This window comes from Phacochoerus africanus, chromosome 8 (assembly GCF_016906955.1).
Source record: "Phacochoerus africanus isolate WHEZ1 chromosome 8, ROS_Pafr_v1, whole genome shotgun sequence".
Taxonomy (NCBI): domain Eukaryota; kingdom Metazoa; phylum Chordata; class Mammalia; order Artiodactyla; family Suidae; genus Phacochoerus; species Phacochoerus africanus.
The window spans coordinates 163,855,442-163,926,703 of NC_062551.1; the positions used below are offsets into that span (position 1 = coordinate 163,855,442).

The 71,262-nt window shown below is 45.8% G+C and overlaps 2 protein-coding genes across 2 annotated transcripts in view; one reads left to right on the top strand and one right to left on the bottom strand.

Moving 5' to 3' along the window:
- Nucleotides 1–12,745: 12,745 nt before the first annotated feature.
- On the top strand, nucleotides 12,746–44,109 carry LOC125132231 (cytochrome P450 4X1-like). The gene is made up of 12 exons (XM_047789168.1): nucleotides 12,746–12,936; nucleotides 22,893–23,034; nucleotides 24,702–24,746; nucleotides 26,161–26,288; nucleotides 28,534–28,661; nucleotides 28,749–28,903; nucleotides 34,798–34,904; nucleotides 35,685–35,875; nucleotides 39,566–39,699; nucleotides 41,018–41,082; nucleotides 42,483–42,565; nucleotides 43,364–44,109. Exons 1-12 carry the CDS (start codon nucleotides 12,760–12,762, stop codon nucleotides 43,530–43,532), a joined length of 1,524 nt encoding a protein of 507 aa, XP_047645124.1. The 5' UTR covers nucleotides 12,746–12,759; the 3' UTR covers nucleotides 43,533–44,109.
- Nucleotides 44,110–59,151: 15,042 nt separating this feature from the next.
- The window catches only part of LOC125132230 (cytochrome P450 4X1-like), a 54,714-nt gene continuing 42,603 nt past the window's right edge, over nucleotides 59,152–71,262 (bottom strand). The window contains exon 13 of the mRNA XM_047789167.1: nucleotides 59,152–63,107. The gene's annotated coding sequence lies outside the window, so the exon portion shown is untranslated. The remainder of the gene's footprint in view (nucleotides 63,108–71,262) is intronic.

A 71,262-nucleotide genomic window follows, 5' to 3' on the forward strand; every position in this document is an offset into this window, starting at 1 on the left:
TTTCTTGTTTGAGAGGTTTTTGATTGCTCATTCAATCTCCTAACTAGTGACAGTTATGTTCAGATCTTCTATTTTTTCTTCAGTCAGTTTGGTAGGTTATGTGTTTCTAGAAACTTGTCAATTTCATCTAGGTTATCTAATTTGTGAGTGTACACCTGTTCATAGTATTCTTTTATTCTTTTATGATATTTTCATTTCTGTAATTTCTGATTTTTTAACTCGAATCAGCTCTCTTTTTTTAGTCAGTTTAGCTAAAAGTTTGTCCATCTTGTTGATCTTTTGAAAGAGACCACTTTTGGTTTTGTTGATTTTCCCTATTGCCCTTTTATTTTCTATTTTATTTATCTCCACTGTAATCTTTATTATTTCTTTCTTTCTGTTAGCATTTGGGTTTAGTTTGATCTTCTTTTTCTAAGTCCTTAAGGTATAAAGCTAAATTATCATTTGAGATCTTTCTTCTTTTTCAATGTATAAGATTACAGTTATAAATTTCCCTCCTAAAATTGCTTTCAATGTGTCTCATAAGTTTTGACATACTGTGTTTTTGTTTAAAGGTATTTTCTAATTCTCTCGTGGTTTTGACCCATTGGTTGTTTAAGAGTGCACCATTTAATTTCCAGATTTTTGTGAATTTTTCAGTTTTCTTTTGTTATTGATTTCAAATTTCATTCCATGTGATCAGAAAACATTAAGCCAATCTTTTAAAATTAATCAGACTTGTTTTGTGGCCTAGCATATGGTCTACCCTGCAGAATGTTTCCTGTGCCCTTGAAGAGAATGTGTTATTCATTGGAGTACTCTGTATATGTCTGTTAGGTCCAGTTGGTTTACAGTGTTGTTCAAGTCCTTTCCCTCTTTCTTTCTTCCTTTCTTTCTTTCTTTCTTTCTTTCTTTCTTTCTTTTTCTTTCTTTCTTTCTCTTTCTTTCTCTTCTCTCTCTCTCTCTCTCTCTCTTCTCTCTCTCTCTCTCTCTCTCTCCTCTCCTTCCTTCTTCCTTCTTTCTTTCTTTTTCTAGGGGTGCATGCATAGCACATGGAAGTTTCTAGGAGGCTAGGAGTGGAATCAGAGCTACAGCTGCCTGACTATATCACAGAAACGCAGGATCCAAGCTGATTCTGTGACCTACGCCACAGCAACACCAGAATCGACCCACATTTGCAAAGTATAACATAGCTCACAGCAGTGCTGGATCCTAAACCCACTGAGTGAGGCCAGGGATCAAACCCACATCCTCATACATACTAGTCAGATTTGTTTCCACTGAGCCATGACAGGAACTCCCTCTAGTATTTTTAACATAGGTTTTAGTCTTTAAGTTACTGTTTTAGAGTCTTTTCATTTGAGGCTGAAGAACCTTCTTTAGCATTTTTTTTTTTTGGTAGGGCAGGTATACTGGTAATAAATTTCTTCAGCTTTTGTTTATCCTGGAATGTCTTTGTTTCTCCTTCATTCTTTAATGATAATTTTACTAGATATATAATTTTCGATTGACATTTTCTTTCAGGACTTTACTTATAACGTCTCGTTGCCTTCTGGTCCTCATGATTTCCAGTGAGAAATCAGCTTGTAATCTCACCAAGGATCCCTTGTATGTGATGAATCACTTCTCTCCTGCTACTTTATGTCTCTGGGTTTTTATAAATTGACAATGATATGTCCGTGTGGATCCCTTTAAGTTTATCCTGCTTGGAGTTCATTGAGTTTCCTAGATGTGTATATTCATATTGATCGTCAGGTTTGGGAAGTTTTTGACCATTATTTCTTCACATATTTTTTCATCCCTTTTCTGCCTTATTCCGAGATTCCATATTGCAAGTATAGGTATGCTTGGTGGGTCCCACAGGTCTCAGGCTCTGTTTATTTTTTCCTTCATTCCTTTTTCTTTCTGTTCCTCTGACTGGCTGATTTCAAATATCTAATCTTCAAGTTCACTGATATTTTCTTCTATTTGCTTAATTTTTAAAAATCTCTTTGGTGAGTTTTTCTTTTTGTTACCATATTTTTCAGATCCAGAACTTCTGTTTGGCTCATTTTTATAATTTCAATATTTTCATTGATAACCTCATTTTGTTCAAACACAGTTTTTCTATTTTGCTTTAGTTCTTTGTCCATGGTTTCTTTAACTAATTGAACAGGTTTAAGATTGTTGATTAACATCTTTGACCAATGATTCCAATGTCAGAGCTCCCTCAGGAATGTTTTATGTCATATTGTTTATTTCCTTTGAGTGGGCTATATTTTCCTATTTCTCTGTATCTTTTGTAGTTTTTGTTGACAACTGGACTTTCTGGTTATTATGTTGCAGTAATTTGGAAGTGTAATTCTCTCACTCCTCAGTCCTTATTTGTATTTTACTTGTTGAGGGCTTGAGCCATCCTTTTGTGACTCTTCCAAACTATTTTTGCAAAATGTGTATTCTTTGTTGAGTATCATCAGCCAGTTGTTTTCCATTGTCTCTGGTCAGCCAGTGACCTGGAAAATATTTCCTTAAATGCTTGGCTCACAAGATGGGGGGAAATATATCCTGTCACTTTAAATTCCCTCTTGACTGGGAAGATATTTCAGCCTGTGGGAGCCAAAACAATTTGTGCTTGCCCCTCAGTGATGAAAAGCAGCAATCAACAACTGAAATTCTCAACTTTAGTTTTAGAGGACAAGGCCTTATTACCCTCACTGGCCCCCGCATGTTGCACTGGGAACACATACCCCTGTTCCCACAGCTACCTGCCCTGGAGAGAGTAACCACTAGTGCAGGAAAGCTGAACTTGACTGAAATGTACCAGCCTCTTCATCAAACTCTCCCCTAGATGCTGTAGGTATTCTATTAGACTCAGAGTTCCAAAATAGTTCCTTCAGGCATTCCCATTGTGGCTCAGTTTAAGGACCCAACATAGTGTCTGTGAGGATACGGGTTCCATCCCTGGCCTTGCTCAGTGGGTTAAGGATCTGGCATTGCCACAAGCTGTGTAGGTGGCAGATATGGCTCAGATTCAGTGTTGCTGTGGCTGTGGTGTAGGCCAGCAGCTGCAGATATGATTCTACCCCTAGCCCGGGAACGTCCACATGCCACAGGTGCAGCCTGAAAGAAAAGAACAAAAGAAAGGAAGAAAGGAAGGAAGGAAGAAGGAAAGGAAGAAGGAAGAAGAAGAAGGAAGAAGAAGAAAAGAAAGAAAGAAAGAAAGAAAGAAAGAAAGAAAGAAAAAGAAAGAAAGAAAGAAAAAAAGAAAGAAAATAAACAAGTTTCTTCAGACAGCTCGTACTAGCATTTCAGTGGAGAGCTGGATTCCTGGGGCTTCCTGCTCTGCCATCTTCCCTAATGTCACTCTGGCAGAGAGCCTTCTAATATTCAAATGTTTAAATATTTGCCTGCTTTTCCCATCCAAATCCAAGTTTCTCTTCAGCTGGGAACATTGTGTATCACCACTTCCTATCTGGAAGGAGAGTCAGAGTCAATTCTGAGAAAGTGAGACTTTCCTTCCTCAGTACTTAACACGGTGCTGGCACAGAGCAGAGCAGCAACAACAACCAGTGTCTACTCTACCTTTGCCTACTGCTTCAACTGCCCAGAGCACAATCACAGCGACTCCTCAATTTATCAAGGGTTATTTTTTTTACTTTTTGTCTTTTTGCCTTTTCTAGGGCTGCTCCCTCGGCATGCGGAGGTTCCCAGGCTAGGGGTCTAAACGGAGCTGTAGCTGCCAGCCTATGCCGGAGCCACAGCAATGTGGGATCCAAGCCGCATCTGCAAGCTACACCACAGCTCACGGCAATGCCAGATCCTTAACTGAGCAAGGCCAGGGATCGAACCCGCAACCTCATGGTTCCTAGTTGGATCCGTTAACCACTGAGCCACGATGGGAACTCCTATCAAGTGATATTAACCTTATTTTCCAGACCATAAAACTAAGGCCCAGAGATATCCATTGTGTTTCTCCAAGTGACAAAGCCAGTACATGTAGGAATCAGGACACATACCTCAGATACTGAACTCCAGTTTTGCTACGACCAGACAATCATTTATTTAACACAATACTATATTTTCAGTATTGTGCTAAATTAGCTTCCTTAATGCTTACACTCCCCTGCACTGGGTCTTGGTCCACGCCCTGACACGACTTCCTTACCTGGGCCAGACCTTAGAATCCCTTGTGGATGATCACGTGAGTCTCTCTGACTTCCATAAATTAGCCCCTACCCTGAATATTGCATTTTTTCCTGCCTTCTCAGCTCAGCCCCTCAGCGCTGGCTGGTGTCTGACCTCTCCCCTCTCCTTTCCTTCATCCTCCTTCCTTCACAGCTCATGCAAGCCCTCCAACTAGTTTTGGAAAATCCTGGCCTGAGCGCTGGCAGAAACACAGGCCAGTGTCCTTGCAACAGGTTCTGAGAGCCCAGCCTGGATTGTGCCTCCCTTGTCCATTCGACTCCCCTTGGGCCCTCTCCATGTTTCTGGGTCCTTATCTGTGAAATGAACCTTGTGCTCCCCTGTCTTTCACAGAGCCGTTGGGGGGATTAGCAAGGGAGTATTTCTGAAAGTGACATATTTCTGTAAGCTCTTGTGATTTCTACGTCCTTGTATTCCAGGTAAGAGTATTTTTTTTTTTTTTAATTTACAAGCGTCTAAAAGTCCATTTGTCTCTAAAGTCCCTTTGTAACAGAAATAAAGTCCTTCACCTAATCTTGTTACTTAACACATTTGTTCACATTGAGCATCTTTCTGTTAAAAAGATTTTCAGTTCTTCAACAGCACATAAGGTAATGTTCACTTTTAGCTTCATTCGCTCCAGTAGTGAATTCACTCCTCAAGAGTGGTAGCTGCTGTAGCTGGTTCATTCAGAATTTTTGAAAAGGGAAGGATGAAAGCATTGAAAAAGGGGTTTGAACTGTGGTTCATTCATTCACTTAATAAACATTCAGTCAGTGGGAAGCATGTGGTAGATGGTAAACTCCATGACCGTGTCCCTAGCTCTTTGCATCTTTGTTTATTGATGGAGTAAGTTTGTTTAATATGCATATCATTTGTTTAAGGTATGTTTGTATGATGGCTGAATGGCCGAATCACATACTCCTTACTTCACTTCTTTGGGTCTCCCTGGTTTGAACCTTGGTTCCTCTTTTCTCTCTTTCTCTCTCTCTCTCTTTTTTCTTTTTTAGGGCCGCATCTGTTGCATATGGAAGTTCCAGGCTAGGGGTGGAATTGGAGTTATAGCTGCTGGCCTACACCACAGCCACAGCAACGCAGGGTCCAAACCCCGTCTACAACTTACACCACAGCTCACGGCAAAGCCGGATCCCTCACCCACTTAGCAAGGCAACCTCATGGATGCTAGTCAGATTCGTTTCCACTGCACCACAGCGGGAACTCCTGGTTTTTCTGATAATTACAATATTTAAAAATGTCTCTGCACTCACGGCTCCAGCACTGTGCTCAGCACCATGCATTGAATTCTCACAGTAACTGCCAGTGATAGGTGCTGTCACCATTCCCATGCGTTACAGTTGGGGAAACCGAGGCTTAGAGAGGTTGCCACTTGCTTAGGTGCCACGTGAACGGAATGTCGTGTTCTGAAAACATTCTTCCAGCCACAGGGCAGCACATCGCAGCAAGTGTGTCAGGGGTTTGAGCTCTAAGTAGATTCGACCCAAAGCAGGACAATTGTTGGAGACATTTATCCACATGTCCCTCTTTCCCGCCCCCATGTACTCCTGGGATTTCCTGTCCTGGGGAAGGTTTAATGCAGGGCAGGCAGGGCAGAAAGGCTGGTTTCTTCTCTTGCTTTGTTTTCCACTGGCTGCCATCCAGATGCTATGCTCCCAACTCTGAGCAGTTTTAGGCAAAAGCATATTCAAGTGTCACTTTTGTTATTCAATGATAGAGGGATTACTTAGCAATTTTAACATCAAGAACTAACCTACTGATATGGACATACGTGCATTTCTTCCTCCAACCCAGTTACTGCAAGTGGAGGAAAATCTATTGTAAAAAATATAAAGGTTGCAAAAAAAAAACCCCATATCAAGTGACCCATCAGAACTATTTCTAATACAATGAAGGCTTTGAATAAAATCATTAAAAGTGAAATTGAAAAAATTAATACTTGTGCAGATCTGCTGAGATCACTATCATAAATACAATACACATGCAAGTTTGGCAAAATGTGTTCTTTATTAATTTTATTTTGACAATTCCCATCTTTGTCTCTATAGTAGAATGTCTTTCTCCATATTAAAAATTAAAAGCCATTTAAGTAACACAATGGGATAACTATGATTAATAGAGCTAGTGCTATTATCCATGGAAACTAAAGCAATTGGAAGTAGTAACACATTTATAATTTTGCTAAGGTCAGATTACCAAAAAGAATATTTCAAGTTTATTAAAATTCATAAATTTGCTTGCAAAAGCAAAGCATTGCCTTTATTTAGTCTTTGCCAAGTTTTCCTTTAAAGTTTTAAGATTCCATATTTGTTTATGTTGTTTTTGTTTACCAAAATAGGTACCGTTTTGTCAGTAAAGTTATGTGGCATTTACTTACAGAAAAATAGCTCTTTTTGTTATCCATAGAAAAGTTTGGGTCCTGTTTTATAAGAATATAGGAACTTGGATATATTTTTCCAACTTTGAGTAAGGTCCAGAGTTCACTGCAATTGGAGTAGGTAACATTGCTCTAAGCTTCAGGGATTTGAATAATTTAAGAAGATATGAAGAGTGGTTATTTGGGAAAACTTAGAAACAGATGATCTGAATTTGGTAATATTGAACACTTCAAAATATATAAATCAGGCTGATTTTCCTTTTTGTTTCTTACCAGGGTAAAATACTGATATTTACCCAATAACGAATGTGGGTTGATATTAGAAACTTTTGGTCAACTTATGGCTCACTCTATGTGTCTGTGTAATTAGAAGATCTGGCAGGGGAGAGAGGTTTTATGATACCTTGGAGTCACCATGTGATACAGAGGAGGACAGATCAAGGTCAAGTGACATCTTCTCTAGCCTTCAATTTGCTCTTCTGTAAAGTGGGGTTGGTAAGGCCTACCTAGGAGAACGGAGACAGTACATGTGAAGCATCTGGCATGTGGTGTGGGTTCAATATAATTTTGATATTATTATTATTTCAGGTGAGAGTATCTTGGCACAGGCTATTAGGCCTTAGAGTTAAGTAACTTATGTAATTGCTCATATAAAAATTTTTGAATTGCACTCAGTTCAAACAAATGGAAGGCAGCTATGCTCACCACTATACCACCAACGCACTACTCAATTCAAACAAAGGTGAGAGGTTGCTAAGTGCATTTGTTTAACTTACTGTTGAGAATAGCAATTTATTTAACTCGATATTGGGCCGATACACTCTTAATCAGATGACGTCAATGTGCTCCTCAAGTATTTTGAATTTAAAGTGATTTTGAAGCTATTTTAACAGTTACAGTTTTTTAAAAATGGTAGAGACTGGATCTTGACATTGTAAAAGTGAGTGATGTTAATATAATGTAAAACTATCATCAGACTTTTTTTTAATGGAATCTTTATGGGATTTACATCTTGTGCTATTTTCTGTCATCGCTGAAAATACCACATGATGTGAAACTCCGCCTCTGCCCCAACCTTTCCTTCCTCCTCCTGTTTCAAGGCTAGTGACTGCAGCAGGGATCCCAAGCTCTCTCTCTTCTAGGAACCAGGGTGGAGAAGAGATCTTAGCTTGCACTCTCAACTCCCCACCCCAATTCTTTCTCAGAGCCAGACTTTTCTGGGTGAGGGTTAATCCTTCCTCCAGAGTCTCGGTTAATTGCCATCTTACTCACTTCGCAACCCACTTTATTGGCCTCTATAGCTATCACTTCAACGACTCTTCCTACAGTTACCACCGACGTCCACAACGCTAACTCCAATCAGCCCATTTCACACGTGGTCCTTGTTGTCTCCGGAGTGCTCAACACCCATTTTTCACTTCAAGTGTTGCAAACCTTGAAAGTTTTAGAAAACGGAAGTGTGGAAGTGAAAGGTTCATTTCGAGTGTTGAAAAACACTCCCTGCTTGTGTGCCACCACCCTGGTGCTCCTGGTCTCCCTCGCACCTCTCTGCTTGTTCCTTTTCCTCCTCTGGAGCCTCACATTCCTTGAGCCAGTTTTTTAAGTATTGGAATTTCTCAAGGTCACAAAGCAACAGGATCAGACACCTTCAAAGGTCTCCCTGATTCACCGGCATGTCATCCCAAGAACCTGGGGAGACCAGCGCCACTGCCGTGTCACAGACAGGTGACAAGGAGGAAAGGAGAAAGGCCCCTGAAATTCACAGTCCGGAGAGAAGGGACTTAGGGTGAGCCCCTTTCCTTCTTTCAAGTTTAATTTCCTTATTTGGAATACAGAGCAAGGTCTAGCTAATCCGTATAGGTCCTTCCAGTGGTGGCAGTTACCCATTGCCCTGTATCTCTTTGCTTATGGAGCTGTCCCGCCACCAGATTGTGAGCTGTCCTACAGAAAGGCCTGCCCTTGACCCATCTTTATACCCTGGCATTGCCCAGCACTGGCTGGCGCACAGGGGGCATATGGGGACTGGCTCTAGGCCTCCTTCGTGAACATGTCCATTCTCTTGCCTCCAGGCTGTTGCAGGAGAAAAGGAAGGAACTATCCTTGGCCCTCTGCATGGAACCTGCTATGTAAATTCTACTGGGTCCCATCTTTTAGCAACTTGCTTGCTGAACAATAACCACAGCAGGGCTCCAGATCCCCACTCAATCCTCCCTGCCTCTGACAGGGCAGGTGAGGCCTCAGAATCCTCTAAGAAAATTGAGGGCATTTGGCATCAGAGACCTAATCCTTCCCTATCCTTCCTCACACTTCCACCGTGCTGGTCTTCCCAGTTGAACCCCTTCAAAAACTACAACTACTGTGTTAAAGTAAGGGCAGTAAAAAGAGATTTCTACCTAGTCTGGACACTTTCATAAGAAAGCCCATCTATGACGTTTCTCAGCCCCATCCCATCCAGCTCATCCATTCTAGCCAATGTCCCGTTCCCTCGCTGGCCCTATTTTTTCTCTCTTATTGGCCCTTTCTCAGCACTTTTCAGCACCATCTCCCTTATAAACAAGGACTAGGCTCCCGGTCATGAAAACAGCCATCATGTCAATGTATTCTTCTCACCTCCCTTCCCACCTGCCTTATGTTTATTCTCTTTCATAGACAAACTCCTCGACCTGGGGATGACTCCATTTCTTTGCTGCCCAATTGCTTTGCAGATCTTTGCTCTATTTTCCTCATTTCTCCTCTTTCCCCTTATGTCTCACTAGTTCAAGCGAATTAAATAACTATTTATAAATCACCTACTGTGTGCTTAGCCCAAAGATGGGCTCCAAGGGAAACCAGGTGAGGAAAAATAAATATTTGAACCACCATAGAGTTTTAGAACCTAACTAGGAAGGCCAGTTGTATATGCAGTGAGGTACATCATGAGGCTGCACAGGATTGTGCTGATGGTGGAATGAATAATAAATGAAAAGGTGAGCAAAGTATCAAATGAGAGCTGTGAAAATGAATGCTTTGATTGTTCACAGAGTAGACGCCCATGGACTGGAGGTGGTTGGAGACGTGTTTATAGAGGAGGTGAGCCTTGAAGATGAGTTTGAGAAGAGCAGAGACACACAGGATAAGAGTTGGGGGAATATCAAGTGGGTGGTTAGGGAATATTGATTCTTCTTGCTTTTGCTCTATTAGTGAATACAAACAAAGGGATTGTCCTGGATTTCTTCCCTACTGTGCCCACATCCAGTCAGTTACCAATTCCCACCAAAAATATACCCTAATATTTCTCCCACTCATCCTGCCTCTCTGTCCCAGGGTACTCCCCCAGTCCAGGACATTATCACAGCTCATCCGAATCCTGCAACAGCATTAGAATTGGGCTTCTAGTTCCAGCCTTGCACCCCCTATATACACACATAATTTATTTCCATAAGTGTTAAGATCCTGGGACTTGGATTCCGAGACTGCCTCGGTCCAAATCCTGATGCCATTTCTTACCCTCTGATGTCCCTGGGCAAATTGCATAAGCTCTCTGTGCCCCAATTTCCATCTATGTAAATGTGGGGATAATGCCAACCTCAAATATTTAATGTGAGAGTCAGATGAGATGCTACATATGAGTCACTGTTGAATAGCATTTGGCACTTAGTAAGCACAAATAAATATTTACCTGGTGTCACTATCCAAGTAGTCATCAGAGCACTCCACTATCTAACATGTAACTTTCCATCTTAAATCCTTTCAGTGGATTCTCATGGCCTCAGTAAAGTCTGAAATCCTGCCTGGTCCTGCCAAGCCTCACTATCTATGTTGCTGGAGGCATTTCTATGTTCTCTGTCCCCTTTATTGCAGCCAAGGAAATTCAAGTCACTGGACATTTGCCTATTTGCCAAGAGAAGGAAGTGATTGCTTCCCCAGAATGGATTTTTGAGTCCCAGTAACTACTGAAAGCCAGTCTTTGGCCAGAATAAATAATTTTCTAAGTTCCTTTATCTCCCATTAGCATATCTTGTTGGAGTGGGTTGTAGATCTTCACTCTTGGTTGGGGTTGAAAGAACAGAGGCAATATGAGGAAAGTTTCTACTACATGAAATGCAGGTAGTAGAAAAGCCATCTCTTCCAGCCTGGTGGGCTGGGGCAGGAAAGGGCAGAGGGGAGGAAGCCAGGGGTCAGGAGAGTAACTGATGTCTCCTATCTAGGCTAAACTCTGGGAAGGAAGGTGGTTGGACAGACTGAAAGAAAAGTTGGGAGCAAAGAGTTCCTTTTGGGAGGAACCAGAGTGAAAATGGAAGTGATGCAAAGAGAAACCATCACCTTCAAGCCTCTTTTAGGCTCCTGGGAATATTGCACAAAACCTGAACCATCACCTTCAAGCCTCTTTTAGGCTCCTGGGAATATTGCACAAAACCCCAAATTTCCTTTGTTTTCCAAGGAAGGAAATGGCAGCTGAAGGTGTGGCCTGGTCTCAGAGGGATTAACATCTCCAGCTAGAGTCTGGGGGGAGGGGGGGGGAGTGGGGGGGGGGGGGGACTGGGTCAGCTAAGGCGTCTCCAGGCGTTGACTTTGCCAAGAGAACTAACTAGAATTTCACCAACTATAGACAACACAGAGGACTCAGGGACCAGACTAGAGGTCTCACCAAGCTGGATCTTACCAAGCTGAAACAAGGCAGGACCCCCTTGGGCACAGATCTGAGGCCTTCAGTCCAACCTCCATGATGCAGACGCACAAGGGCCACCACACATGCATCAAATTTGGGGAAGAAGCAGGACACAGAGGAAGAATCTGAAAACCTGAAATGTCATGAGCCCCCCTTCCAGAAGAGACTGTATAAATCAGAAGATTCTGAGACACTGTCCAGTAGCAGCTTCTAGTTGAGGGATGGAGGTAGGTGGGAGGTGGGAAGGTCTGGGGACGAGGGAGCTGAAACACTTCAGTGTGGTGCCTGATGGGACATTCAAGGGGCCACTGGTCGGTCCAGATGAAGCCATCCTCAGAGGAGTCTGACTTTACCATTAAATCTGGCTCCAGAGACTGGGATGGGGGCCTGAGGAGAGGGAAGCAGTGAGGAGAGGAGAGCAGGGAGCCATAGCAGAGACTGGGTTTATCGTTCTGGGCTGTAACTCCAACACCTAACATGTGCTCTTTTAGCATAAATAAGTGAATGAATCAAAGAATTGTGGGCAATGTGCAAAAGGAAGGCTGGGTGTGGGGGGCAGCAGCTTGGGAAGCTGGGTCTGTTAGGTTCTGGTTCACCACCTGATAGGTAATAAGTACATTCTGGTTCACCACCTGATAGGTAATAAGTACAAAAACTCATCACTGTCTCATGATTTCACTCTGTTTTACTCTAATCTATGCTCCTGAATTAATTATGTCTTTTGCATCCAGGCCTGGCTTCATGGGCCTGGGACCTGGGCAGTCACACGGGTTCCTGAACTCAAAAGGGTGAGTGCTTGCTTTAATGCTCTGCCGTTGTCACCTTAAAATTGTCAATAAGTTTTTAACAAGACGTCCCACATTTTCATTGTGCACTGGGATCCATGAACAGTGCAGCAGGCCCTGTCTGTGTCTGTGTGGTGGAAATACTCTAGGATGGTAGCTATTTAGCATCTTTCCCACTCAGTATTCAGGGGACCCTCTGCTGGCAGCTTGAAATAGGACATGATGGACCCTGGCAAGCACCAGAAATCAGAGTGAGGACCAACTGTAAAATAGGTACCCGCACATCACTGGACAGGCCACATAGTATCAGTCTGATGATCATACACATCCACCACCAGCCCCCAGACCCTCGCGGGGTCTGACAGAACTTCCAAGTGGGAAAGAAGTTCTTTTTGCACAGCAGTTTATTATTTATTTGGGGCAAAGAAGAAAATCAATGACCTGAGCTTTGACATTATTTCAAAACCTAAATCCATCCCTTCCGGGATTGAAAACTCTCGCACTTGAACGATGCCGCTCTCTGATACGGAAGTTGTCCTGAATCAAGTTTTGCATCAGTTGACACAGGGCTAGAAATCCGGCAACTCCTGCCTGCCTGCCCGCCTCGGGCCAAGCCCGGGCTGCCCCCTCCCACTGCTCTTCCTTTCTCAGGGGAAAGCAGGGACCGTGCCAGCGCGCGGAGGCGCGGTGGGCTGGCTCTCCCCGAGAGTGGGTGGCTGGATCCTCCCCCCAGATCCCGGGCTGCAGAAAAGCACCAGGCCAGAGGCTGCGGGCCATCCGCGCAGCGCAGAGCGATGGAGTCCTCCTGGCTGGAGACGCACTGGGCGAGGCCCCTCCACCTGGCGCTGGTGTTCTGCTTGGCCCTGGGGCTGCTGCAGGCTGTCAAGCTCTACCTGCAGAGGCAGCGGCTGCTCCGAGACCTGCGCGCCTTCCCCTCGCCCCCGAGCCACTGGTTCTACGGGCACCAGAAGGTAGAGGGATGGAAGGGAGGGGTGAAGGAGGATGCTGGAAAGCGGCGGGCAGAGCAGCGGCTGCTTCCTTCTCTTCCTCCGGTGCCTCCGTCCTACGCAGACCTCTTCCGCCCAAGCCTGCGGCTCTGGGCATCCTCATTAGTCTTTAGTCTACGCTCGCGTGCCCGCACAGCCCTCCAGGGAAATGGAAACGCCCTAGAGCCACTGGAAAGGAGGTTTTAGGGGGGCTGGGAGAGGGCAATTTAGAGAGACAGAATAAGGACAAAGGAATTACATGGGAGGTAATTCATGTCTGCCTGCAATTGCTTCTCCCATCTCTTGCACTTATGTATTGTGTTCTAAAAGGCTTTCCACAGACTGTTGCTAAAAAAACAAAACAAAACAAAACAAAACAAAACAAAACAAAACACAGTCTGTTAGCCTAAATAATACTTATTAAGGGCAGAAGATGTGCCACATTGGGCACAATAGTTGCCACCCTTAGTCCTTTCCCACCGGAGATCCTGTGAAGCGGGGAGCAGCCCCAGCCAATCACACGAAAAATACCAAGGAATTGGAATTTGTAAGGTGGAGGGAGACCCCTTACCTTTGGGTCCCTCCTGTTCTCTAAATCTGCTCCCCCCCCCCATTCCTTGCTCTATTCATTCAACCAACTTTGAGTAGTGGCAGTTGTGTGATAGGTGCTGGATTCCCAAGTCAGATGCATACTTGGACCACAAAGAGAAGATGAAGATACAGGGGAAAGGGTACTTCGACAGAGGCCTAGGGACAAGGGGCTGTTGGAGGGAAGTACACATGTCTCCCCAGGGGAGGGAACAGCCTAGGAAGGGCTGAGCAGAATCTCAAAGGATGGGTGGGTGGGGAGGCTGTTCCCAGCAGAGCTACTGGGGGGTCTTTTGGCTCCCCCACTCCTGGTCCCCCTTCCCCAAAGCAAGCACTTTTGATTCTTTTGTCTATTTATTTAAATCATTACCTAAAAGATAATATTGCTATGCTGCACTTTTAAATTGAATCGTTTGAGATATCCATCTCTTAGCTCCCTATGAAGAGTTATCACACCTCACTTTTGACTGTCCCAATATAGTTATATTGTATGTTTTGATTAAATAGAAAAGTTAGTATTTATATTCTTTTGCTTATTTAAGTGTTATTTACCACTGACCAAGTGGTTGATTTTGTTCCTTTTCTTATAGAGTTTTTTCGTTTTGGGTTTTGTTTGTTTGTTTGCTCATGGGGTTAACTTTCTCCTTTTCTCCAGTGTTTAGTTTTCAATACCTATCACTATTGTCTTCCCCAATTTTTGAATCTGTTAAACACATCTCAATAATATTTCCAGACATCGAAACCTTAGCAAACAATCCCTCAATCTAGCAAACAATCCCTCAGTCCTTCTGCTTTTCTGGAGGCATTTCTCCCACAGACTTCTTCCCCTGTTCTAATCTGGACTCTCTAGACCTGGTACACAGATGTTGTGCTGTCCTGTGTCATATCTCCTGTCTCCTTGACACTATGTCTTTTTTGTTCCTGATTTATGTAATTATTTTTATGGGTAGCTTCTTGAGAATGAGTGAAGGAATGTTGGGTGAATTTTTAAAGCTCTGGAATCACAGTAAATGTCTTTATTATAATTTGAACTTGAATGATAGTTTGGCTGGATATATAATTATACCTTGGAAATAAAATCCTTTCAGAATTTTGAAGACATTGTTCTATTGTCTTCTAGCTTTCTGGATGACTTGGAGATTTCTTATTTTTTTCCAATTTTTTTTTATCATGGTCAAATATACCCAACATAAAACTTATCATAACCATTTTTAAAGTATACATTTCAGTGATATTAAAAATATTTATAATGTTGTCAAACTATCAACCCATCCTTCCAACTCTGTAACCCTTTTTCATCTTGAAAAAGTGAAACTCTTTACCTGTGAAGCAATAATTCCCCACTCCTGCCTTTCCCCAGTTCCTGGCAATTACCATTCTACCTTCTGTCTCTACAATTTTGACTACTCTACATATCTCATATAAGTGGAATCATGTAGTATTTACCTTTTTGTGACTAGCCGATTTCACTTGGCATGATGTCCTCAAGGTTCATCCATACTGTAGCATTTTTCAGAATCTCCTTCCTTTTTCAGGCTGAATAATATTTCATTGTTATGTCTGTACCACATTTTGTTTATCCATTTATCTGCTGATGGATACTTGGGTTGTTTCTACATTTTAGCTAGTGTAAACGTGGATGTACAAATATGTGTTTCAGTTCTTTTAGGTAGATACCCCAACATGGAATTGCTCTATTTTTAATATTTCAAGGAACCACTGTACTGTTTTCCATTGTGACTTAACCCTTTTGCATCTTGACCGGAAGCGTTGAGGTGTTCCAGTTTCTTCACATCCTTGCCAAAACTTGTTATTTTGTGTGATGTTTTAAATAGTAACCACCCTAATGGGTGCAAAGTAGTATCTCGTACTTTTTTTTTTTTTTTGCTTTTTAGGGCCGTGCCCGTGGCATATGGAGATTCCCAGGCTGGGGAATGTGAGCTGTAGCTCCTGGCCTACACCACGGCCACAGCAACGCCAGATCTGAGTCACGTCTGTGACCTACACCGCAGCTCACGGCAATGCCGGATCCTTAACCCACTGAGCAAGGCCAGGGATCAAACCTGCATCCTCATGGATGCTAGTTAACCACTAAGCCATGACGGGAACTCCAGTATCTCACACTTTTGAATTGCCTTTCCCTAATAATCAGTGATCTTGAGCAGCTTTTCATGTGCTCATTTCATTTGTATATCTTACTTGGAGAAATGTCTATTTAAGTCCTTTGTTCCTTTTTTAATTAAAACCATTTATTGAGGAGTTGCCATTGTGGCTCAGTGGATTAAGATCCTGACATAGGAGTTCCTGTTGTGGCTCAGTGGTAATGGACCCAGCTAGTATCCATGAGATCGTGGGTTTGATCCCTGGCCTCACTCCGTGGGTTAAGGATCCAGTGTTGCCATGAGCTGTGGTGTACGTTGCAGACTTGGCTCAGATCTGGTGTTGCTGTGGTTGTGACGTAGGCTGGCGGCTAGAGCTCTGATTCAACCCCTAGCCTGGGAACTTCCATATATTGCAGGTGCAGCCCCAAAAAGACAAAAAAAAAAATGCTTTTACTTTGTCTGATAAGGGAGTAAAAGCATTTGTAACTTTGTTTCTCAAAGAAAAAATCACCTGTTGATAAGTTGCTTTTATACCTTGGTGATTGTAGCTAATGCTGCTTGGGGTTCACGTCTTTTCATATGAGTGGGGGGGTTTGAGATATACACCCAAGAGTGAAATTCTTGGGTCATATAGTAGTTCCATTTTTAGTTTTCTGAGAAACCTCCATCCTGTTTTCTGCAGTGGCTGCACCAATTTACACTCCCATCAATAGGGTCCAAGGAGGATTCTTTTTTCTCCACATCCTCACCAACATTTGTTACTTGTAGACTTTTTTGATGATTGCCATACTGACAGTTGTGAGGTGATGATATATTGTCGTGGTTTTGATTTGCATTTCCCTGATGATTAGCAGTGGTGAGCCTCTGCAGTTCCTCTTTGGAAAAATGTCTATTCAGTCCTTTGTTTCTTTTGAATCAGGTTGTTTGTTTTTTGTTATTGAGTTTTAGGAATTCTCTCTATATTTGGTATATTAATCCCAGGTGTATGACTTGCTAATATTTCCTCCCCCCCCATCTGTGTGTTGTCTCTTGACTTTGTAATTATCATCTTTTCATGTACAGTTTTTTTTTTTAATTTCATGAAGTCCAGTTTGTCTATTTTTTTCTCTTGTTGCCTGTGCCTTTGCTATTGTAGGCAAGAAATCACCACCAGATCCAATGTCATGAAGCTTCTGTCCTATGTTTTCTTGGAAGCGTTTTGTAGTTGTAGGTCTTTGATCTATTTGGAGTCAATTTTTATATTTTAGTTGAGCGTACAACTTCATCATCTTGCATGGGGATATCTAATCTTCCCAGCACCACTCATTGAAAGTGTCTCCGTTCCCCATTTAGTGGTCTTGGCACCATTATCACAAATAATTTCACCATATATTGAAGGGTTTATTTCTGGGCTTTCTATCCTATTCCATTCGGCTATATGTCTGTTTTTAAGCCAAAACCATACTGTTTTGATTACTGTAGTTTTGGAGTAAGTTTTGGAATCAGTAAATGTGAACCAAGCAGCTTCATTCTTACTGAAGATTGTTTGGGCTCTTCAAGGTCCTTTGAAATCTATGTGAATTTTAGAATGGATTTTTCTACTTCTGCAAAAGCATCTATGGGATTTCGATAGGGATTGCATTGAATCTGAGATTGCTTTGGGTAGTATTCACTTCTTAACAATATTAAGTCCAGCACGTGAACATGGGACGTGTTTCCACCTAGTTCTGTCTTTTTAAATTTCTTTCAGCAGTGTTTTACAATTTTTACTGAAAAAGTCTTTCACTTGGTTGTTTGGAAATATGCAGCTTTCTAATACTTGGTAATTGTGTTCATTTTGATATGCAGGCAAATAGCAGGCTCCATTGGCCAGGAAAAACTCCTAGGTTAATAAACGCAGATGCTGATTATGCTTTATATTAAGGTGGTAAAGATGAAGTTAAGAATAGGACACTAACAGTGAATAATACAATTTCTTTGATACTTACCCTACCTCTCTCCATTTCTCTTTTCTCTCTTTCTGGAGCTCCTATTGGTTTGATATGGAGCTTCTGGTTCTTTTTATTTTAAACATCTTTTCTTCTTGATTTTATATTTCTAGACTTTCTACTAACATTTATAAATTTTGGCTGTCATAATTTGTATTTCCTAGAGCTCTGTCTTTTCTTCATTTATTCTTGCATCAATTACCTTACAAATCATTAAAAAAAAAAAAACCCTAAAACATAGTGGCTTAAGACAACAGCCACTTATTTAGCTCATAAATCTGTGGGTCAGCAATTGGATGGGGCTAGGGGGGTATGAGGTTCTGCTCTTAGGAGCCAGGCTCGGTTGACTTTAGTTTGGCTCACTGATGCATCTGCAGGCAGCTACCTGAGCAGGTAAAGGCGGTGCCTTAGTCCTCTTCCATCTGCTTTTTTTTTTTTTTAATCATCCAGCTGGTTAACCTGGCCTTGCCCACATGGTATCAGCGTCTCAAGAATAGCAAGAGAGCAAAGAGCTCAATATGCAAGTGCTATGAAGTCTCTGAGCCACGTTTGCTACTATTCCAAAGCAAAAGACATAGGCGAGTCCAAATCATTGGGGTGAGCATCACCAAAGTGTATAAACACAGGGAGTCATTAACCAGTTGAGGCCATTGCCGCAGTCAGTTTAATACATTCCTCTTTGTTATAGAATCCTGGTCTTGTTTCATGAAATGCTATATCATATCTTTTTTGAAGTATCAATAGTTTTGGTTCTTCTTTTTCCTTTTTTGTCTTTTTGCCTTTTTTAGGGCTGCTCCCTCGGCATATGGAGATTCCCAGGCTAGGGGTCGAATCGGAGCTGTAGCCACCGGCCTACGCCAGAGCCACAGCAACGCGGGATCCGAGCCGCCTCTGCAACCTACACCACAGCTCACGGCAACATTGGATCCTTAACCCACTGAGCAAGGCCAGGGATCGAACCCACAACCTCATGGTTCCTGGTCGGATTCATTAACCACTGCGCCACGACAGGAACTCCTTGTTTCACTTTTTTTGGACGTGTATTAGTAGTTATCTATTGCAGCCCAGCAAATTACCCTCAAACTTAACAACTAAAAACAACACATGGTTATTATCTCACACAGTGTGTGAGGGTCAAGAATTTGGGAGGGGTGTTAGTTAGCCGGGTGAGTCTCTGTGAAGAACTCAGGGCCTCTCATAAGGTTGCCTGGGATTGGCTGGGCCTGCAGTCATCTCAAGGCTCCCCTGGGGCTGGGAATCCACGTTCCAGCTCACTTACTCGATTGCTGCGAGGCCTCAGTTCCTCATTGGCTGTTAGACAGAGGCTTCAGTTCTTACCCACATGGACCGCTCACAACTAAGGTGATCCGGGTTGCCTGGTTGTCTCCTGCTTTTAGTTCTGGGAGTTTTGCAACCTGGGAACCTGTCTCCAGGCAAGCCGGAAGTGTTAGTCGTCCTAATCTCAAAACGGCAGCTTGCTTCCCCAGAGTAAGATACGGGAGAGCACGAGTGAGAGGGAGAAGGAATCTCAATGGAAGCTGCAGTCCTGCTCTTGGAACTTTTATCCCATCACTTCTGCTCTATGCAGTCAGTCAGCCTGACAAATCCTTGTACCACGTGGGAGGGGACAATATAAAAAGGTGGCGAATGATCACAAGCCATTTCGGAGGTTGGCTACCACAGTCTGTTTTGCCTTGTGCTTTTCGTGTCCTCGAACGTCAGATGGTCTGTGGCTGTCATTTTCATTGTCTAGATCGAGGCACCCAAAACGTTTGGAAATCTTACTTTCCCTGAGAGTAATCTCAACCTGTCAGTATCTATGTATTTTTTTCCCCCGCTTTCTTGGAGGTGAATCTGCCTTTTTGCTTAGGAGATGTCCAGTTGACTTCTGGTGTTCTGGAAGCCGAGAAAGGAGGTGAATTAAGGTTTGAATCATTTGTTACACAATCTCTCATAACCCCTCTATGATTCACCCCCTTCCCTCCACAGTGCCTGATTTCTTCAAGTCTTACAGCCTCCCTCGTTTAGTTTTTCTAGAAAATAAAACCTCTGATCTGTCGGTGGGATGTAAGTGGGTATTGCGTGGGGAGAGGGCGGAGACCCAGGACTGAACCAGCCCTTCCTTTAACTACTTCTCCTTTAAGTTACTGCTCTATAGCTAACTTTTTTTTTTCATTTAATCCGATTAACTTTTTCTAAACTTCTCATTCCTCAACTTCCATTTACTCTGTTTCTCATCAGAGTTTGATTTTCATCCAAACACCTTCCAGAAACTGAAATTGAGAAGGAGCCATCTATCAGAAGTTGGGAAAACTGAAAATGGCCCAAGAGATCTGTTCTACCAACTACTGAGGACGGTGTATATTCACATAGTGCTTCTCAAACTATCTGTGGTGAAGCACCCGTTTTTTTCCCCTCCATTCTGTTGTAGACCTTTACTCTCATTAAAGCAAAAACAAAAACAAAAGCAAAAAAACAGTAAAAAGTTACAGCAATTTCAAATTACTATAAACATTTCTAATGCTATCCTCAGTTTCTGTAAGGATCTTATCATGGACGGATCTGCCATGTTTTGAATTGCAATGTGTTAAAATCTTCCACTCTCTTTTTCCTTCCCTCCTTCCTTCTTTCTTTTTCTCTCTTTCTTTGCTTCTTTCTTTGCTTCCTCCTTCCTTCCTTCCTTCCTTCCTTCCTTCCTTCCTTCCTTCCTTCCTTCCTTCCTTCCTTCCTTCCTTTCTCTCTCTCTCTTTCTTTCTTTCGGCTGCACCTGCAGCATATTGAAGCTTCTGGGCCTATGCCACAGCTATAGCAACACCAGATCCAAGCCCCATCTCTGACCCATGCTGCAGCCTGCAGCATTGCCAAGTCCTCAACTCACTGAGCAAGGCCAGGAGTCAAACCTGCATCCTCACAGAGACAACATCAGGTCCTCAACCTGCTGAGCCACAGCAGAAACTCCTAAAGTCTTATGGTGACTCTTATTGTAAATTTCTTTCTTTCTTCCTTTGGTTCTAACGTCCATTTTTCTTTATCAATTTTCAATCTATAGTAGAGTGTGCATACACATTTTGATTTACTATATCTTCCTCATAGACTAATCCTCCTTATATATGAAACATTCCTTTTTATATCTAGTAAGACTTCTTGCCTTAAATTCTACATTATCTGATTATAGTGTAACTACACAAACTTTTTTGTCAGTATTTAGATGGTATTTGTTTATCCTTTATTTTTAACCTCTTGGACTTTATATCTTGTGTCAGTAGTATATAGTTTGGCTTTTTAAAAACACAGTCTGACACCTTTTGTCTTTTACTTGAAATAATTAGCCTATTTACATGTAATATAATTACTGATGTATTATTGAATTTTCAGAGGATAAACTTGATATTTGAGAAGAACTAAGACCCTGTCTGGCATGTAAGAGTGCTATGTAAGTGTTTGCTTAATGAAACATAAGTTCCACTATCAGACTGGGACCACCATAGCATCAGGCAGGAACCCTGTCTCAATTCCATGTCTTCAGCATCCAATACTCTGTACCTTCCTTGTTCTTGTTCTCTCTGTGCTGTTTGGTTTGAATCGTCCATTACTCCCTCACCAGTCTGTTGTTAAAGCAAAGTCTATTCCTCACTAACACCATTTTTATACTCTATTATCTGGTAGATGAATGGCTTCATTATAGGTTTTTTAAAGCTGCATTGAAATATAAATCACATACCACAAAATTCACCCACTTAAAGTGTAGAAGTAGTTTATATTCACAGAGTTGTGCGACCACAACCACAATCAATTTTAGAATATTTTTATCATATAAAAAAAAACCCAAATGGAGTTCCCTAGTGGCTCAGCAGGTTAAGGATCTTTAAGGATCTGGTGCTGTCACTGCTGTGGCTTGGCTTGCTACAGTGGCTCTGGTTCAGTTCCTGGCCCAAGAACTGCTGCATGCCCTGGGAGCAGCTCCCCCCCTCACCCCTCAAAACCTATATATACTCTTTAGTTATCACTCCCAAAGCACCCTATTCCCCCATTCCTGGGCTCATTAATCTACCTTTTATCTCTATATTTACCTCTTTTAGATATTTCATATAAATATAATTAAATAACATGTCTTTTGTGACTTGCTTCTTTCATCTATTGTAAGGTTTTTAAGGTTCATACATGTTGTAACATGTATCTGTGCTTCATTCCTTTTTGTGGCTGAATAATATTCCACCATGTGTGTATATATCACGTTTTATTTATCCATTTGTCAGTTGATGGGCATTTCGGTTGTTTCCAATTTGGGGCTGTTTTTGGACATTTTTGAACATGCTTTGAAATGTTTTCATTTCTCTGAAGTGTATGTACCTAGGATTGGAAATGCTGGGTTAAGTGAAAAAAAATCAGCGTTTAACTTTTAAGGATCTACCAACTGTTTCCCATTTTACATTCCCGCTAGCAGGATGTAGGGGAGTTTTGCAAGGGCAAAGACCTTGCCTGTCTTAGATTTCATCCTGCGTGGATGAGCCTTGCTACACATTTGAGCACAGTCACAGGGGTCCTGATGTGCAAAGAAACCTTAAGCCTGGCCCGTTCTTCCTGTGCGACCAGTCGCAGCGTGGGCTGTGGGGTTGTCTGTTCTCACCCTCAGAATTTCTAATTTCTACCTGTTGGAAGCCGAGAGTTTTCGCTTTTGAGTTTGCTTCAAGCCTCGCTATGTCTGTATAAATGAGCCTTCTGCCTTCTGCTGCTGCAAGGGAAGAGAATTAGGCTTTCCGCGCAGATGGAGTTGGCCAGTTTTCGGAGAAGCGTTTGCTATTAAGTCAGGAGACGGACTCCTTCCTCAGTAATTAGACAGGAAGGACAGGGAGCTGATGCCTGTGCATGTCCCATCTACTGACATTCTCTCCTTCACACGGAAGAAGCATTTTTTTCAGCATCCAGACTCTACTCCTAACCTAAGTGTGCGACGCCGGCAGCTGAGACAGGGTGTGTGACTCCACTCACTTCACCCTCCCCGTTGGGAGGACAGCGGCTCACAGTCTTTGTCATTCTGCAGTGACGTGGTCTGGGGTTGCAGCATGTGTTCATCCTGCAAAAGATGAATATGTTCACCTTGCTTAGAAAAGTACACCCTAAGCTTAGAAACCCCAAGGAGAGAGTGGTCCCTCGATTCCAGACAAAGGGTCAAGCCTCTACCTGTGGGACCTTATCCAGGCCTTGAGCTCCGCTTGCCGCTGTGGAGGGCATGAGGCCGGAGGGCCTGGCTCCTCTAATTCCCTTCATTTTTTTCCCACTGCAGATAATTCAGAATGGTGGAATGGAGAAGCTCGGGGAGGTTATAGACAAATACCCGCGTGCCTGTCCTTTCTGGCTTGGGCCCTTTCAGGCGTTTTTCTTTATCTATGACCCAGACTATGCAAAGACTCTTCTGAGCAGACCAGGTAAGAAAGGCATGAATCTCGGGATCCTAATCCTTCTAGGAGTGATATGCACAGCCCCGGGCAGGAGTCTAAAGGGACTAAAGGTGCAAAGATTGGCGTTGGGCCTTTCAGAGACACTGGGGAAAGTGCAGAGAAGTTTCCCCCCAGTCCTGAAGGGGCTTGCCTGCCCCTCGGTCCCTCCTCTAGTTCAGACTCACGGGAGCCTTTTTAGGTCCATGGATCTTAAAGCCCAGCCACCAACCCTGGCTGTCCAGGGCCTTCACTGGCTCTTCTTGGTTTTGTGAGTTCAGCCTCAAAATACTCCCCACTCCCAGTACCTTTCTTCTCCTTTTTTAAAAGTTGTTTATCGTAGTTGGTTTACAATGCTCTGTCCATTTCTGCTGCGTAGTAAAGCGACCTAGTCATACATATATTCCTTCTTTCTTTCTTTCTTTCTTTCTTTTTTTCTTTCCTTCATGGCTGCACCTGAGGCATAGGAGAGTTCCCAGGCTAGGAGTCAAATCGGAGCTACATCTACCAACTTACACCACAGCCACAGCAACGCCAGAGCCAAGCCACATCTGCGAACTACACCAGAGCTCACAGCAACGCCATATCCTTAACCCTGTAAGCAAGGCTAAGGATCGAACCTGCATCCTCATGGGTACTAGTCTGGTTATTAACTGTGCTGAGCCCTGATGGGAACTCCCACATATGCATTCTTTTTCTCATATTATCCTCCATCATGTTCTATCACATGTGATAGGCTATAGTTCCCTGTGCTGTACAGCAGGACCTCATGGCTCATCCATTCTAAAGGCAGTAGTTGGCATCTGCTAACCCCAAACTCCCCGTCCTTCCCACCACCTTATTAAATGTGACGTCTGCAAAGGAGTTCAGAGGTGGCACCGCCTCTCCTGACTCAGTAGGTAAACCTGATGCCACTCATCTGTTCACCAGTCTAACCTCTTGATCATAGACCACATGCGTTTTATCTTCTGCATATGTCTCAGCTGTGTTCCCTCTCGGGGCAGGGGGCATTGAAATCACTCAACCGGTTATTCCTCGAGGCTTCCAGGGTAGATTGTCTCCTAGCCCCAAATTGAAATGTGCCAATTTTTACTCCCTCAACTTGGTGACACCAAGGTCTGATATGTTCATCTTTCTCTTAATAAAACCTGATAAAAGAAAGCAGCCTCTTCCTGAAAGTCTCCACGTCTCCCAGTCCCCGGCTCTGATGCGTCTCACGTTCACCTTGTAAAGGATGTGAGCTGTAAAATACCCTCCTGTTAGGGCTCCCAGAACCACCAGAAGGGTCTCACTCTCTGGGGTCTGCCAGTCTCTCCCCTAATAGCTAATTTACTTTCCCAAAAGGAGGTGATATATCGTCCCGACTACTGCACTGGACACTCTGTAACCCTCGGGGAACCTCTGTTTCCATTGGAGGAAGTAGAAACAAGTGAGGAATCTGGGTCTCTGTACCTGTCTGCCTCGGGGGGCTGCTGTCGTCAGCTGCCTGAACCAAGATGTGTGGTTTCCCCAGTTTGGCCAAGGGCTATAGGAAAGGAGACCTGGGCCCCCTCCTACTCACTGCTTGTGGTTAGTGCAGGCAGAGGAAGAGAACCACCAGCCACGCTGGGAACTGTTCCTCTAATGTTTTCTTTTGTTTCCCTCGCTTGACTCCGCAGATCCCAAGTCCAACTTCCTGTACAAGTTCATGGATCCCATCGTTGGTATGTATGTGCGAAAGAAAGGGGTGACCCTCGGTCTCTTAAAGGCCCCTTCCTGTGTAGAGCATGCCAAGGAAACTCAAATCGGAGTTCACAAGCGTCGAGAGTATGGAAGAGCCATTCTGCACGTTTTCGAGGGGCAGGTCAAGGGGCAGGTCGAGTGGTGCAACTTCCCAGGAACCGTCCTCATCCATTTCTCTCCCCAAAGTCTCATTGGCAAGACAGCAGATGTGCGACTCCCTCCCACCTCTGTCTGTACAACTGCAGCTTTTCCATCCATATAGTCTCTATGTTATTCTTTCTTCTCTCTTGTTTGCTTGGCCCTTTTCCTTTCCTTTTTCCATATGCAAATCAGTAAAGGTTTGCTTCAAAGTACAGTTTGGAAATATTCCGTGAGCAGATGAATTAAGCTTTTTAGGCATACGATTGGTATTTATGTGAGACAAGGAAGGAATTAAATGAGAGAATAAGGTTTTGGATTCCCAACTACATCAGTTTGAATCCTCTCCCCCCCCCCCCCACCACCGCTGACTAGTTGTGTGATTTTTGGGGAAGTCCTCTAATTTCTCTAAGCCTCTGTTTCCTCATCCTTGAGAACAAGGATGAGAGTTACCTCTTTGGGGTGTTGTGGGGATTAAATGAAACACATGTGTTTTCAGCATTTGGTATAACGGCGGGTATTGTAACAGCGCTGGACTGTGCATCACAAGCCTGGCGTGTGGTAAGCACTCAGTGGATGATGGCGATTATGTATCATTAAACTTCAAGGTCAACGTACAGCCAAATCTTTAATGACCTCCCTGGTAACAGCAGGTTCAGGGGTGTCAGGTTTGATGAGTGATTTCACTTCATATCACTTCCAGGTGTGAAGCACAGAGCTGCACTCAGGAGAGGGCAGCTGAGTGGACACTCTTATCTAATTCCTTGTGAATTTTGTGTTCACGGTGTAGTTTACGGATTGGTCTGGGGTGGAGAGGAGGTGAACATTTGCTGCGCCTCTGCCGTGAGCTAGAGCCCAGGTCAGGCACCTTATGTGTACACCTTCATTTAATCTGTACGGGGCACAGCGAGGTAGAAATTTACCAGCACACTCTACCCGTGAGAAAACCAGACCTCAGGGAGGTCATGCGACTTAGTTACTCCACCGGTGGAAAGGAGTTGGTGATTTCAGGACTAGCGCACTCATTGGGCTTTAAAACGAGGGGTCTTTCTCACAGCGCTGGATACACATCCATCCCGGGGGGAAGCATCGAAACTCACTTCATTCTTCATATTTAAGTACCACGTCGATATCCCACCACGTCATGACTCCCCGTGTGTCAGAGCCACTCCATATCTGTGTTCCTCACCTCTCCTCCCTCATCTCATTAAAAAAAAAAAAAAATGGCATGAGGTTTTGTGCCTTTTATTTCTCAAGGAAAAGGACTCTTGAATCTGAATGGACCTAAGTGGTTCCAGCATCGTCGCCTGCTGACGCCCGGACTCCATTTGAACGCCTTGAAATCGCATGTGGAGATAATGGCCCATTCTGTGAACACAATGCTGGTACGTGGAGGGGCGGAGATGCTCTGGTGTGTTGCCAAAGGCTTCCCCCAGGGACTGCATTAGACGCTGTTAGGTGGGAAGTGAGAGTCAAAGGGGGATGATTTCTAGAAGTCAACCACCGTGCAAGAACCCACTGAGCAATGGGTGTCCGTGTAAGTCTTTGCTATGATTCTTTGGGTAAGAAAAGAAGAGGAAGATCTGGTCGTCTGTCTTAGGTTTATTTTGAAACCCTTTGCAGTAAAGCAAGTACCACGTGGTACGATTCAGACGGTAAGTGCTGCGGTGACAGGCAAGGGAACCAGCAGCAGCTGGAATAGCTTCAGGTTCAGAGGAGACTCCGATTTCACATGGACTTGAGTATGTGTGGAATGTGGATGAGAGCACTCAAGGCAGCCGAGTGAGTTACACGTTGTATCTACACATCTGCGGACGTGAGTTTCCTCTTGCAGGTCGAGTGGATCATCAGGAGCAGAAGGATGTCGCAGAAGGATATTCTCGTGGGTGGTCCCTGATCTATAAATGAGTTCTGTTCCAAAATTCCGCTAGTACACGGTGTATTTGTAATGCCTCAATTGCATTTATTTTAAAAACCAGACAAGTGATTCATTAATGCAACTTCATCATAATGCTTTAAACGCCACAAACAGAGCCACAGGTTCCTTCCGCCTTCGTCTGCACACCCATCCCTTTTCCCAAGAGAGACCCAGTGTCACCAGCTGGTTGGCCAGGTTCTCAGCCAAGCTCACAGGAGCAGATTTAACCTGAAGTCTGCTGGGATTGTGATGAGAATACCTGTGCGCGCTCTCCAGGCAGAGGGCTAGAGGTACAGGCTAGTGTGGGAAGGGGGCATTCTCTTCCGAGTCTGGTGCTGTGCACTTTCACGCACAGTTACGCAAATCGGCCAGTGGTGGTATTCGAGTGTATCTCCATTTACGAAAAGTATTTTATTCTATTTTCTTTTGATCAAAGTTTCCTTGATTTACAGTGTTGTGGCCGTCTCTGCTGTACAGCAGAGTGACCCAGGCATGTGTACATATGCTTTCTTTTCCTCACACTATCTTCCATCACGGTCTATCCCAAGAGGTTGGATGTGGTTCCCTGTGCTATACAGTAGGGCCTTGCTGTCTATCCATTCGCAATATTTTTTGTTTGTTTGTTTTTGTGTGTGGGTTTTTTAATTTTTCTTTACTTTTTAGAGCCGCACCCGCAGCATATAGAGGTTCCCAGGCTCGGGGTCCAATCAGAGCTGTAGCTGCCAGCCTACGCCAGAGCCACAGCAGCGCAGATGTGAGCCTTGTCTGCAACCTACACCACAGCCCATGGCAACGCCAGATCCTTAGCCCCCTGAGCAAGGCCGGGGATCAAACCTGTGTCCTCACGGATGCTAGTCAGATTTGCTAACTGCTGAGCCACAAGAGGACCTGCTCAAGTTTATGTTTAAATGTGCCTTTGGTTCTTGAGAGTAGTGATGGGATCAGGTAGCTAGCATTTGGGCACTAAAGAGGGAGGAAGCCCTTGTAGATATGGGCCTCGTATGAGATTATCTGTTTTGCTAGAACTCGGATCTGTTTTAAAGCAGAGTTATGATAATAACTGAAAGGCCAAAGATACTTAACTCAGCCATTTACTGGACACCCGGTTTGCTCTGTGCTCTTTCGCACCCAGTCGGGTGCATTTTTCCCTTCCTCCCTCCAAGGAGGCACTTGGCCTGTTTATGTGGACATCGATCCCCTGAAGCCTCATTTAAACTGGGGTCAGGAGGCCAGAAAGGGGAGCTCTCACATCCTACGGCTAGAGGGCAATTGCAGACCCAGTAGGAAGTGACCTCCCTGTGCATGGCGACTCCTTTACTACCCGGCAGGAGGAAGGGAGAACTTCTCCTTGCCCAGCAACAGCTCAGCCAACGAGAGACGGTCACAACTCAGCCAGTAAAACCAGCCCACTCTCCTTCAGTGGACCTTTGTGTACAACAGGTCCCCCGACTCCTCCTCCTCTCTGCAGGAGCTGCCCCTGCCTTTGTCCTCCGGACTCGCCTGTGCTTCACCAGAGGCCCCTTGTCCTAAGTGAACCCATTTTACTGATGAAATAACGGGTGACGGCTTGGGGTCCCCAAGTACCTCTATGGCCTTTGGCTCCTGCGCGGTCCGCACTGTCTCTGTTGCGTGGGATGCGCAGTGTCAGGGAGGAGGCTTCGGATGAAGGCGGTTTGAGGAGGTGACGGTGTCGATCTTGACCCCCGTGCCAGGGTGAGTGGGAGAGGATTTGTGGCACTGAGGACACGCTTCTGGAGATCTCTGCGCCCGTCACCTTGCTGACCCTGGACATAATCATGAGATGCGTCTTCGGCTTGGAAACCAACTGCCAGATAAACAGGTCAGTTAGAGGAAAGCAAAACAAAGCATACTCGTTTGCCATTATCTAAGCCATTTGTTGACATTTTATCCCCACTTTCTCTTCTAGCACCTATGATCATTACATAAAAGCAGCAAATGAAGGCAGCAATATAATTTTTTACCGCTTGTACAATTTCTTATATCACCATGACATCATTTTCAAGTTCAGCCCGAAGGGCCACCACTTTCGGCAGTTAAGGAAGATACTGCATCCCTACACAGGTATTTCTCGAGTTTGGGTGATCCAAGTCCCACACTGTTGTAATTGCACGGTGTCTCCCTACAGGAATAGGCCTCAATGTGAAAAGAGAAAGAATTCTTGTTCGTAATGAGTCTGTCTCTGAACATTGCTCAGATGAAATCCAAGTCCTTTAGAAGAGCTTGCTACATCCATAGAAGTAGTCTTAGTAGAGGTTTTCTCTATACTCCATCGTTTTAGTTTGTACAGTTTTTATTAAAGCAAATAAATGTGGGCATCTGACATTTCAAAGCATGTACGGCCTATGTCTTTTTGCGCAGTGATTGCGGTAATAATCACAAGCTAAAAACAGTCATGCGGCTTCGGAATGAGCAGAGGAATGGAGTGAGCAGGGACATGCATTCAAAGGAAAGGGGAAGCGGGGGCTGTTCAATGGGTGTAGAGTTTCAGTTGTGCGAGTCGAGTGAGTTCTAGAGATCTGTGGTGCAACATAGTGCCCATGGGGAGCACTTCTGTATTGTGCACTTGAATTTTTAAGTGAGCCTATCTCATGTTATACAGGAAAAAGAAAAGAAAAGAAGCTCTGCTCAAAAATAAATGGTTATTGAAACTGTGGCACTAGTGATGGGGGTGGCGAGGTCTTTGTTGCTGAGGCACTGCTGTGTGCATTGTAGGATGTTAAGCTGGATCCCTGACATCCATCCACTCAATGATAATAGGTCTCCTACCGTTGTGGTAACTAAAACATCTCCAGACATCATGGCATATCCCCTGGGGTCAACATTGTCCCTGGTTAAGCACCACTGCCTTCTAACCAGATTGTAAAAAGAAATTCATCCATGTCTTCCTCTAGCACTTGTGTGGTTTTGTTCTTTTTGCATTTACATCTTTGATGCACTTAAAGTTTATTCTTATATATGGTATAAAGGGTCGATCTCATTTTTCCAAATGCTTATCCAGTCGTCCCATCACCATTCATTTTATCTGTGAAGGTTTTGATTTCTCCTTCAAATCTGAATGAGAGCCTTGCTGGGTAGAGTAATCTTGATTGGACATTTTTTCCTTTCATCACTTGTTAAGTATATCATTCCACTTCCCTTTTGGCCTGCAGAGTTTCTGCTGAAAAATCTGCCAATAACCTTATTGGGGTTCCCTTGTATGTTATTTGTTTCTTTTCCCTAGCTGCTTTCAAGATTTTCTCTTTGTCTGGAGTTCCCATCGTGGCGCAATGGTTAACAAATCCGACTAGGAACCATGAGGTTGCGGGTTCGGTCCCTGCCCTTGCTCAGTGGGTTAACAATCCGGCGTTGCCGTGAGCTGTGGTGTAGGTTGCAGACGCGGCTCGGATCCCGCGTTGCTGTGGCTCTGGCGTAGGCCGGGGGCTGCGGCTCCGATTCGACCCCTAGCCTGGGACCCTCCATATGCCATGGGAGCGGCCCAAAGAAATAGCAAAAAGACAAAAAAAAAAAGATTTTCTCTTTGTCTTTAATTTTGGTCAGTTTGATTAATATGTGTCTCGGGGTGTTCCTCCTTGGGTTTATTTTATATGGTACTCATTGTGCTTCCTGGATTTGAGTGAGTCATTCTTTCCCCATGTAAGGGAAGTTTTCGGCTATTATCTCTTGGAATATTTTTCTGTCTCCTTCTCTCTCTCTTCTCCTTCTGGCACCCCTATATTACGGGTGTTGCTGCTTTTAACACTGTCCTAGAGTTCTCTGAGATGCTCTTCATTTCTTTTCAGTCTTTTTTCTCTTTTCTGTTGCGCAGCCATAATTTCTGCTAATCTGTCCTCCACCTCACTTATTTGTTCTTCTGCCTCCTGTATTCTGCTGTTAGCTGCTTCTAGTGAATTTTTTATTTCAGTTATTGTATTTTGCATCTCTTCTTATTTAAGTTTTATATCTTGTATCTCTTTGGTCAGTGTTTCCTGTAAGTTATCCATCTTTGCCTCCAGTTTATTTCCAATGTCTTTCATCATCTTCAGCATCAACAGCCTAAAGTGTTTCCTGGAGGCTGAGAATCTCCTCCTTGCTTAGCTGATTTTCCGGGGTTTTTCCTTTCTCCCTCATCTGAGTTATAGTTCTCTGTTTTTTCATTTTTATAGGTTTTTGGTGTGGTGACCTTTTTACAGAGAGTAGAATTATAGACTCTCTTACTTCTGATGTCTGCCTCCCTATGGCTGAAGTCGGTATGGGGGGCTTGTTGTAGGCTTCCTGATGGGAGGGGCTGGTAGGTGGAGCTGATTCTAATCCCTTTGGTGGGTGGGGCTTAGTCTCTGGATGGGATTAGAGGCATCTGTGTGCCTGAGGGGTCTTTAGGTAGCCTGTTTACTGAGGGGGGGGCCCTGTGATCCCACCTGGATTGTTGTTTGCCCTGGGGCTTCTCAACAGCTGACTGATGGGTGGGGCCAGATTTTCCCAAAATGGCCACCTCCAGAGAAAGGCACGGCTGCTGAATATTCCTGAGAGCTTTGCTTTCAATGTCCTTCCCTCACAACAAGCCACGTTCACCACTGTTTTCTCAGGATGTCCTCCAAGTACTGCAGTCAGGTTTGACCCAGATTCCTATGGAGACTTTGCTTTGCCCTGGGACCCAGTGCACGTGAAAGTCTGTGTGCACCTTTTTTTTTTTTTGTCTTTTCTAGGGCTGCTCCCACGGCATATGGAGTTCCCAGGCTAGGGGTCCAATTGGAGCTGTTGTCACCAGCCTACACCAAAGCCACAGCAACACGGGATCTGAGCTGCATCTGCAGCCCACATCACAGCTCATGGCAATGCTGGATCCTCAACCCACTGAGCAAGGCCAGAGATTGAACCTGCAACCTCATGGTTCCTAGTCGGATCCATCAACCACTGCACCATGACAGGAACTCCTATGTGCACTTTTTAAGAATGGGGTCTCCGTCTCCCCCAGTCCCATGGAGCTCCTGGCACAAGCCCCACTGGCCTTTAATGCCAGATGTTCTGGGGCTCTTTCTCCCTGTGCCAGATCCCCACATGTGAGAGTTTGATGTGGGGCTCAGAACTCTCACTCCTGTAGGTGAATCTCTGTGAACTAGTTAGTTTCCAGTCTGTGGAGCTTCCCACCCGGGAGATATGGGGTTGTTTATATTGTGAAATTGCCCCTCCTACCTCTTTTTGTGTCCTCCTCTTTTTCTTTGGAGTAGGATACCGTTTTTAAGGTTTCTAGTCCATTTGGGTGAAGAGTGCTCAGTCTTTAGTTGTGCATTTTGTTGTTTTTAGGAGAGAAGTTGAGCTCCAGTCCTTCTATTCCACCATCTTAATCTCGTCCCCTGAATTCTGCTTCTTATTTCAACCTTTGTTCATGGCAAGGACTCTATTCCCAGAAAAACACATTCATAAGAGTCAACCGTTCATTATAAAAGTTCCATCTTTTCCAGTTTTTTGAGATAACTCCTTTTATCATATCTAAATGGATATCTATGAACTTGGACCTATTTCTCAACTTTCTTCCTATTACATTGGTCTGTCTATTCATGTGCTAGAATTATACTGACTTACTTATCTTTCTGGTATTGATTTCTATTCCACTGAAGTCTGAGAGCATACACTGTGTGATTTTTGTCATTAAAGTTTATATGAGCGGGAGTTCCTGTTGAGGCTCAGCAGGTTAAGAACCCAACATAGTGTCGGTGAAGATGCGGGTTTGACCCCTAATCTTGCTCAGTGGATTAAGGATCTGGCATTGCTGTGAGCTGTGGCATAGGTCACAGTGCAGCTGGGAATCCCACGTTGCTGTGGCTGTGGTGTAGGCCTAAGCTGTAGCTCTGATTTGACCCCTTGCCCGGGAACTTCCATATGCCACGGGTAAGGCCATAAAAATAAAAAGGAAAAAACAAATAAATAAATAAAATTTATGGATGTGGCTATGGTTTAAAGTGATTGTTGATATAGATTTATAGCTACCATATGTTACTGCTTGCTATTTACTGCTTTTTTTCCCCCTCAGTTGAGGTAACATTGGTTTGTAAAAGTCGTGTAAAAAATTGGATAGCCTTGTAATTGTATATTGGTTTTTACTGATAACCATTGGAGTTGAACATTTCTTATAAGTGGTGTTTCATCTTCTATGAAATGGTTTTATCATTTTCTCATCTTTAATTCATTTGTAGGTTTGCTGATTTCTTATGTGTCTTTGCAGTGTAATTGTTTTATTAAAATAAAACATGTTTGTGATATATATGCATATGTAAAACATTTTTGCTATCTCGTTTGTCAGTGTTTTTTATTTTTATTGTGATCAAAGACACACAGCATAACATTTACTGTCTTAACCTTTTTCTTTCTGTACAGTTCAGTGCTATCAAGTGTATTCTTATTGTTGTGCAGCATCACCACCATCTACCTCCAGAACCCTTTTTATGTTGCAGCACTGAAACTGTGCTCATTAAACAATAACTCCTCATTCCACTCTCCCCTCAGCCCTTAGCAACCACCATTCTACTTCCTGTGTCTGTAAATTTTGCTAGATTCTCCAAGTACCTTATGTATGTGGAACCATACAATATGTATCCTTTTGTGACTGGTTACTTGATAGTTTGTCAATTTGTGATTCTATCCATTGATTTTCACTTGTTATCTACACAGTTATTAGTGATTTTAATCTACTTTCCTCTTTCCCCCTCCGTACTCCTATTTTTAGTAGGATTATTTATTTTTATTTTTATTTTTATCTTTTTAGGGCTGCACCCAGGGCATGTGGAGGTTCCCAGGCTAGGGGTTGAATTGGAGGTGTAGCTGGGCCTACGCTATGCAGGATCTGAGCCGTGTGCAACCTACACCAGAGCTCATGGCAACGCCGGATCCTTAACCCATTGAGCGAGGCCAGGGTGAACCTGTGTCCTCATGGATTCATTTCCACTGAACCATGACAGGAACTCCGGCTAGCATTATTTTCATTTTTAATGTTTATGTACTATTCTTCTGCCCACATGTCTGTCCTTATTTTAGCCTAAGATCTAGAATTAAATATATAAAATGCCCACCTCAATTATTTTAGTGAAGTTTTCCCAATCATCTCTTATTTGGATGAAGCTCATCCACTATAGATTCCTCAGGATGGGCCCACAGGCATAGCATTTTCTGAGTTTATGAAAGTTTATAACTGTTTTCTGGTAGACTTGATACTTGAAGGACAATTTTGCTGGATATCAGAAATTTGCCTCACATTTTTTTCCTTGAGTTTTTTAAAAAGTGCTCTGATCCTGCCTTGATTTATTTATTTTTCTTGAGAAGTAGGCTGCTGGCTTAATTTGTCATCCTTAAAAGTCACTTGACCTTTCTGTCTGGAGTCTCAGAGATTTTCTTTTTTCTGCCTTTAATGTCAAGTTGTTTTATCAGGATCTATATTGGAAGTGGTTATACCGTTCCAATTTTTCTAGGCATAGCACGAGCCCTTCAATATATAGATTTAAATTTTTTCTTATTCCCAGAAGGTTTTCTTGGATTATGTTTTTAAATATTCTGTTACATTTTTTGTTTGTTTGTTTTAGGCCCTTCAATTATATGTATGTTGGTATTTCTTTGCTTGTCTTTCTTTTCAATCCATTTCGTGTGATACTTTTTCCTCAAAAAATGAGCAATTTCTGAGGAAGAAAAGAATGACTGGTCACTTGCACCCAAATTTGAAATCATTTAAATTATGTTGCCTACCTAGTTATATAAAGTGTATCTTTGGTCTGTTGTGTTTGTCTTTGGAACTTTGCTCAAAAGTTGTCATGATGGGGAAATAGCCATCTGCGTCAATTAAATCTATTAAATATGATGTACTCATCCTGACCTCAGGAAATTAGGCAAAATTTTCAGCTATTTCTGGGCCATGGTTTGCTCTGTAATTTATTTTACTTTGATTGACTTTGCTGTTACTTTGGTAATGGGCAATTCTTATTCTACTGCAGCAAAGATAATCCAGGCTGGAAAGAATTCCCGCATGAATGAGAATCAACAGGGTAACACTCAGAAGAGGAAGTACCGGAATATTTTCGATATTGCCCTTTCTGCTCTGGTAAGTCTTTCAAGTTTCTGAGCCTACTCATATCTAGTCAATTGTGTAGGGAGTTGGATGAGCAGGGAGGAGGGAAGACAAAGGCAAAATTGATCAACTACTTTGAACAATACATTTGAATTGATGGGTGGTGCTGTGGGGTTTGAGGAAATTCTGTAACTCTGTCACCAGATGGAGACAGATAACCCTAAGTTTTTAACTGATTTAGCAGGATTTGGTGATTACCATAAAGATTCATTGTAGTTTTAGAGAAACACAGGAAGATGGGTCACAGGGTAAGCTAATAAAATGAGGAAAAGAAGATGCTGGAAAATCTGGACAAGTGTGGCAGAATGATTGCAGGAAGACTTTGCAAGGCCAGATTTTTTTTTTTTTTTGCTTTCTAGGGCCACCCCCAGGGCATATGGAAGTTCCCAGGCTAGGGGTCCAATCGGAATCTACAGCAAAGCGAGATCTGAGCTGCATCTGTGACCTACACCACAGCTCATGGCAAGTAGGATCCCTGGCCCATTGAGTGAGGCCAGGGATTGAACCTGCATTCTTATAGATACTAGTCGGATTCATTTCCACAATGGGAACTCCTAAGGCCAGCTTTTCTTATCTATCTTTGGTTCTCCTTTATCCCTTGGGCAAAGTATGGAACACAGTATATATCTGTTGAACTGAATTAAAACTAACACTTTCTTTTACAATTCTTTTTCCTCAAACCATTATTTTAGTTGGGTCTCCAAACATCTATAAACTGACATTGCATAAAAATATCTCTACTGTTCTTTCTAGGCTGAAAATGGTGACAGCTTCTCAGATACTGACCTATGGTCTGAGGTAAACACATTCCTGTTGGCAGGGCATGAAACCATGACAGGCGGCCTTACCTGGCTCCTCTACCACCTGGCTCTGTACCCTGAGCATCAGGAGAGATGCCGGGAAGAGATCAGGAGCATCCTGGGTGACGGGTCTTCCATCACCTGGTAAGAACCTGTATCCCCAAGCAGTTTATCCAAGTCTGCTCCACGGGATTTTTCCTTTATTCTTTCCTCTTGATGGCCATAATGCTTCAAGATACGCAGGTGGGAAAGCAGAAGAGGAGGCACTCTACTTATTCTTCTGTTTTTCTAGAAGATCCAAAATTACTCCTTTGTCTTTTGCACTCACTCATGCGTCGTTAGCTCTTTCATTGTATTTCTAGGCAGTGGTGTGTAAAATGTCCTACTTCTTTCTTCCTCTGAGGCCCTGGGACAGTGGAAACGGGGCTTGCATTCATAACTTGATGGCAGTGAATGGGGCTGTGATGGCTCAAATGGGGCTCCTCTTCTGAGGGACCTGAGTGAGCATGTGTATTTTTAAGCCTCCTGGTAGGCATTCTCTTCTATCTACTTGCTCACTCCTCAGAATCCGCTTTGGACTTAGAACATAGTAATAAATGATACCCACCGTCCATGAGTTTAGCCAATATGGGCGGAATATATTTAAAGTACTGAGATGCAGTATTTGGTGTGGATTTGGTGTGGGTCCTGCCCTCACCAAGCTCATACTTTAGTGCAGGAGACAGGCCCCATTCGCAAGATTGCAGTATACCATGTTAAGGGCGATGAGGTAACACATTGGTGACCACAGAGATTTAGGAGACTGGCACCTAAGCTGGCATGCAGGGCTCAAGGAGACTGCCTGGAGATCTGACACTCAAGCTGCCTCTTGCAGGATGGGTGCACATAGTGAGCTCACAACCCTTGACCTGGACTGGTCTTTCTAAGCTATTTTTCCAAGTCTTCAGCTTTATTCCTGTTTCTTGCCAGGGAAGAGCCTGTATACCATTGGATGCCTTTTGGTTTTTCCCCAGTGGGAATTTTAATCCTCTTTTATATTATTTCTACAATAACTTGTAAATGTATTTATTTTTACCTGCTTTTTTGTTTCTTTCCAGATCAATTTTTTATGCTGCCCTTATTTGTCAATATAAAGACTCTCACATAAAAAAGTTAGTTAGCCAGGTGGAAAAATTCAACTCCATTTGCCGAGACTTTCAGCATATCTTGCTGTCAGTCAGTGCAGCCCAGGTTACAGGTTTGCCCCTCAGAGATGCTGTTTGCAAGAAAAACACAGGTCCCCAGTACTGACCACACTCCTCACACCAGCTAGATATTTCACATATCATTGTTCTGCTGGTCAAAGAAAGATGGAAATGCTAATGGCAACCCAGCCCAGTGACTAGGGGGAAAACACCATATTTCAAATGCTAAGAACATTTGTTAAGGAAAATTTGAACGTCTATAGGTATAGCAGAGAACTCACTTTTTATGATGAAATACTGGTCATTTCCTACCATAAATTAAAGGTGTAATCTACACAGCACAAAATGCACTGTCGCTTGGTAAGATTTTACTCATTCATTGAGTTTAGAAACACTCTATATCACCTCCCAACATTATTTAGATATTTCAAACCTGACTAAGGTAGATATATGTACAACTCAAATAGTGACCTTCTTGTTCTTGTGTGGCCCATGTGAAAGGTGAACTCATAAAGAAATCTGCCAGGTTTCTGCCTAAAAGGAATCTGCCAGAAGACAAAGGCCAAAGGCTCTGTTAACTACCAGTTATTTTAATAAGAGAAATGGCAACAAGATTATAGAGAAGAAAGTATGTTTCCACGCAATAGTATTGCCTCATCGTTACATTTGAGGAGATTTGTTTAGGGCAGTCTGAGAATTGATCATTCTTTTAGACATATAATAAAAGCTCGCTGCAAAGAGCAATCTCTGCAAAAGTTGGAAAGTTGTTCATCTCCATTTGGGCTCCTCATCAACCCACCTCTGCGGTGGGTCAAAATGCCTCTCTTCTCCTAGCACTGGGGCTGAGATGGACAACACTGTTTTTCCTAAGTCTGAAAAGTGCTAAGCTAAGCAGAATCACGTCTCTTATTCTGGGCTCAAGGAGGAAAGAGTCAAAATTAAAATTTCACATTGCCAAAGAGCCAAAGCCTACCTTCAAAATAGTTACTCAGAAAAGCAGATAGAAGCACAGTGAAACAAAGAGACTAAATATATGGTGTCATTTTATTGAACCAATCTGGCTAGCTAGGATGCAGAGAAACATTTTTCTTCTTCTCGGAGTGGCCCTTGAAACTTGCTGTGGGGGACAAGTGCTTTTCATCCCTGGGGTGGAATCTTGAGTGAGTCTCACAGCATTTCCATCCATTTAAATCATAAGAGCAGTCCCATTTCAGTACTTAAGCTGTCTGGTCCAGGGCAATAATAAAAAACTTCAAAGGCTAATCCACTTAGAGCATCTCCATCTAATCCAGCTCATAGGTCCTTGGGTCTGGAAGCCAGCACGGATGATGGGGTTGTGGATTGGCTTCCACTTACCAACCATCCAGAAAGGGTCCCAGGAAGGAGAGAGGCTGAGGAGAAAGCAGCTGGTACCATGGCGATTTTGTCCTCTAAACGTGGTGGATATTCAGGGCTTCCTTTGACTCTGGATGGCTGCAGCTGTGGGATTTGGAGAGAGCCCCTCCCTGGGACTTTGCAGGGATGATTCACAAGACAAAGGAATGCTTATGCTTAGAGATCCTTTCAAGCTGGTTCCCAAGTGCTCCCTCTTGCCTGTTCATTGGCCCCTAGGACCCACTGGAGCAGTCCTGTTTTGTGCCTGTTGCTTTTCTGCCTCTCCGTCTGCTCTGAGTCACAGCCTTTTCTTTCAGTCTTGTGCTCCCCATACTTCCCAAACAGAGCACAGGTCAGCTCATCTATGTAATCCTTTTAAAGCCCCTCTTTGCCCCCTCCTCCCTTCCCCATGGTCCTCCAGCATTCCAACTATGCCCACTCAAAACACTTGGGCCTCCTCTCTCCACTCCTTAACACATTCCTTTTAAAGAAAACTTACTGGAGTATAGTTGCCTTCCAATGTTGTGTTAGCTTCAAGTGTGCAGCAAAATGAGTCAGTTGCACATGTGCAAGTATGCATCCTTTTTCAGATTCGTTTTCCATTTAAGCCAACACAGAGTGTTGAGTAGGTTTCCCTGTGCCATACACCAGGCCCCTATCATCGGTTTTGTGGATGATGGTGTGTGTATGCTCCTCATTTCTCCCTCCCCCCAGTGTTTCTCCGTTGGTAACCGTAAGTTTGGTTTCAAAGTCTTTGAGTCTGTTTGTATTTTGTGAAGAAGTTCTGTCGTATCATTGTTGGTGGATTCCACGTATTGGTGAACCCATATAGTGTTGTCTTTCTTGGTCTGACTTACTTCGCTTAGTATGATAATCCCTAGGTCCAGCCATGTTGCTGCAAATGGCATTATTTCCTTCTTTTTTGTGGCTGAGTAACTTTCCATTGTGTGTGTGTGTGTGTGTGTGTGTGTGTGTGTATACCATGTTTTGGATTTACATCATGAGTTAAGTGTTTCGAAACTAGTTTTCAGAAATGCCCTCAGCAGAAGTTTAGCGGTTCATTTTCTGATGAGGATACTTGGCACCTGTTCAGTTCCTCTCCTCTGGACCTCAGCTGATCCTGAGGCAGAAAGAGTCCCATGTTAACCTTCTGTTGCATCAACCGATTGGTCAAATAGCTTTTACCAGGAACGAACATCCAATAGAAACATCGACCCTTATTTACACTCTAGATGTGGAGTCTGAGTTGCCCTTGCTCCCTCTCTTGTTCCCACAGGGGCCAGCTGGGTGAGATGCCATACACCACGATGTGCATTAAGGAGTCCCTCCGCTTGGCACCTCCAGTCCTCTCCTTTTCCAGAGAACTCAGCAAGCCCATTACCTTCTCAGATGGACGCTCCTTGCCTGCAGGTCCTGGCATCCTTTTCCTAGCAGTTTCTGGAGAGCAGGGGGATCCTGGGGAACACAGTGACAGCGACCAGAAGGCTTCTTGGCTCTCGTGGAGTCCAAAGACACGCCCAAGGACAGCTGGTTTAGGGTGAGGCACCTGTTAGGTGCTCAGTGGGTAATGCCTCGATGTTCCCAAAGGCGCGGCGTCTTGTGCAGCCAAGCACAGAACCCCAAGCGCAGCCCAGGGTTTCTTGTGTTATGGGACACCGTTTCTAAGCTAAGCCTGGTCTGGCTGAGTCTGAGACCCGGGCGATGGGGACTCGTGGGGGATGAGTGCCATTATCCCCGTCTGGAAGGCTCAGGGAGGGCCTCTGTCTGCATTATCCTCCTCACCTTCCCCTGATAACCATGCAGCTCGTCACTGTTTACAGAGAGCCTTCAGATAGATTCTCTCATTCTTTCCCTTTAGAACATGATGTCCCCAGACCCTTCTACATGCTTTGCAGTCTACGAAGCACTTTCAGATGCCTTTGGTATACCGCAAACCCACCAGGGGGGGGGGTGCCAAAGTGCAGATGAGCAGAGCTGGAACTAGCTCAAGAGGCCCCACGTCCAGAGCCCAGTGTTCTCCAGAGCAACACAAGTGTCTGAGCAGGGCAAGTGGGAGGCCGAGGGGTCACATGAGACAACCCTCATTCACCTGCTTCAGTGTTCTCTTTGCTCTTGCCCTTAGGAACAAAGCCACAGGATTCCTTGTGCCGATACCAACAGCTTGTCACTGCCTGTCGCTTTGTTGACAGATCCAGAATTGATTTCCCAAAAGTATTTCTGGTGGCTGAATAGTCCTCAAATTGTCTCACCTCTCACAGTCTTTTCCTCACTCCCCATACCTCATGGATATTTGCCACATTTCCCTACCTTGCATGCATGAAGAGCACCACCAGAAACTTTTCATTGGATCTGCCCGATGGAAGTACAGCTCGGTTCTTATGCTCCCCAGCCATTGCCCCTAGGTACTTTACAACCCACTAGTAGACCCGTCAGTAATTTCCAGAAGGTGGCAGAAAACATGAGACTGGCCTGTCATTTTGACATCATGCCAACGGCTCCTTAAGATAGAATCGGGTATTAACTAGATCATCGATTTGAAAACTGAGGTGCCACCAGCGCCCCCCTTCCTGGAGGACCTTCACTGCTGGCAATCACCCACGACCCACAGAACTCGGCCAAGAGCTACTTCCTTCCCCTCAAGAAGAAGAGTCTTCTTGAAGAGCAGTGTGACAGGAGCTCATGATATGCTCTTTCCCCCACAATCTCATTGATTTCCTTCCTTTCTCAGGAATGACTGTGGTTTGCAGTATCTGGGGGCTCCACCACAACCCTGCCATCTGGGAAAACCCACAGGTACGCCTGTCTTACACATAAATACTTCCAAGAACTAACACTGTGCAGTTTACTTTGTGTTCGTTAGGCATGGAAGTGGCAAATGACACAACACGACAAAAGTAATCATAACCGACAATGTGACACTTTTCCACTTAAGGCCCACCGTCTCTTCCTCTCTTCCTACCTCATCTTGCTTTGGAGGGACAGCTTGGTGTAATGCCGTGCCATCTGCTCTAAATTGCCCCAGGCTGTATCTCAGTCGTTTTCTTAAGGAGCTCTCCCAAGCACTTAGCTAGACGTCCGCAAGGGTGTGGACTGTCCACAGCCATTCAGGCCACTCTAGGTCTCCTTTGCTGGATGTCACCATCAGAATTCTGGCAGGAAGGCAAGGGCCCACTCAAGGGGGGGAGAGTGGACTTGAGTGTGTTTGGAGGAGAACGTCAGAGAGGAACTCTCTGGGTAGGGTTTCGGGGAAGCCAGACGGAGCACATAACTGCCGCAGTGCTTACTCCTCTGGGCTTGATGGACGTGGGAGGGAGAGTTAGGAAACCCGGAGAGAGATTGCAGCTGGGGAAGGCCACTGGACAGGAGTGGTGGCTGTCAGCAGAGTGTGCAGTTAACCTTTGGCCGCCTGGCTGGGAGGCGCCCGGGGATGAAGTACCCTGGACGCGCTCCTCCCACTCTCCAGATCTCCTCTCCATGCCAAACCCGCTGGGAACCACAGGGGTCTGTTGGGAGCCCAGCGCAGGATGGGAAAGGGCGGAGAGGGGATCTGGAGAGGCCAGAAGGAGATGGGGAGCACTCCTGAGTCTCTCGAAACTCTAAACTCTCACAAAGTGGACAGACCCTTCCTTTTCCATAAGCTGCTAGTTTCAAATCTGTCGCGTGCAATGGGCTAGTGGTTCAACTGATCGCATAAGCATTTCCACTTGACCTGTAAGTAGGCGCCCGCCTCCCCCCAGAGTGAAAGATTACCAATGGCCATGGCGCTTCTGCTTTCCCCTTCCTTAATCTGGGTAGCCGACCAATCACCTGGGAGGCCAGACAAGTTCTGCAGGTCCAGAGTTGTGCCGTTTGGTGCGGTGGCCATGAACCACCTGTGGCTATGGAGCCCTTGAGATGTGGCTGCTTGGAGTGGAGTTGTGCTGGAAATGTCAAATTTTAAAGATGTAGTACCAAAAGATGGGCGGTATCTCCTTAATAATGGCCTATATTGAATCCACATTGGAAGGGTCATATTTTCTGTTGAGTAAATTCTTGTGTTAAAATCCGTTACCCCTTTTTCATATGCGGCTAGCAGAACATCTGAAATCCCAGATGTTCTGTATTCTATTTCTGTGGGTCAGGGCTAAGCAGCAGCTTAAGAAATGTGCTGATGGTGTGTGGGGGATGGTGGCGGGCTTGCCCTCTCATTTCAGGCCTTTGACCCCTTGAGGTTCTCTCAGGAGAATAATGACAAGAGGCACTGCTACGCCTACTTACCGTTCTCAGCTGGACCAAGGTGAGGACAACTTGAAGGTGTTGAAAACCCACACAACTGTTTGCTTGGGAACGGTCTTATCCTTGTAGCCCCTCAGCTCTCTGAATTCGTCCAGGGAAGCTCGTCCTCTCGCCTGACCATGCGTTCGTCTTCTTGCCTGGCCATGTGCCTATTCGAGCCCCTGAAAGGGCCAGTTAGTTTCCCAGAGCACGACACCTTTCTCTGTGTCACACTATACAGCCCTGCCTCAGAAAGCTACCCAGCAATGCGAGCTGCTGCTCATGGGCTCAGTGCAAGTTCACTCCCAACAAGGGAGAAAGAATTGTTTTTTCAAACTGTATTCCATCTTTATATGAACGTCCTAAATTATAAGTTACTTGAAGTGTGTATCACGAGGCGTTGACACACACACACACCGTGAAAGGCTCCCTCCCTGTCCAGTTAATTGGCACACCCTTCACCCTCCGCATTTGCCTTCTGTGTGTGTGAGGGAACATTGAAGTTCTACCTTCTTGGCAAATTTCAGTTCTGCAGTGCAGTGTTATCAGCTACGGTCACCCCGTTTTACACCCGAACCTCAGAGGAGAGACGGTCCTCTGGGCACCTCCAAGTGCCGCCTTGTTTAGGGAGGGCATCACCTGGAACCCCCCAGCTCACAGTCTTGCAGGGAGCCCTTCAGTCCAGCGTCCAAATGTTGGTAAGTCACTTAGTGTGACAATGTTGCCAGCGAAGTCAGACTTGTTGTTCTAGGAGCTTATGAAAGAGTCAGAAGGAACATTCCTTCTTCAAGTATCTCTTGCTTTGCCTTGATGTCTGCAGGAACTGCGTGGGGCAGCAGTTTGCGATGGCTGAGTTAAAGGCGGCCGTCGCCTTGATTCTGCTCCGCTTCTCACTGACGGCAGAACCCGCCAGGCCTCTCGTCTCCAGGCCCAATATTTTCCTCAAACCCAAGAACGGGCTCTACTTGCACCTGAAGAAACTCGCCTAATGCCAGCCCAGAGTACGATGAGTGCATACATTTTATTTGAAGGCAGGTCGTAGCTGATGGTTCAAGACAAGGGAGGAGAAGGCAAGCGTGGGGGTGGGGTTAAGAGAAGAAGGGCCGAGGGCCCCTGTAGAGCTGCCCATTGTTCAAAGCGTGTCTGTGTGACCCAAGGTAGCACCCAGATCTCTTTCCGTAGGACCGGCCAGATTTTCAGATCCCTTCTGTTTGATTCTGGCTCCTACTCTTGCCACATATCAAGCAAGAGTTTTGCTAGAAGTCTTCCATATAATTTTGATTGTTTTAAACTTTTTTTCAGAATTACACAGGTAATAGGCGAATGTATGCTCACTGTGAAAGGTTTACAACACTCGAAAAGCGGGTGGAGTTAGAAGTAACCTAGCCCACACCTCCCTGCCCAATCTACTGCCTTTCCTGAAAACGGAATAGTTTGGTGTGCATTCTTTCAGCTTTTCCCCTGTACAGGTCCTATGTGCATATGTATGTGTGTGTTCTTATCTGTGGGATCATATCCATATTGTTCTTGCTTTTTCTCACTTAATAAAAACGCATCTCATTCCTAGTCATAGCTTCGTGAAATTTTGTGATATGGATATACTATAATTTATTTAACTATCTCCCTCTTATGGGATACGTAGGTCATTTCTGTTTGCAAAGCGTGCTTATTGGCCACGTATGTTTATCTTTGTTTTGCTCTCTGTGATGTGTATTCCATTTATATTTATTTTCCTCTGAAGCCATTTGTCTTTTTCTTTTTTATCCATATGGGTTTTCACATGTATTGTGGAAAATAATCCTTGATAATAACATTTCTTTGTAATTTGCGCCCGTGCTTTCACTTTTTAAAACTGTGTGTACAGTGTCTGTCACCATGTGGGATGTCTAAACTTCGTGAAGTAAGCTATATAACTGTTCTTCATGGTCTTTGGGTGTGAGTCTTGGATAAGAAAGCCTCCCTTTGAAACATCATCAAGATATTCTAGGAGTTCCTGCTGTGGCACAGGGGGTTAAGGACCCAGCATTGCCACAGGTGCAGTGAGGTCAGCCATGTGTCACACGTGTGGCCACTGAAATAATAATAATAATAATAATAATAATAATAATAATAATAATAATAATAGTAAAAGATATCCTGTACACTTTCCCGGTGCTAACACCTCTTGCGAAGCCTAACAGAAACCTCTTAATGATCTCAAGCTTCGCCACTTATGTGGTGTTGAAGTGCCTCCTGCGTGTCAAATATTTTGATACACATTAGAGACTCAGTGGTCGGCATGGCCCCTGTCTTCGTGCAGCTTCTGTTCTAAAGTGGAAGTTGGATACCAGACAGACAATGACGGATTCACTGAGTGCCGGGAAGGAAGGGAGTGGGCTGAGCTAGACGGTAATCAAGGGGAACTTACTCTAGATGAGGCTGCAAAGAACATCTTTAAGGAGGTGAGATGCAAACTGAAACCTGAATGATGGTAAGAGAAGCTACCCCCACTATTCCTCCTGTGCCTGACAACAGCAACGTCATGGCGAATCGCTGGCCAAGTTAAATAGCCCTGAAAAGAACAGGGTCCCTGCCCAGGACGAGCAAACTGATCTTGACAGTCTGGACAGACAGTACCTGAAAAGCACGCACTGATGACCTCAAGAAGCCTCCATCGCCAGAAGAGCCCCTAGTAGAAGAACCTCAACAAGATGCAAATTTCTTTCTCTCTCCCGTGAAAGTCTCGAGGTGGCAGGTGGTCCAGAGCTAGCAGCGTGCTTTGCTCTGCAAGATCATCCAAGTATCCAGGCTCCTTCTGTCTTCCTCCACCGTCTGCACAGGGCTTTCAGTTAGGGATGTAAGAGAGCTGCCAGCTTCCGCCACTGCGTCTGCCTTTGAGCCAGCGGGAGCAGAGAGAAGGGCCTGGGGAGGCGAGCGCCTTTCCCCTTGGAGACATTAGCTGCAAGGTGTGTGCATCCCAGCTCTGCCCAACCCCTAGTCCCAAACCTGATGAAAGGGAGACTGAGCAATGTGGTCGTTCCCTGGCAGCCGTGTCCTCAGCGAAAACGACTTCTGTTGGCACAGAGAAAGGATGTTGAAGGGACACGGGGTCATCTCGGCCCCAGCCTATTGTGTATGGGCTGGGTCAGGTCTTTTTAAAATGGAGACAGTATCGGGAAGAGTGCTGACCATGGAGCGTGTCACGGCATTCAGAGTTTAGGAATCAGGAGCCAGCCTCCAGCAGGCCACACAGGTCAGTGTGTTCATATCCAGTCCCTCGTCTGGAGTGGGCAGGGAGGGCAAGCATCTTCAAGGCGTTCCACGGACCTGGCCCAAATACTGGCACATTTGATGAAACCAGCTTGCATTTTAATTGAGCACGCCAGGAACCAGAGTCTCCTTGAGAACACCTGCAAAGGCTGCAGCCAAGTGTCCCCAGCTCTCCCTCCAATCTCGAGAGGGCTTGTGACAATGAAGGCCTCAGCGAGTCCAAAGAGAAGAAAAGCTGCACGTCTCTCCCTGAAGGGAGCAGTCGAGCTTCCCTGGCAATCCTCTCCAAAACATCGAATAAGGACGCTGGCTTTTCTCTTACTCCTTCCCCCACGCCCACCCATGGTTCTGAGAATGACTGTGCTGGCCACCAGCCCGCTAAGGCCTCCATCCCTAGAGACTGCCCTGAGATGCACCTCCTGGGCTGGAAACAGGCTGGAGGGAACCACTTGTGCTTCCTCTCTCTTCCCCACTTGGAGCCAGTGACACTTGTTTGGGGCATACAGAGCCACAGCTGCCGAACGAATGGACCTTTAGGTTGGCCCCGACTGTAGCCACAGATTGACCCCGTAACCCTGTACACCCCTGGCCTAGCAGAGTGCCTGCGGCAGCTCAGGAGCTCAACGCATGCCTGTTTAATGGATGAATGAATTCATGGATGGATGAGTCGACAAGTTCACCATGACCACAAGCTCACCTTCCTCCCCAGCCCTCACACTGACCGCCGAGGCAAGGACTCGCTACTTCTGCTCCGAGAAGCGGGCATCGTGCCTCTGACCCACAGGCCCTTGGCATCGGCCTCAGCCTTGGCACAGCTCACACCTCCTGCCAGGGGCAGCACTCAGTCTGCCCTCCTTCTACACTCATAAACATTTATGGGACACCCACTGTGTTCTAGGCACTGGGGACACAGCAATGAAAAGCCAAAGACTGACCTCTTGAACCTTAGGTTCTGGAGGAGACCCAAACGACTAAAAAGGGGATGAATATGGAGTTCCCATTGTGGCTCAGTGGGTGAAGGACCTGACTAGTACCCATGAAGATGCGGGTTCAATCCCTGGCCTCACTCAGCTGGTTAAGGATCTGGCGTTGCCGCAAGCTGGGGCATAGGTCGCAGATGGGTCTCGGGTCCCAGGTGACTGTGGCTGTGGTGTAGGCTTGCAGGGGCAGCTCCAATTCAACCCCGAGCCTAGGACTTTCCATGTGCCCCAGGAGTGGCCATTCATAAACGAGAGAGAGAGAGGAGTTCCCGTCGTGGCACAGTGGTTAACAAATCTGACTAGCATCCATGAGGACACAGGTTCGATCCCTGGCCTCGCTCAGTGGGCTAAGGATCTGGCGTTGCTGTGGGCTGTGGTGTAGGTTTCAGACGTGGCTCAGATCCTGCACTGCTGTGGCTGTGGCATAGGCCGGCAGGTACAGCTCCAATTAGACCCTTAGCCTGGGAATCTCCATATGCTGCAGGTGCGGCCCTAAAAAAAAAATAAAAAGTTTACCTGTTTGAGTAGGGATAAATTATTTCTTTATTTTATGCTATTGTTTATATCATCAATATGAATTTTAAGTGCACTTAAAATTTTTGTTATGTAAACCTCTTTTCATAAAGTTGAAAGAATAAAGAATTGAAAAGAAGGTTGTTGAAAAGATAAAATGAGAGAACATATGTAAAGACATAGCATCAAGACAGGCATAGAGTGATCACTGATTAAGTTGCATTTCCTATGGGAGCCTGAGGCATTCATTGGCTTTATTTTCAGTATTCATGTGTTCCCTAGTCCTTTTCTTTTTGGAAATAGCATATGTTTGGCTGCACTGCCTATTCCGACCTTGTTGGGAAATAAGGAAGAATGTGATTTCCTGCCTGTATAGTAGGAAGAATTGACAATTGCACCCTTTCTCCATTCATGAGGATAAGATGGCACCCCTTACCAGAAGGTTTTCCCCAGAAGCAGGCTTTTTCTCTATATTTCCAATTCCTGAAAGGAGGATTTTTTTTTTTTTTTGTCTTTTTTGTTGTTGTTGTTGTTGTTGCTATTTCTTGGGCCGCTCCGCAGCATATGGAGATTCCCAGGCTAGGGGTTGAATCGGAGCTGTAGCCACCGGCCTACGCCTGAGCCACAGCAACGCGGGATCCGAGCCGCGTCTGCAACCTACACCACAGCTCATGGCAACGCCGGATCGTTAACCCACTGAGCAAGGGCAGGGACCGAACCCGCAACTTCATGGTTCCTAGTCGGATTCGTTAACCACTGCGCCACGACAGGAACTCCCTGAAAGGAGTTTTTTAAGCCTCTGGATGAGCATGTATTTCTATGTTGGGTACAATATGATAACATGATTTGCTATGACAATACTTTGATAAAGAAACTCATTCTAAAATGACTCTGTCAGGAGTTCCTGTTATGGTTCGGTGTAATGAACCTGACTAATATCCATGAGGATCTGAATTCCATCCCTGGCCTTGCTCAGCGGATTAAGGATCCGGTGCTGCTGTGAGCTGTGGTGCAGGGGGCAGACGAGGCTCGGAGTCTAGGTTGCTGTGGCTGTGGCTGCTAAGACAGCAGAGTGGAGAGAAACAGAGGCTGGAGCAGTGAGATGGCAAACAGGTTTATCCACCAACAGAGTGGCCTGGAGCGCTGAGGACGGAGAACTGAGGCTCCCTGCTATTGGGGTAAGGATTTTTTTATAGTTAGGGTTTCGTGTGGTAGGTCATGTAGTCTCAAGGAGAAAGGGGAAGGGGGCTTGGGAAATACGGAAGGAGGATTTAGGTCAGTAAGTGTGAATTGTAACAGTCTTTTTGGCTCTGTTTACATAGAGGCTAACAGCTCCTAAATTGTCTTGGTCCTGGGGCCTTCATCTGTGCCAGAGACTGTTTCCTGTTTGTTTGGTCAGCTGAAATCGGGGCTGGAGACTGGGTGGAGTCTTGATGGTACGGTTGTTTTATCTCCTTCATTTTGTATTCTCCAAGCCCCTCCTCTTGGAGTTTGGATCTGTGTAGATTTCCTGAATGAGGTGACTGTGAGAACTTAAAGCCCAAGTGATTTATACATTGTACGTTGTCTCAGGTAGCCCAGAGAAGCAGCAAAGCTCACTTCACTCTCAGGCAAGATCTTGTGATTTCAGAAGGCTAAACTCTATGGCCTGTAGGCCGGGTCCCGTGGAATCCTGAAGAAGACAGAAGCTTTCAAGCTTTCATGGGGTTTCTACAGGTGCAAAACCCTGACAAAATAACAGTAGAGGTCTTAGGTGGACCCCCATTAGATGCCAGGCACTGGGTGAGGCAATTCCACACACAAGATCCCACTCAAGTCACAAAGGCTTATTACGAGAAAGGAGCTCAAGGGCACGAGGTCACCTAAATAAGTCACCTTTCAGGATAGGACAAAATCTGGACTTCAGCCAGTTATATGAGTGGTCCCACACTTTCCAGTGCACGATAGTGCCATCATTTCTGACACTTGTCACCATGTCCACCTCCTATTCTAAAATTAAAATCAAAGCACAGTGCACATACTCAGACAGAGGCAGATACAGTCTACAGTGATGGCCGATACCTTACTAAGCACTTACTATGTGCCAGTTCGTTCCATCTTTTCGTACTGCTATAGCTTAACGACTTCAGTATCACTATCCTCATTTGACTGGTAAAGACATTGAGATTTAGAGATGAAGCAGTTTGTTTAAGGTTGCAAGGTGGATTAGAAGAAGGACAGGTTCCAGCTCAGGCCTCCATAACTTGGGAGAGAAGGTCCTGAACCAAGGCACGCAGATGAAGTTAATAACAGACGGGCGTGTGCGGGACTGTGCTCTTCATCTGCAGCCTCAGGACAAATAGGAGGGCTCCTTGCCCAAGGCCTGCATCTGGATATCGTAGTACAAGTCTCCTTGACGACCCCGGACTCATCACGAACTGAGCCTTCAGCCACCAGCGCAACAACCGGGCTGACAGGTCAATGACCAAAGGCAAGCACTTGCTAACCAATGACTAACTATGTCACCCACTATCATGCTGTAGTGGGTGACATTTCTCCTCCTGCAGGACCTTTAACTTCTACCCAGAAGCTGTGCGTAGCCTCACCAAACTCACCCACCAACACGTGTACAGTATCACAATGACCCAATTTTCAAATCCAGTCTTTTACTATAACCACTCTGTAAGGTATTTATGAATATCCTTATTTGACCAAAAGTCAAGTCTTTTACTATAACCACTCTGTAAGGTATTTATGAATATCCTTATTTGACCGAAGAGAAGTGGTGACTCAGAAGATGAAGTCAATGGCTCAAGGTCACGTACCTAGAAAGCAGCAAAGCCAGGAGTCAAGACAGTTCTGAATCCAAAATCCATGCCCTTTCCACTAAGTCAGAATGCTCCACATACACATCATTTGCCAGCCTCATCTCTGAGTGTTCAGTAAACACTTGCTGCCTTGAATTGTACTGAATTCTTGGAGGGACCCAAAACATAGTCTTTGGGTCTGATTTGCATTGTGATGGCCAGCTTTATTGTGGGAAAGACAAGCCCTTTAGGTCAAGACTCCTAAGAATGGGGCCCTGGGAAATGCAGATTTGGAAGCTGAGTAGAATTGTCAGGAACTGATGACTTTTACAATAGCATTTTCTGGTTTGAAAATAATATGCATTCAGAAGTTTCCATAGTGGCTCAGCAGGTTACAAACCCAACTAGTATCCATGAGGATGAGGGTTCAATCCCTGGCCTCACTCCGAGGGTTAAAGAATCTGGCTTGGCTGTGAGCTGTGGTGTACTTCGCAGATGCAGCTCAGAACCTGTGTTGCTCTAGCTGTTGTGTAGACCCACAGCTGCAGCTATGATTTGACCCCTAGACTGGGAAGTTTCATATGCTGTGGGTGCAGCCCTAAAAAAAAGCAAAAAAAAGTGCTTTTTGTAAAATTATGTAAAAATTGGATCCACTGAAAACAATAGAGGGAATAAGAATTACCTGCGGTCCCATTTGGTAATAGTGAGTGTATCTATTTCCTTTCAATGCTTTGTCTTTTCAACATGTATATTTCAAATTAATGTAATTCTACATATACAGATATATACATATAATTCACTCCTAATACTGTTTTTCCATTGAATTTTAAGTCACGAGCTTCCCTCTTCTCATTAAGAAATTATTCAGAAACATAACCTCAGTTGCTACATTATATTCCATTTTATTAATTGTCCATAACTTATTTTACCTTTCTCTATTGTTAGCCATGTAGGCTCTTTCCAGTGTTTGACTATGATACAAAATATCTTTGTATATCAATTCCTTGTGCAATTTTTAAACATTTTCTTAGAGTTTATTCTTTTAAATAGAATTACTAAATCCAAAGTTATGAACATACGTGCTACTCCTGACTCAATCTGCTGAACTGATTTCTGTTGATTCATAGATACTCGTACAAAGCCTGGCATTCTGACATAAATCTAGTTGTTTGAAGCTTTGGAAATATAAAGTAAGATATGTATGTGTATATATATATATATCATATCAGTTGAATTAATTTTGAATTTTAAAGCATTAATCTTTTTCCACGCCCATTGCTTTGATGGAAGGAAATGACTTTCCATAACTGACTTGGGAGATAGATCTTCACCGTCTTTTTCAGAGTGGACACAGAAAAGTCTTTCCTTAGAGCAGATGTCCTGGCTGAAGTGACACTGGTCATGTTTCCGGGACGGGAAACCACATCCAGAGGCAGCTCCTGGATCTCTACCGCACGGCAAAGCACGCTGAGCAGCAGCAGCGCCGCCAAGATGAGCTCAGGGAACTCCCTGGGGCTGGGTCTCCTATTGCCTGTCAGGTCTGTGTCCCTGTGTCGGCCTCGTTTTTCTCCTTAGACGTCTGACCACTTCTCTGTTCCGGCATCAAGCGAGATGACAGTGCCCTGAGATGGCATGCACGGATTTAGAAGGATGGGAAGTGTGCTCGAATCCTACACCGCCTCAGAGACAGTCTCTACTTTTTCGGTGGAAAAAGGCTATGAGTCGGGTAGAACTCCTCATACCCTGTTTTATTACTTTCCTCAGTCCTGGCCATGGCACGACGGCAGAAGGTACAGTCTGCCTGGTCTGTTTGTGCCGTGGAGGGCAGGAATGCAGCAGGGCCTTCCTGGGACTCCAGGTTTTACCAGGACAGATGGTCCAAGAGAGCCGTCCAATCGCTTGACATGGAAAAAATACACACCTATCTCATTCCCTGGTCCCCATCCCCCGTTCTTGGTGTTGGCTGTGGATTTGAGCCTTGTACTAAATGACCCAAGCTGCCGCTCCATAATTTTGATTAATCTTGGTTTGGGGGCATCTCCTGGTGCTAATAGAGCCAAACTGGCACATGTTTTAAAAACTTAAAAATGGTAAAACATAGGATACACTCAAAAAGGTACAAGGAACACAATGCACAGCTTAAATTGCAGAACAATCCCCAATACGTTCCCAAACCTGATTTAAAAATATTTGAACCCCAAGAGGTAAGTGCTTTCCTGACTTTTGTGATATTCATTCTTTGTTTTTGTTGATAGTTTATTGTCCAAGCATGCAACCCTACATATTAGAGTTTAGATGTTTCTGTGTTTGAGGTGCATGTGTATAGAATCACACGTTCTTTTTGGTCCTTTGTTCTTTTGCACAAAGGCGTATTTGTGAGGGTTACTCATATATATATATTTTTTGTCTTTTTGCCTCTTTAGGGCTGCACACCTGGCATATGGAGTTTCCCAGGCTAGGGGAAGAATTGGAGCTGTAGCTGCCAACCTATGCCAGAGCCACAGCAACGCATGATCTGAGCCGTGTCTGTGACCTGTACCACAGCTCACAGCAGTGCTGGATCCTTAACCCACTGAGCGAGGCCAGGGATCAAACCCGTGTCCTCATGGATGCTAGTTGGGTTCATTAAGTGCTGAGCCACGACAGGAACTCCTGGGTTACTCCTTTTTGGGGAGTAACTGCTTTTCAGTCATTTATATTGCTCAATGGCATTCCATTCTGTATATACCACAGCTCCTTTATCCATTCTACTGTTGGTGAACATTTAGGCTGTTTCCAGATTTCGAGTTAGGTTGCTGTTACAAATAATGCTGCTGGAGTTCCCACTGTGGCAGAGTGGGTTAAGGATCTGACTGCAGCAGCTTGAGTTGATGCAGAGGTGTGGGTTCAATCCCCAACCTGGTGCAGTGGGTTAAGGATCCAGCATTGCCACAGCTGTAGTGCAGGTCACAGCTATGACTCAGATTTGATCCCTGGCCCAGGAGCTTCCACATGCCACAGGTGTGACCATAAATAGATAAATAAATAAATAAATAAATAGATAAATCCGCCATGAGCGTCTCTGTACACACACCTCAGTACACAAACACACACACCTAGGAGTGGAACTGATGGGGTAGAGAGGATGCATATTTTCACAACTGGTATAGACGGCCAGGTTCCTGGTGGTTCTATATTACGATCTTTCCAGCAATGCAAGAGTTCTCACTGATCCACAAAACTCCCAGTTTATAGCGTCAGACTTTTACATTTTCCCAACCGTGTAGAACTGTATTGGGGTCTTTTGTGGTTGGGTTTTTCACTTCCCTGCTGACTAAGGAGGTTGAGCACTTTTCACATGTGCTTGGCTGGTTGGAGCCCCTCTTTATAAAGTTACTGTTCATTTTTGCCCATTTTCCAATAATATTTTTTTCTCATGGATTTCTAGATGTTCTTTGGTCTGAAATGGATCCATTTGTTGGTAACACGTGCTGCAAATCCTTCTTCCACTGTGTGCGTGGGTTTTCACTTTTTTTTTTTTCCGTCTTTATGCCATTTCTAGGGCCGCTTCTGTGGCAGATGGAGGTTCCCAGGCTAGGGGTGGAATCGCAGCTGTAGCCACTGGCCTATGCCAGAGCCACAGCAACACGGGATCTGAGCCGCCTCTGCAACCTCCACCACAGCTCGCAGCAACGCCAGATCCTTAACCCACTGAGCAAAGCCAGGGATCAAACCCACAACCTCTTGCTTCCTAGTCGGATTCCTTAACCACTGGGCCACGACGGGAACTCCGGTTTTCACTTCTAAATGGCATCTTTTCATCAACAGATGTCCTTCAATTTCATGTACCCAAACTAATCAATAGCTTTCATAGCTAATGCTTTGTGAAGAAATCTCTTCGAGAAGGCTTTCTCTCCCCTGATCTCTTTTTCACTCTTTTTATTGCAGTAAAACATACATCAGCGTGAAATTTACCGTCTTAACTGTTCTCAAGGGCACAGCCGCGGTGTCACCTACATCGCACTGCTGGGCGGTCATTACAAGCATCCACCCCCATGACTCCTTCGCCCTGTAAAACCGAAACGCTATTCCCATGCAACACTAACTCCCTAGTTCTGCCTCTCCTCGGCCCCTGTCAACCAGCATTATACTTTCTGTCTTCATGAGTTTGACTCCTCTAAACACCTCGTGTAAGTGAAAACATACTGTGTTTTTCTTTTCGTGACTGGCTTCTTTACTTAACATGAGGTCCTGGGGGTTCATCCGTGTTGTAGCAACTGTGAGAATTCCCTTCCTTTCAAGACCGAATAATATTCCATTCTGTGTACAGACCACATTCTGCTCATCCGTTCATCCCCCAGTGGACCCTGGGTCGCGCCTGTGTTTTAACTATTGGGAATCATGCTGCAGTGAACATGTGTGTGCACGTATCCCTCCCAGACTCTGCTCTCAACTCTTTTGAGGATTTGCCCCGAAGTGGAACGGCGGGATCACACCGCAAGGCTCTTCTTAATTTGTGGAGGAGCCTCCACCTGCTCCTCGTGATGGCTGTGCCAGTTGGTGTGCCCACCGAGAGTGTGCAAGGGGCGCACTGCTTCACATCCTCACCAGCATCTGCGGTTTTCTGCTTTTCTGATGATGGCCAGCCCACTGCAGTGTTGCTTGCCTTTCCCTGATGATTAACGATGGGGAGCATTTTTCCTTGTGCTTATTGGCCGTTCTTCCGTGGTGAAGTGTCTGTTTAAATGTCTGCTTAAAAATGCCCATTAAATTTTTTTTTTGTCTTTTTAGGGCCACGTCCGTGGCATACGGAGGTTCCCAGGCTAGGGGTCCAATCAGACCACAGCAACGCAGATCTGAGCCGCGTCTGCGACTGACACCACGGCTCATGGCAACGCCGGACCCTTAACCCACTGAGTGAGGCCAGGGATCGAACCCCCCTTGCCACGGATGCTAGTCAGGTTGGTTAACCACTGAGCCACAACGGGAACTCCTAAAAATGCCCATTTTAAAATATGGCTATTAGGGTTTTGGGTTTTGAGATTTAGACCTTGTCTATATATTCTGGATATTAGTGCATTAAAAGAATGTATTACAAATCTATTCTCCTAGCCTGTGGGTTGGCTTTTTGTTCTGTTCATAATGTCTTTTGCTATGCAAAATTTTCTTGAATGTTCGTGAAGTCCAATTTGTCTGTTTCTTCTTTTGTTGCCTGGGTCTTTGTTGTCATACCCAAGAAATCTATTCCAAATCCAATGTTGTGAATCTTTTTTCCTATGATGTCTTCTGAAAGGGTTATTGTTTTGGGTCTCAACTTTATGTCCTCGATCCATTTTCATTTTTTAATATATGGTCCAACAGCATTCTTTCGCACGTGGACAACTGTATAATTTAGGATACTTTGGATTGATTTGGGGAATTATTAGAAATAATTCTGACTTCCTGCTGGATTGTATAGGTTTCCTTTTGGTGTAACCCACAAAAAGTACATCAAAAACTCCAACTGACTTCAAGTGCAAGAGGACATTATTGGCTCATACAAGTAGTAGCAGAGTGACTTTCAAGAACAGTTTGATCTAGGCTCCACCTCAGCGTCTCTGCATTACCTTCGTCTCTGCATAACAGCTTTATCCTCAGCCTTCTTCCCCAGTTAACTGCAAGGAACTCCATCCCCTCATAGTCTCTCATTGCGCCTTCTAGGGAATGGGTAAGTTGATGAAGGGATGTCAGCAACCCTAGATACTTCAGAGGAACTGAATACAGGTAGGCCTGTAGCTGAATTCCCATTCGGAGTATTACAGGGCTCCGTACCCTAGGGAATGCCTGCTCAACATTGAGTGCCATGGGGAGTCTGGAAAGACGGGGTCTGCGGAGACCAAGCTGGTCCCCATGCCTGAGTGGGCCACGGCGAGACGCAGACCTTCCGGCACATCTGCAGCGGGAGACACACGGCTTTAAGTGGGAAGAGGAATCGGGAACATAAGTCATAGCAAAGCCCGGAATTTTAAGCAGCTGGTGTTGGAGTCATTTAAGCCAGCAGCAGATGCACTGGGGGCAGAATTTGACATTAAAAGGCCACGTAGGCAGGACATCCTATTAAACCACAAAGCATTGCTAAGTAACTCCAGAATATTAATTGTGCTCCCTTCTTTATAGATTATTGGATGAAATTCTCCATCTTTGCCCCTGTATTCTAAAACACGTTGATCACAGTTATTTCTATTATTATTGTTTTTGGCCATGACCACGGCCTAAGAAAGTTCCCATGCCGGGGATCGAACCAGCACCAGAGCCATGGCAGTGGCAACCCCAGATCCTGCTGAGCCACAGGGAACTCCTGATCATGGGTATGTCACTGTCTCTGTCTGGCCACCCAATATCTGTGGGACTATGACGATTGTCTGGGTTTTGTTTGTTTCAGCTTTTGCTTTTTTTGCCAAATTAGTCTGTTTCTTGGCCTGCCTGGTGCGTTTCCATTAAGCGTTGTCCATGGTGTCTGGTGAATTGTAGTGGCTCTGGTTGGCGTTGTCTTTGGTTAAAGAGGTTAGATCACCTTCTGGCAGCCGCATGGACCCACTGGCAGAGCCTCAAGAGGCAGCTGAGGGGAAGGGGGATTTGGACACAGCATTCCCTCCCCGTGCTTGCGGGTTTCTTTGCATTCTCATAGCTGTAGGTGTACTGCCCATCTGTCTTGAGCCATGTCTTTGTGCCACAGAGCCCGAAGAAGCTCGAAACGGCCCCCATAAAGGTTTGAGCACCAGGGACATGTAGGGAAAGGGGGGAGAGACACGGAAGAGCCTTTTGTAGGATGGGATCTTCACCTCTCTCTCCAGGACACAAGGCAGCGACTCGCGACCCAGAACTCATGTCTGAAGCTCTCCGAAGACCTTTGCTAGTGACCCTGAACACTGCTATGGAGCGTGCCTTCTGTGTCAGGGCGGCGCCCAGGTGAACGGGTCGGGGGGCTAAGGTACAGGAAGTAAACTCACCTGGTCTTTCACCCACTGGCCTGCTGCTCCACCTCTTCGCTGCCATCCCTCCGAACCCTGCCTGGAAGCAGTGCTTAACAAGGACCAACTTCATCCCCCGTGGCCAGCACCGTCCTGCCCCTCGGTGACCTGCTTTACAAACTCAGCCGTCAGAACTTCCATTTTAATAAACATCGCTTCATGGCCCATGAGCACAATCGTGTGTCCCGCGCTTTGCACACACTGAGGCCTCCATGAAACAACCAGGTGCCTGAGTCACAAACTCTGTTGACGGAGGCTTCTGCTGGGATAGTTGGACAAAACGTAGCCTGTCGGTATCCTCAAGAAAGGAATGGTTGAGGCTGGGCAGGTCCATCCAGGTCTAGAACCCCAACCCCTGACTTCCGGCCAGGGCTCTCTCTGTGAGGGCCCCTCCCCCCTCTCCCCAGGGATCCTACCAATGCCAGTCCACTCAGACCCCCAGCTTTGGCCAACTCCCCTCCAAGGACAGGAAACGGGGCTGCTCTGGCCTGGATCTTCCCAGGGGCTGTGTGAGCTCTGCCCTCTGGTGGCTGCTCAAGATATTACAAGTACCAGGGAGAAAGGCTAAAGGACAGAGCAGGCACTTGGCAAAAAGAAAGTGTCATACTTTGGGAACAGTCTTTTAGAAAGTGGCCCCAAAGCAGTCTGGAATCTTCCCCCATCCCCACCCCCACCCCCACTGTATTCCGTGAGTTGATTAAGTGGGAACGGATTGAACTCTTAAGGAAACCACGAGTGAGCACGTGTCTTACACGAGCCTCAGAAATGCTCACGGGCCTCGATGGAGTCATCCTGCCCCTGGCAGTTTGTCCGGAGGAAGGGCCGTCGCTCCGGGGCTGTGACGAAAGAGGCACAGTGACTGGGGCCATCCAGAGAGAGGCAGTGTCAGAGGGCAGAGAGCCCGGAAGCAGAGCTTCAGTCCCACGCCAGCCAGAGCTGGGCCATCAGGACCTGGGTGGAGGCAAGGAGGCCCAGGAGCAGAGTCATTCAGGAGGACGGTGGGGCTCCAAGGACAAGGAGGCTGTGCCTGTGCTTTCTGGGCAAATGGGAGCCCGCGGAGCTCGGCTGAGCCATCAACGGAGCCCAGGCCCACGCAGTCCAGCCGGCTTGCAGTCTAATTCCAGAATGGCCTTTGAGAGGAGGTTTTTAATACCCTCAGCTGGGGTGGGAGACAGGACAAGGTACAACTGGGCAGCAGCTGGTGAGCGATAGGAATGGGCTGCGGTTGGTGAGCAGGTGGCTGTGCATGGTGGCCCTGGGTCAACAGTCTGCCAGACCTCATGCTAGGGCTTCACACTGGACTGTCACCACAAACATGCAGCTGAGCTGCCCCAACCCCTTTTTCTCAAGAGCTTTCCAAAGTTTCCAAATGTGGTATCTTGGGCCCTGTCACAGAAGCTAAATTATTGAAACATAAAAAGGACATCTTTAATAATTCCTCAACAAACATCACACAGGCGATATGAAGCAAAGTTTCAATGTGAAACCACACAGGGTACCATCACAAAGTGCATACTTTGCTTAAGTGAGTAATATGAGAAAACTACGATAAGAAAAAGACACTGGAAAATAATGGACCGGGAGACAATATCAGCTCAGGTCTCACGCATTAAAGCAAGAAAGCCCTGACAGTGAGCTACCCCTGACAGCGCCCTTGCATGGCGGTGGACTTCAAAATAGCTAAACTGAAAGAATATTCATCATAATCACGAACTAAGGATATCTTTACGTTCCTGTATCATCTGGTGAAGTTTCTCAGCTAAAATTTGGGCCCCAGTTTACTGATCCCCCATGCACCAGGCATCCTACTGGACACTTCACACATACAATAGCTCTCACTAAAACTATTCCAAAGCACCTTATTGTCCCCTTTGTAGATAACAAGCTGTAAGTCTTTTTTTTTTTCTTTTTGGCCACTCCTGCAGCATACAGCAGTCCCCAGGCCAGTAATCAAACCCATGCCACAGCAGTGACCTGAGCCACAGCAGTGACAACCCCAGGTCCTTAACCCACTTACCACCAGGGAACTCCTAGAACCTCTTTTTAAATGCCCACTTATGGAAAAGAAAACTGAGACCCAGAGAGGTCAAGTGATTTTCCCAAGATCATGCAATTTATTTGAGTGGCTGAGCTGGGACTAGCTGACACATACTCATTCACCGAACAAATACTGAGCCTTGTCCTATGCAGGGGCTCTGTTTTCCTTTGTTTCTGCATTTTCTCACAGAACTGGTCTGAAGCCCGGTTATTCATCTGCAAAGTCCCCCTACCTAACTGTACCGGCTCAGCAACGCAGAACGAACCAGCCCCCTTATGTTGGTGCGTCCAGAGGTCCAGGAGAGCAGCCGGGTCCAGCACGTTCCGTCCCCACCAGCCATGCAGAGGCTCGCCCGAGCTTGTCACGTGACCTCGGGCAGAAGCCAACCTTTCCTTGGGCTTCAGCTTTCACAGCACAATATCAGTAAAAGGGGCTAAACCGGGGGTCTGGCTGCTCGCCGCTCAAAGCCAATAAAGAGAGGCGAGCTGGGTGGGAAGGAACATTTGCTTTATCCCCAAGGTCGGCAAACGGGGGAGGCTGGACTTGTGTCCACAGGCGCCCTCACCCCCCTGACCATCGGGGGGCAAGAGCTTTTAAAGGAGAGCTTCAGGGGCATAAACAGACGCAGGGGACCACAAGCAGTCAGCGTGTTGGTCGCGCCGCGGCCTGAGCAGCCCCCTTGACGGAGCGCCGCGCATCTTCCTTCCAGGGTCAGCCTGGTCCCGTTTCTCTGAGTCGGAATCGTGGCAGCTGATGTCCTGGCTACAGTCTGGTGGGCATGTGGTTCCCTTCTTCCACCTGGTGGGGCCCCGCGATCGACAGACAGCGCGGAGGATGTGGTTCCGAGCATCACCTGCAGCCCGTGAGGAGAAACTAAAGGTCCCTGACTCTGCGTAAGGGCTGAACCATCATTATTTGGTATTGTTTGGTCGTGACTGTTTTCCTTGGGTTCTGCATCTTCTCACCTCTCCGATTACACTTATTCTTTGGCTAAAGTTCTCTGCAGACCAAAGGCTGGCTGAGGACATAGGGGTGGGGGGTGAGGGGCCTTGCTCCAGTTCAAGGTGGCTAGGATTTTGCAGTGTGCTCCTGCATCCAGCTGAGTCCATCCTTTCAGCATAACAATAGCCATGGAAAAACAGAAGCTAACAGTTATTGTGCACTAACTGTATACTTGGCCCTATTCTGTGTGTTTTGTGCAGAGAAAAACACGTTTCTTTGCATCTTCACGACACCTCCTATTAGACAGACACCATGTACTGCCCCCAGTCTAGGGAGGAGGAAACTGGAGCTCAGGTGACTCGATTGATCCAAAGTCACATGACATTAGCGTCAGAGCGGGGCTGTGTGCAGGCTGCCTGGCCCAGACCTGGCCTTTCACCCTCCCAGTGGGCAGCCAACTAGAAGACACAATCTCTGGCTCAATTACTACCTGCTCAACGGAGCTTCAGGTCTTTCCTGTGCACCCAGCTGCCCCCAGTCTGCTCCCTGTAACGTGCCACGAGCTCCAAGACGCCACGTGTCCAAATGCATCCTCACCCCACATGCTCCTGATTGTCCTCGGGCACCCACCTGCCATTCTCCGTGCTGTGCGCCAGCCTGAATGGTGCCCGTATGCGAATCAGAAAAAGGCGCCCCTCCCCGCAGGCAGATGCAGTCTCACCAGGTTACAGGTAGAGCCGAGGCCTGCACAACCCAACTGGGGGTCCTCCGTGGCTCTACCGTCTTCCAGGCTGCTCAGGCCCAGAGTGGGACTTGGCCTTGTCCTCCCTCCACCCTTCTCTCTCATCAAACTCCCTCTGCTCTGCTTCTCCAGGGGGCCAGGGTCTCGAGGGAGCAGGGCACCACAAAAGTTTTACTCCTTTACTCTAAATCTTTTTTTTTTTCCTTTTTTGGGCACACCCCCAGCATATGGAAGTCCAGATGGGGGCATAGAATTTGAACTGGAGCTGCAAGTTACACCACACAAATGACACAAGGAGGGGGCGCTGGAGGCCATGCTGCCCTTGAAGCCCACGGTGCAACGTGCTGGCACAACCCATGGGGTCCCTGGGGCCAGGCCCTGGAAAAGCCTCTGGTCCCAGCGCTTAAGGGGGAAGAGTCCCCTAAAGGTGTGAAGTTCAAAGGCTCTGCTGAATCTGCCCTTCCCATTGCAGCCACCAGGTGGCAGCCGAGGCTACAGGCAGAAGAAGAGCAGCCCCTCCCCAACCCACTGAAGACCAGATGGAGCATCAGGGTTCCCTGACCCCGGGACCTTCAGGGGAAAGGGCTTGTGCGAGCAGGTGCAGGTGTGTGTCTGAGGGGTATGGACAGACATACAGCTGGACAGATGACTGGGTTTAGCCCCTTCCTCTGGGTCTCTTCCCACCCCGCAGGTTTCCCTTCCCTGGGCTCAGCCCTGACCTGGGTGCTGGTGGTCAGAGAGGAAAGTCAGCCCAGGCCTGCCCTTGAGGAGCGCCCAGACCTGGGGCCGGACACAGACCAGTGAACAGACCACACAGGGTGGTGAGTGCAGAGACGGCTGGGGTAGCACAGAGGAAACCCTTAACCCAGGGGTTGGGGACACACTTCCCAGAAATGGCTTCTGGGCTGAGCCTAGAGAACTTCCGGCGAGTCTCAGACACATACATCGTGTCTGCATCTCCCCAGCAGCCTCGCAGGGAAGGCATGACAGGACCAATTCTCCTGGCAAGTGCGCGGAGCATCTGCAAGGCCAAGTGGTCCCACACGCAGTGGGAAGAAGAGCTGGCGTTTGAACCAGAGCCTGCACGAATCTTAAGCCCGAGCTCCTGGCCACTGTATGTACTGCTGGGAACTTAACACTGGGAGGAGGGCCAAGCTGGGGGGGCCAGGCCCTGGGCCAGATCTAGAGGGGAGGCAGATGCCTCCCATCCACGCCCCAGTGCAAGTCCCGCTGCTCCAGGCATCTGACTCACCTGTGGGCTCGGTCCAAGGGGATCAGGTAGGAGAACAGAGGGTCACAGCTCTCTGCACCCCCCCAACCCCGCTCCTCTACCCTGGGCCGGAGGAGGAGATGCCAGCAGCAGTCCCATCTGATGGCTCCCAAGCACAATGAGCAGTAGTATTTCTGCTCGTGTCACTCTGAGCGGGAGGCAAGTCACCTTGAAAACCATCCCAACGCCCTGCGTCTCTGTCTTACTAACAGGTGACACTCAAGCTAGATCTCCGCAGCCTTTTTGCAAAACCAACTCCAGGCCGGAGGTTCCCCTTCGAGTCTAACTGAAGTAAGCTGTGCTGCCATCACCTTCGACTCTGCAGTTCCTCGGTACAGCTTTTCGTGCGCGAGTTAAATGCTGACCCCATGGTGTGGAGGCTGAGCCTTTCCTTCTATGGCGAAGTGTTTCCTTCTGGCGTAAAGGGTGGCTGGGAGATAAAGCGTTGCCCTTTCCGTGGGCATCACCTTTCTCTGCCCCTCTGACAAGCTTTCCGTGGGATCAGGGCCTGACGGATAGTGTTCAGTATAATATCATCATAAATAAAACCCTTGTGACAAAAACCAACAACATGTATTTAACAAAATGAAATTAGTTGAGGGAAACCTTGTTTCTTCCTTCAATATTAGCTTTGTATTGAAAGCAGCTTTGCTGAGATGGAGATATTCTGTCCAAAGGAGCATGGCGGAGGGCAGCAGTGCCAGCGACGTCCACGAGATCTGGGTTGGCACCTCGTTCCCGCAGATCACGTGCACATTCCTCTTCCTGGCGCTGGATGGCTGTGAGGAGTAGGCTAAGAAACAGACGGCAGAGGCTAAGAATTCAAAGTCAACCGTCCGCACATTTCACCAGTTCCTTAGATCTCAATGAGATCAACTCATTTTTAGTCTAAGTCGTGAAATCAAATCCATCTCCTGGTGACATGGTTGGCTACTAGGCAGCTTTATCCGTGCTGTCCTGTTCTCATCGTCACAGAGGTTAAACTGGCATTTCCTCTCTACTAGGAGACGTACCAGCTGGATGGCCACTGGCCCAGGCCAAACAGGAGAGCAGTCCTACAAAAGCAAGAGGACTGTTTAGGAAATTGCAGCGTACAATTTCAAAGCATGCAATGACTTGCAATGATTTGTAACAACATTTAAGCATTCGGTCATGTGCTGTTCCTATCCCTTTAGGGCAAATACTCAGTTTTCTTCTGGAGAAAGAACACTTCTTAGCGCTTATTACTCAGCACATTAGGGAAAGAACAATCTCTTTGAAGAGAAAGACCGTGACCTTGAGATTCAGCTCAGCTTGGGTTTGAATTCTCCTCTGCCCCTTCTCAGCTGCCCCTCAGCCTTTCTTTGGCTCCATTTCCTCATCAACAAAATGTGGATAAAGCTGTAGTCATCACACAGGACACCACAGCGACGCTTCAGCGAGAAGCTGTGCGACGTGTCTCGAGCAGATCCTTGCCCAGGTCACAGCTCAGTGATTGTTAGAGAATATTAGTGTCATTATTACGATTATTTGGCAAAGACTGTTTCAATTAAGTGAAACATTATACCTTCTTTGCAGACGTGGATTTAAGGACGAGAAAGAACTCCCAATGTCTTAGAATTATAATTGGCACCACTATTTTTATCGTTTCTCATTTTCCCCGTTAGGCTCATTATCCTGCGTCTTTTGTGTCAGGTTCGTATTTTTGTAAATTGAAGTATAGTTAGCATATAATATTATATATGTTACAGGCGTATAATGATACAATAGAGTGATTCATAGTTTTTGATAAAGCTTGTACTCCATCTATAATTGTTATAAAATATTAGTTATATTCCTTATGTTGTACAACATATTCTTGTAGCTTATTTTATTTTATTTTATTTTATTTTTGGCTTTTTTAGGGCTGCACCTGCAGCATATGGAGGTTCCCAGGCTTGGGGTTGAATCGCAGCTGTAGCCGCTGGCCTACACCACAGCCATGGCAACAGCAATATCAGATCCAAGCCACATCTTTGACCTGCACCACAGCTCATGGCAACACCAGATCCTTACTGAGTGAGGCCGGGTTCGAATCTGCATCCTCATGGATGCTAGTCAGATTTGTTTCCACTGAGCCATGACGGGAACTCCCCCTTTGGCTTATTTTAAAGATAACTCTTAGTCCCGAACCCATATATTGCCCCCTCCTCTTCCCTCTCCCTATTGGTAACCACTTAGTTTGTTCTCTAGATCTGTGAGTTGCCAGCATTTTTTTTTTTTTTTTTTGGCTGCACTTGTAGCAGGTGGAACTTCCCGGGCCTAGGGATCAAACCCACACCACAGCAGCAACCCAAGCCACTGCAGTGATGGTGCCAGATCCTTAACCTACTGTGCCACAAGAGAATGCCCAAAATTTCTTATTGGTACATAAAATAGCAGGGAATTATAAACCCAAGGTGCCTTGTGGATTAAACGAAATAATGGTCTATAGAGCAGGTCTCCTGCAGTTTTAGTCGCATGGTCGGCATTTAAATAAATTTTAGTTCTTAAAATCATCATGGGCAGTATTGTAAATCAACTATACTTCGATTTTCAAAAAATAATAAAATAGGAGTTCCCGTCATGGCTCAGTGGTTAACAAATCTAAGAACCATGAAGGCTGTGGGTTCGATCCCTGGCCTCGCTCAGTGGGTTAAGGATCCGGTGTTGCTGTGAGCTAGTGGCGTAGGTCGCAGACGTGGCACAGATCCCACGTTGCTGTGGCTGTGGTGTAGGCCAGCGGCTACAGCTCTGATTCGACCCCTAGCCTGGGAACCTCCATATGCCGCAGGTGCGGCCCTAAAAAAAGACAAAAGACAAAATAAATAAATAAATAAATAAATAAAACAAAAGCATTATGGGGAAAGAGAATTAAAATAACAAAACAAAAAAAGATTTTTCTTTAAAGTATTATTAATTAATTTATTATGTCTTTTTAGGGCTGCACCCATGGCATATGGAAGTGTTATAAGTATTCAAAAGGGCAGCTTTTACAATTTCCTACCTTCAAAAAAGCTATTGTTTGAAAGAAGGGAGGAAAAGCATCAACTGAGATTAAATCAGTACTTCAATTTTAAATTTCTCATCTTGCTCATAGGAGGCAATATGAAGCTTGTAATGATGAAGGTGTTCTAAGAAATAGATGAAGGGGCCTGAGTGGAATATGTCTGCTGTATAATAGGTATTCACGTCATATTTGATTAATAAATGGATTGAAATAATGAATAAATATATTCGAAGAGTTCAGTATTTCAAGGAAAACTTGTATGAAGTGAAGCAATATTTTTGCCACAGTAAAAAGAATCTATATGTGCTATTTTTACTTTTTATTTCATAAGGACACAACTAAAACCTTATAAACTTTTGCAACAGTGATGATCATCCTTTATACTACTTTTCGTTCTCAAAAGAATGCAAAGGAAAATGACTAATCTGCAATCATTTACATATCATATGTAATAAAGCTACATATGATCAAAAATGTATGTATATACTTAGATATATACCTTTAAATATACAAATAAAAAGATTCCCTTTGCTTCTTTTTTTTGTTGTTGTTGGGGGGGGCATGCCCACAGCTTGTGGAAGTTCCTGGGCCAGGAATCAAACTCAGATCCTTAACCTGCGACGCCACAAGGGAACTTCTTGCCTTTACTTCTGAAGAGACTAAGAGTTGACAGAAGATACCCATTCTCCAAAAAGTTAAAAAAAAACCTCAAAAAGTGAGAAATTATTTTCATCTGTTCAAGATTCATATTCCTGCTCTTTCCCAGGATTATCAAATAATAACAAACATTTACTGGAATTTTTGTACATGCTGATTGTAGAAATCACAGTTTTTTTAAAAAGGAAAAGAAAACTTCATTTGTATAATACAAATGCTCAGAAAGAAATCTCATCCTGTTTTCATACATATTTTTGGCTAAGACCATAGTCTTCTTGTGTTTATATGCAATAAAATTGATTTTTTTTCTCAATGATTTACCAAAGTACATCTCTGTATGTCAGCATACATTTTTTTAACTTTAATTTTTATTTTTTGCTTTTTAGGGCCAAATTTGTGGCATATAGATATTCCCAGGCTAGGAGTCCAATCAGAGCTACAGCTGCCGGCCTACGCCGCAGCCACAGCAATGCCAGATCCAAGGCATGTCTGTGACCTACACCGCAGCTCAATGGCAACGCCAGATCGTCAACCCATTGAGCGAGGGATCGAACCCACAACCTCATGGTTCCTAGTCAGATTTTTTTCTGCTGCACCACAATGGGAATTCCTGGACAATGTTCTATAGGCATGTGAGACCTGGAACTTGCATGAGACGGGCAGAACGGAAAGATGGACGGGGCCAGGGTAATACCCCTGAGCCGAGGCATTGGCCAAGCCTGGAGGGGACTTCTTGGCAATGTGTTAGTGCAAGAAGTTCATTTTCCTTACTGGGAAAGACAGTTGAATGCAGGTGTGCTGTTACTCGGCGCCGAAGGCATACGTCATCTGTTTGGGTGGAAGGTAACGAGAGCGTCAATGGACGTGATCATTTCTCTTGCGCAGAATCACCGGGACGATCCAGGCTGGTGGGGCAGGTCTGCTTCATGACATCTGTCAAGAGCCCGGCCTCCCTCCAGTCTTAATCTGCCATTCCCGAAAACGTTATTCGCATCTCCGCGTCCAGGGCCGAGGTGCAGCCCTTGGGAAGGGAAGAGGAAATCCAGGACAGGCAACGTGCTTTAAGCAAGTCAGGAGCGGCAGACATCAACCTCGCCCAGGTTCCGCTGGTCCAAACCGAGTCACACAGCCGCCCTCAGAGCAAGAGCCTCTGTGACATGCAGCCTCGCTTGGGGACAGGCTCAGGGCTTCTTGTTGTAGGCCTCCTGTCTCTGCTCCACCACCGAGGACCGGGTAATGAGAGAGGAGAACGTGTCTTCCGGGTCATAGGCCCTGGACCACGGGCCTCACGTGAAGGCCTGATGAAGAGCAACGTGCATCACGAGGAGGTTCTGGGCATCAAGGGATGGGACTTGGGTGGTTATCCTGCGGAGGGGTGAGTGTGGTCTGTGTCTGGGAAGAGCGTAAACCCAGGTATTCGGTGGCCGAAGGGACCCTTTAGTGCAGAGAGTGGCAGGGTCCATGCTCCTTCCTCCACAGCGCAGCGTTGTTGCTGTCCAGCCAGGGGCTCTATGTCCAGCTCTGCTCTCAGGCCCAGGACTCTGTTCTTTGCAACACGGCATGTGCAGAAGTGACGTGTACCACGTCTGAGATGAGGAGGTGAAAGCAGGCATGCTTGCTCCACACCCTGTCCCTCCGTCTGTTGGATGGAGCCAGAGAATTCCGAATCCTTAGGGGCCTAGCACGAGCCACGGATGAAAGGAGCCTGGGTCCTGACTCTCTCACACAGAAGCCTGCCAGCCCTCCAGGAACACCTGTATTGAACTGTGATGAGACTGAGAAATAAGCTTCCTGTACGTGTTGTGGTTACGCCACTGTGCTTTGGAGTTTTGGTACTTTCTACAGCAGACATAAACTTAATGGATTGATTTCTTCATCCGCTTTTTTTTTTCCTTTTTCTTTCTTTCTCTCTCGCCTCTCTCTTATTTTTATTTAATTTTTATTTTTTCTCTTTTTGCCTTTTCTAGGGCCGCTCCCACGGCATATGGAGGTTCCCAGGCCAGGGGTCTAATCAGAGCTGTAGTCGCCAGCCTTCGCCAACAATGCGGGATCCGAGCTGCGTCTGCCTATGCCACAGCTCACGGCAACGCCGGATCCTTAACCCACTGAGCAAGGCCAGGGACCGAACCTGCAACCTCATGGTTCCTAGTCAGATTTGTTAACCACTGTGCCACGACGGGAACTCCTCTCTCTCTCTCGTTTATGAATGGCCACTCCTGGGGCACATGGAAAGTCCTAGGCTCGGGGTTGAATTGGAGCTGCCCCTGCAAGCCTACACCACAGCCACAGTCACCTGGGACCCGAGACCCATCTGCGACCTATGCCCCAGCTTGCGGCAATGCCAGATCCTTAACCAGCTGAGTGAGGCCAGGGATTGAACCCGCATCTTCATGGGTACTAGTCAGGTCCTTCACCCACTAAGCCACAATGGGAACTCCATGTTCATCCCCTTTTTAGTCGTTTGGGTCTCCTCTAGAACCTAAGGTTCAAGAGGTCAGTCTTTGGCTTTTCATTGCTGTGTCCCAGTGCCTAGAACACAGTGGGTGGGTGTCCCATAAATGTTTATGAGTGTAGAAGGAGGGCAGACTGAGTGCTGCCCCTAGCAGGAGGTATGAGCTGTGCCAAGGCTGAGGCCGATGCCAAGGGCCTGTGGGTCAGAGGCACGATGCCCGCTTCTCGGAGCAGAAGTAACGCGTCCATGCCTCGGCGGTCAGTGTGAGGGCTGGGGAGGAAGGTGAGCTTGTGGTCATGGTGAACTTGTCGACTCATCCATCCATGAATTCATTCATCCATTAAACAGGCATGTGTTGAGCTCCTGAGCTGCCGCAGGCACTCTGCTAGGCCAGGGGTGTACAGGGTTACGGGGTCAATCTGTGGCTACAGTCGGGGCCAACCTAAAGGTCCATTTGTTCGGCAGCTGTGGCTCTGTATGCCCCAAACAAGTGTCACTGGCTCCAAGTGGGGAAGAGAGAGGAAGCACAAGTGGTTCCCTCCAGCCTGTTTCCAGCCCAGGAGGTGCATCTCAGGGCAGTCTCTAGGGATGGAGGCCTTAGGGGGCTGGTGGCCAGCACAGTCATTCTCAGAACCATGGGTGGGCGTGGGGGAAGGAGTAAGAGAAAAGCCAGCGTCCTTATTCGATGTTTTGGAGAGGATTGCCAGGGAAGCTCGACTGCTCCCTTCAGGGAGAGACGTGCAGCTTTTCTTCTCTTTGGACTTGCTGAGGCCTTCATTGTCACAAGCCCTCTCGAGATTGGAGGGAGAGCTAGGGACACTTGGCTGCAGCCTTTGCAGGTGTTCTCAAGGAGACTCTGGTTCCTGGCGTGCTCAATTAAAATGCAACCTGGTTTCATCAAATGTGCCAGTATTTGGGCCAGGTCCGTGGAACGCCTTGAAGATGCTTGCCCTCCCTGCCCACTCCAGACGAGGGACTGGATATGAACACACTGACCTGTGTGGCCTGCTGGAGGCTGGCTCCTGATTCCTAAACTCTGAATGCCGTGACACGCTCCATGGTCAGCACTCTTCCTGATACTGTCTCCATTTTAAAAAGACCTGACCCAGCCCATACACAATAGGCTGTGGCCGAGATGACCCCGTGTCCCTTCAACATCCTTTCTCTGCGCCAACAGAAGTCGTTTTCGCTGAGGACACGGCTGCCAGGGAACGACCACATTGCTCAGTCTCCCTTTCATCAGGTTTGGGACTAGGGGTTGGGCAGAGCTGGGATGCATACACCTTGCAGCTAATGTCTCCAAGGGGAAAGGCGCTCGCCTTCCCAGGCCCTTCTCTCTGCTCCCGCTGGCTCAAAGGCAGACGCAGTGGCGGAAGCTGGCAGCTCTCTTAGATCCCTAACTGAAAGCCCTGTGCAGACGGTGGAGGAAGACAGAAGGAGCCTGGATACTTGGATGATCTTGCAGAGCAAAGCACGCTGCTAGCTCTGGACCACCTGCCACCTCGAGACTTTCACGGGAGAGAGAAAGAAATTTGCATCTTGTTGAGGTTCTTCTACTAGGGGCTCTTCTGGCGATGGAGGCTTCTTGAGGTCATCAGTGCGTGCTTTTCAGGTACTGTCTGTCCAGACTGTCAAGATCAGTTTGCTCGTCCTGGGCAGGGACCCTGTTCTTTTCAGGGCTATTTAACTTGGCCAGCGATTCGCCATGACGTTGCTGTTGTCAGGCACAGGAGGAATAGTGGGGGTAGCTTCTCTTACCATCATTCAGGTTTCAGTTTGCATCTCACCTCCTTAAAGATTTTCTTGACAGCCTCATCTAGAGTAAGTTCCCCTTGATTACCGTCTAGCTCAGCCCACTCCCTTCCTTCCCGGCACTCAGGGAATCCGTCATTGTCTGTCTGGTATCCAACTTCCACTTTAGGACAGAAGCTGCACGAAGACAGGGGCCATGCCGACCACTGAGTCTCTAATGTGTATCAAAATATTTGACACGCAGGAGGCACTTCAACACCACATAAGTGGCGAAGCTTGAGATCATTAAGAGGTTTCTGTTAGGCTTCGCAAGAGGTGTTAGCACCGGGAAAGTGTACAGGATATCTTTTACTATTATTATTATTATTATTATTTCAGTGGCCACACGTGTGACACATGGCTGACCTCACTGCACCTGTGGCAATGCTGGGTCCTTAACCCCCTGTGCCACAGCAGGAACTCCTAGAATATCTTGATGATGTTTCAAAGGGAGGCTTTCTTATCCAAGACTCAAACCCAAAGACCATGAAGAACAGTTATATAGCTTACTTCACGAAGTTTAGACATCCCACATGGTGACAGACACTGTACACACAGTTTTAAAAAGTGAAAGCACGGGCTGCAAATTACAAAGAAATGTTATTATCAAGGATTATTTTCCACAATACATGTGAAAACCCATATGGATAAAAAAGAAAAAGACAAATGGCTTCAGAGGAAAATAAATATAAATGGAATACACATCACAGAGAGCAAAACAAAGATAAACATACGTGGCCAATAAGCACGCTTGCAAACAGAAATGACCTACGTATCCCATAAGAGGGAGATAGTTAAATAAATTATAGTGTATCCATATCACAGAATTTCACGAAGCTATGACTAGGAATGAGATGCGTTTTTATTAAGTGAGAAAAAGCAAGAACAATATGGATATGATCCCACAGATAAGAACACACACATACATATGCACATAGGACCTGTACAGGGGAAAAGCTGAAAGAATGCACACCAAACTATTCCGTTTTCAGGAAAGGCAGTAGATTGGGCAGGGAGGTGTGGGCTAGGTTACTTCTAACTCCACCCGCTTTTTCGAGTGTTGTAAACCTTTCACAGTGAGCATACATTCGCCTATTACCTGTGTAATTCTGAAAAAAAGTTTAAAACAATCAAAATTATATGGAAGACTTCTAGCAAAACTCTTGCTTGATATGTGGCAAGAGTAGGAGCCAGAATCAAACAGAAGGGATCTGAAAATCTGGCCGGTCCTACGGAAAGAGATCTGGGTGCTACCTTGGGTCACACAGACACGCTTTGAACAATGGGCAGCTCTACAGGGGCC

What these genes read in the sequence shown, in the direction of transcription:
- LOC125132231 (XM_047789168.1), top strand. Translation starts at nt 12,760, where the DNA reads ATGGAGTCCTCCTGGCTGGAGACGCACTGGGCGAGGCCCCTCCACCTG. An exon ending in GATACTGCATCCCTACACAG is followed by an intron (nt 28,904 to 34,797) that starts GTATTTCTCGAG and finishes ATTCTACTGCAG; the next exon opens with CAAAGATAATCCAGGCTGGA. An exon ending in GACGGGTCTTCCATCACCTG is followed by an intron (nt 35,876 to 39,565) that starts GTAAGAACCTGT and finishes TTGTTCCCACAG; the next exon opens with GGGCCAGCTGGGTGAGATGC.